Below are 72,089 nucleotides of genomic sequence, written 5' to 3'. Positions count from 1 at the left end.
TACCTGTCACTTCACATGTGCATGTCACATCATGTCCATCACAACCCACATGCATGTCAACTCAGAAGGTCACAATCAGCATACGATTGTCACCACTCATTTGTCCCAAGCCATTTATGATTGTCACATCACAACTGTCACAACGCTTCTGTGGTTGTCATCCCACATGTATCTTAACATGCAAATGCCCCATCATATGTGTCGCATTGCACCTGTGATTGTCATATCACATCTGTCTCAACACGCATGAGAGTGTCTCCTGACATGTGTCACACCCAGAGAGTGATTGTCACCTCATATAAGTCACATGCCATGCAGGAGTGTCACATCATACCTCTCATATCACACATGTGTGTGTCACATCAGATCAGTTCCAATCAACTTGTGTGTCACCTCACATTGTCACTTGCTTTACAGAGCATCGCATCATACCTGTCGTCACACATGAGAGTCATATCACATCAAGCACAAGCCATTTGTGTGTCACCTCACGTGATCACCACACATGTGTCACACATGCTTATGTGTGTCACATCAAAACTGTTACAAGGCCCATGTGATTGTCACATCACCTGTGTTGTAACACGCAAGTGCCATAACATATCAGTCACATCATGTCTGTTATTGTCACAGCATTTCTGCCTCAACAAATGTGGCAGTGTCATCTGACATCTGTTACACCCATAGTGTGTTACCTCACATTTGGCACATGCTTTACAGAGTGACACATCCTATCTGTCATCACACATGAGAGTGTCATATCACATCAGGCACAGCCCACTTGTGTGTCACCTCACATGGTCACAACTGGCATGTGATTGTCACCGCACATCTGTCACAAGCTGCTTATAACGGTCACATCACAACTGTCACAATGTTCATGTATTTGTCACCTCATGTGTCTTAATGCCCAAGGGTCACATCATACCTGTGTCATTGCACATGTGATTGTCACATCACATGGGTCTCAACACACTTGAGAGTGTCACCTGACTCCTGTGACACACAGAGTGTGATTGTCCCCTCATATTAGTCACATGCCTCCCAGGAGTGTCACATCACACCAGTCACATTGCACATGCGTGTGTCACATCGTAACAGTTCCAAATTCACTTGTGTGTCACCTCACATGGTCACAATTGGCATGTCAATGTCACCACACATCTGTCACAAGACTCATGATTGTCACATCACACCTGTCCCAATGCCTGTGTGATTGTCACCTCATGGGTGTCATAATGTGCAAGTGTCACAACATTTCAGTCCCATTGTGCCTGTTAGGGTCACACTATTTCTGTCTCGACACACATGGCAGTGTTACCTGACATCTGTCTCAACAAGAGTGTGATTAGCACATCACATTTGTCACATGACTTCTGGAGTGTCATGTCATATGTGTCCCATCACATGAGTGTGTCATAGCACATCAGGCACAACCCACTTGTGTGTCACCTCACATGGTCACAACCAGCAAGTGGTTGACACCACACAGCTGTCACACACCACTTATGTGTGTCCCATCCAAACTGTCACCATGCCCATGTGATGGTCACCTCATCTGTGTCATAACAGGCAAGTGTCACATATCTGTCACATCATGCCTGTGGCTGTCACCTATTTGTCTCAACACACATGTCAGTGTCACATGACATCTGTCACACCAAGAGTGTGATTGTCACCTCACATTTGTCATGTGCTTTATGGAGTGCCACATCATATCTGTCATCACACATGACAGTGTCATATCACATCAGGCACAAGCCCCTTGTGTGTCATCTCACATAGTCACAACCAGCATGTGGGTTTTCTCACACACTGCTTATGTGGGTCACATCACTGCTGTCACTGTGCCCTTGTGATTGTCACCTCCTCTGTGTCATCATGCACAACTGTCACATCATATCTGTCACATTGAGCCTGTGACTGTCATGCCATTTCTGTCTCAACACACATGGCAGTGTCACATGACATCTGTCACACCAAGACTGTGATTGTCACCTCACATTTGTCACATGCATTACAGAGTATCACACAGTATATGTCATTACACATGAGAATGTCACATAACTTCAGGCACAACCCAGGTGTGTATCAGCTCACCCTGTCACAATTGGCATGTGATTGTCACCACACATCTGTCACAAGCCTCTTATGATTGTCACATCACACCTGTCATAATGCCTGAGTGATTGTCACCTCATGTGTGTCATAACATGCAATTATCCAAAAATGTCAGTCACATTGTGCCTGTTATTGGTCACACCATTTCTACTTCAACACATGTGGCAGTGTCACCTGACATATGTCACACCTCGAGTGTGATTGTCACCTCACATTTGTCACATGTGTTATGGAGTGTCACATCATATCTGTCACATTACACATGGGAGTGAAATATCACATGAGGCACAACCCACTTGTGTGTCACCTCACATGGTCACAACCCACATGTTATTGTCACCACACATCTGTCACACATGCTTATGTGGGTCACGTCAAATCTGTTACAATGCCCATGTGATTGTCACCTCATCTGTGTTATAATATGCAAGTGTCACATCATATCTCTCATATCATGCCTGTGATCATCACATCATTTCTGTCTCAACACACGTGGCAGTGTCACCTGATATCTGTCACACCCACAGTGTGATTGTCACCTCACACTTGTCACACGTCTTCTGGGAGTGTCACATCATCCCTGTCACATCTGACATGTGCATGTCACATCACATCAGTCAAAACCCATATGTATGTGATCTCAGATGGTCACAATCTGCATATGATTGTCACCACACACTGGTCACAAGCCACTTATGAGTCTCACATCACAACTGTCACAATGCTCAAGTGACTGTCACCTCACATGTGTCTTCACGCACAACTGTCACATCATACCTGTCACATTGCACATGTGATTGTCACATCACATCAGATCCAACCCAGTTGTGTGTCACCTCCCATTGTCACAATTGGCATATGATTGTCACCACACATCTGTCACACATACTTCTGTGTGTTACATCAAAACTGTTATAACACCCATGTGACTGTCACTTCTCCTATGTCAGAATGCACGTGTCACATCATATCTGTCACATCGTGCCTGTGACTCTCGCATCATTTCTGTCTCAACACATGTGGCAGTGTCACCTGGCATCTGTCACACCCAGAGTGTGTTTGTCACCTCCCATTTGTCAGGTGCCTTACAAAGTGTCATGTTTCCCTGTCACATCACATATGGGACTGTCACGTCACATCCATCACCACCCATTTGTCACCTCATGTGTTCACCACTGGCATATGATTGTCACCACACATCTGTCACAAGCCTCTTATCAGTGTCATATCACAACTGTCACCACACCCATGTGGCCGTTACCTCACATGTGTCATAACATGAAAGCATTATATCGTATCTATCCCATCACACTTATGATTATCACGTCACTTCTGTCTCAGCCCATGTGGGTGTGTCATCTGACATCTGTCATACCCTGAGTGTGAGTGTCACATCACATGTGTCAAATGCCTTCCAGAGTGTCACATCATATCTGTCGCATCACATGTGAGAGTGTCATATCTCATCAGGTACAACCCACTTGTGTCACCTCACATGGTCACAACCAGCATGTGGTTGTCATCACACACCTGTCACACATTGCTTATGTGTGTCACATCACAACTGTCACAACACTCATGTGATTGTTACCTCAACATGTGTCTTAACAGGCAAGTGTCACATCATAGCTATCACATCATGCCTGTGGCTCTCATATCATTTCTGTCTCAACACATGTGGCATTGTCACCTGATACCTGTCACACTCAGAGTGGTATTGTGACCTCAATTTGTCAGAAGACTTCCAGAAGCATTACAGCATACCTGTCACTTCACATGTGCATGTCACATCATGTCCATCACAACCCACATGCATGTCAACTCAGAAGGTCACAATCAGCATACGATTGTCACCACTCATTTGTCCCAAGCCATTTATGATTGTCACATCACAACTGTCACAACGCTTCTGTGGTTGTCATCCCACATGTATCTTAACATGCAAATGCCCCATCATATGTGTCGCATTGCACCTGTGATTGTCATATCACATCTGTCTCAACACGCATGAGAGTGTCTCCTGACATGTGTCACACCCAGAGAGTGATTGTCACCTCATATAAGTCACATGCCATGCAGGAGTGTCACATCATACCTCTCATATCACACATGTGTGTGTCACATCAGATCAGTTCCAATCAACTTGTGTGTCACCTCACATTGTCACTTGCTTTACAGAGCATCGCATCATACCTGTCGTCACACATGAGAGTCATATCACATCAAGCACAAGCCATTTGTGTGTCACCTCACGTGATCACCACACATGTGTCACACATGCTTATGTGTGTCACATCAAAACTGTTACAAGGCCCATGTGATTGTCACATCACCTGTGTTGTAACACGCAAGTGCCATAACATATCAGTCACATCATGTCTGTTATTGTCACAGCATTTCTGCCTCAACAAATGTGGCAGTGTCATCTGACATCTGTTACACCCATAGTGTGTTACCTCACATTTGGCACATGCTTTACAGAGTGACACATCCTATCTGTCATCACACATGAGAGTGTCATATCACATCAGGCACAGCCCACTTGTGTGTCACCTCACATGGTCACAACTGGCATGTGATTGTCACCGCACATCTGTCACAAGCTGCTTATAACGGTCACATCACAACTGTCACAATGTTCATGTATTTGTCACCTCATGTGTCTTAATGCCCAAGGGTCACATCATACCTGTGTCATTGCACATGTGATTGTCACATCACATGGGTCTCAACACACTTGAGAGTGTCACCTGACTCCTGTGACACACAGAGTGTGATTGTCACCTCATATTAGTCACATGCCTCCCAGGAGTGTCACATCACACCAGTCACATTGCACATGCGTGTGTCACACCGTAACAGTTCCTAATTCACTTGTGTGTCACCTCACATGGTCACAATTGGCATGTCAATGTCACCACACATCTGTCACAAGACTCATGATTGTCACATCACACCTGTCCCAATGCCTGTGTGATTGTCACCTCATGGGTGTCATAATGTGCAAGTGTCACAACATTTCAGTCCCATTGTGCCTGTTAGGGTCACACTATTTCTGTCTCGACACACATGGCAGTGTTACCTGACATCTGTCTCAACAAGAGTGTGATTAGCACATCACATTTGTCACATGACTTCTGGAGTGTCATGTCATATGTGTCCCATCACATGAGTGTGTCATAGCACATCAGGCACAACCCACTTGTGTGTCACCTCACATGGTCACAACCAGCAAGTGGTTGACACCACACAGCTGTCACACACCACTTATGTGTGTCCCATCCAAACTGTCACCATGCCCATGTGATGGTCACCTCATCTGTGTCATAACAGGCAAGTGTCACATATCTGTCACATCATGCCTGTGGCTGTCACCTATTTGTCTCAACACACATGTCAGTGTCACATGACATCTGTCACACCAAGAGTGTGATTGTCACCTCACATTTGTCATGTGCTTTATGGAGTGCCACATCATATCTGTCATCACACATGACAGTGTCATATCACATCAGGCACAAGCCCCTTGTGTGTCATCTCACATAGTCACAACCAGCATGTGGGTTTTCTCACACACTGCTTATGTGGGTCACATCACTGCTGTCACTGTGCCCTTGTGATTGTCACCTCCTCTGTGTCATCATGCACAACTGTCACATCATATCTGTCACATTGAGCCTGTGACTGTCATGCCATTTCTGTCTCAACACACATGGCAGTGTCACATGACATCTGTCACACCAAGACTGTGATTGTCACCTCACATTTGTCACATGCATTACAGAGTATCACACAGTATATGTCATTACACATGAGAATGTCACATAACTTCAGGCACAACCCACGTGTGTATCAGCTCACCCTGTCACAATTGGCATGTGATTGTCACCACACATCTGTCACAAGCCTCTTATGATTGTCACATCACACCTGTCATAATGCCTGAGTGATTGTCACCTCATGTGTGTCATAACATGCAATTATCCAAAAATGTCAGTCACATTGTGCCTGTTATTGGTCACACCATTTCTACTTCAACACATGTGGCAGTGTCACCTGACATATGTCACACCTCGAGTGTGATTGTCACCTCACATTTGTCACATGTGTTATGGAGTGTCACATCATATCTGTCACATTACACATGGGAGTGAAATATCACATGAGGCACAACCCACTTGTGTGTCACCTCACATGGTCACAACCCACATGTTATTGTCACCACACATCTGTCACACATGCTTATGTGGGTCACGTCAAATCTGTTACAATGCCCATGTGATTGTCACCTCATCTGTGTTATAATATGCAAGTGTCACATCATATCTCTCATATCATGCCTGTGATCATCACATCATTTCTGTCTCAACACACGTGGCAGTGTCACCTGATATCTGTCACACCCACAGTGTGATTGTCACCTCACACTTGTCACACGTCTTCTGGGAGTGTCACATCATCCCTGTCACCTCTGACATGTGCATGTCACATCACATCAGTCAAAACCCATATGTATGTGATCTCAGATGGTCACAATCTGCATATGATTGTCACCACACACTGGTCACAAGCCACTTATGAGTCTCACATCACAACTGTCACAATGCTCAAGTGACTGTCACCTCACATGTGTCTTCACGCACAACTGTCACATCATACCTGTCACATTGCACATGTGATTGTCACATCATATCAGATCCAACCCAGTTGTGTGTCACCTCCCATTGTCACAATTGGCATATGATTGTCACCACACATCTGTCACACATACTTCTGTGTGTTACATCAAAACTGTTATAACACCCATGTGACTGTCACTTCTCCTATGTCAGAATGCACGTGTCACATCATAGCTGTCACATCGTGCCTGTGACTCTCGCATCATTTCTGTCTCAACACATGTGGCAGTGTCACCTGGCATCTGTCACACCCAGAGTGTGTTTGTCACCTCCCATTTGTCAGGTGCCTTACAAAGTGTCATGTTTCCCTGTCACATCACATATGGGACTGTCACGTCACATCCATCACCACCCATTTGTCACCTCATGTGTTCACCACTGGCATATGATTGTCACCACACATCTGTCACAAGCCTCTTATCAGTGTCATATCACAACTGTCACCACACCCATGTGGCCGTTACCTCACATGTGTCATAACATGAAAGCATTATATCGTATCTATCCCATCACACTTATGATTATCACGTCACTTCTGTCTCAGCCCATGTGGGTGTGTCATCTGACATCTGTCATACCCTGAGTGTGAGTGTCACATCACATGTGTCAAATGCCTTCCAGAGTGTCACATCATATCTGTCGCATCACATGTGAGAGTGTCATATCTCATCAGGTACAACCCACTTGTGTCACCTCACATGGTCACAACCAGCATGTGGTTGTCATCACACACCTGTCACACATTGCTTATGTGTGTCACATCACAACTGTCACAACACTCATGTGATTGTTACCTCAACATGTGTCTTAAGAGGCAAGTGTCACATCATAGCTATCACATCATGCCTGTGGCTCTCATATCATTTCTGTCTCAACACATGTGGCATTGTCACCTGATACCTGTCACACTCAGAGTGGTATTGTGACCTCAATTTGTCAGAAGACTTCCAGAAGCATTACAGCATACCTGTCACTTCACATGTGCATGTCACATCATGTCCATCACAACCCACATGCATGTCAACTCAGAAGGTCACAATCAGCATACGATTGTCACCACTCATTTGTCCCAAGCCATTTATGATTGTCACATCACAACTGTCACAACGCTTCTGTGGTTGTCATCCCACATGTATCTTAACATGCAAATGCCCCATCATATGTGTCGCATTGCACCTGTGATTGTCATATCACATCTGTCTCAACACGCATGAGAGTGTCTCCTGACATGTGTCACACCCAGAGAGTGATTGTCACCTCATATAAGTCACATGCCATGCAGGAGTGTCACATCATACCTCTCATATCACACATGTGTGTGTCACATCAGATCAGTTCCAATCAACTTGTGTGTCACCTCACATTGTCACTTGCTTTACAGAGCATCGCATCATACCTGTCGTCACACATGAGAGTCATATCACATCAAGCACAAGCCATTTGTGTGTCACCTCACGTGATCACCACACATGTGTCACACATGCTTATGTGTGTCACATCAAAACTGTTACAAGGCCCATGTGATTGTCACATCACCTGTGTTGTAACACGCAAGTGCCATAACATATCAGTCACATCATGTCTGTTATTGTCACAGCATTTCTGCCTCAACAAATGTGGCAGTGTCATCTGACATCTGTTACACCCATAGTGTGTTACCTCACATTTGGCACATGCTTTACAGAGTGACACATCCTATCTGTCATCACACATGAGAGTGTCATATCACATCAGGCACAGCCCACTTGTGTGTCACCTCACATGGTCACAACTGGCATGTGATTGTCACCGCACATCTGTCACAAGCTGCTTATAACGGTCACATCACAACTGTCACAATGTTCATGTATTTGTCACCTCATGTGTCTTAATGCCCAAGGGTCACATCATACCTGTGTCATTGCACATGTGATTGTCACATCACATGGGTCTCAACACACTTGAGAGTGTCACCTGACTCCTGTGACACACAGAGTGTGATTGTCACCTCATATTAGTCACATGCCTCCCAGGAGTGTCACATCACACCAGTCACATTGCACATGCGTGTGTCACACCGTAACAGTTCCTAATTCACTTGTGTGTCACCTCACATGGTCACAATTGGCATGTCAATGTCACCACACATCTGTCACAAGACTCATGATTGTCACATCACACCTGTCCCAATGCCTGTGTGATTGTCACCTCATGGGTGTCATAATGTGCAAGTGTCACAACATTTCAGTCCCATTGTGCCTGTTAGGGTCACACTATTTCTGTCTCGACACACATGGCAGTGTTACCTGACATCTGTCTCAACAAGAGTGTGATTAGCACATCACATTTGTCACATGACTTCTGGAGTGTCATGTCATATGTGTCCCATCACATGAGTGTGTCATAGCACATCAGGCACAACCCACTTGTGTGTCACCTCACATGGTCACAACCAGCAAGTGGTTGACACCACACAGCTGTCACACACCACTTATGTGTGTCCCATCCAAACTGTCACCATGCCCATGTGATGGTCACCTCATCTGTGTCATAACAGGCAAGTGTCACATATCTGTCACATCATGCCTGTGGCTGTCACCTATTTGTCTCAACACACATGTCAGTGTCACATGACATCTGTCACACCAAGAGTGTGATTGTCACCTCACATTTGTCATGTGCTTTATGGAGTGCCACATCATATCTGTCATCACACATGACAGTGTCATATCACATCAGGCACAAGCCCCTTGTGTGTCATCTCACATAGTCACAACCAGCATGTGGGTTTTCTCACACACTGCTTATGTGGGTCACATCACTGCTGTCACTGTGCCCTTGTGATTGTCACCTCCTCTGTGTCATCATGCACAACTGTCACATCATATCTGTCACATTGAGCCTGTGACTGTCATGCCATTTCTGTCTCAACACACATGGCAGTGTCACATGACATCTGTCACACCAAGACTGTGATTGTCACCTCACATTTGTCACATGCATTACAGAGTATCACACAGTATATGTCATTACACATGAGAATGTCACATAACTTCAGGCACAACCCACGTGTGTATCAGCTCACCCTGTCACAATTGGCATGTGATTGTCACCACACATCTGTCACAAGCCTCTTATGATTGTCACATCACACCTGTCATAATGCCTGAGTGATTGTCACCTCATGTGTGTCATAACATGCAATTATCCAAAAATGTCAGTCACATTGTGCCTGTTATTGGTCACACCATTTCTACTTCAACACATGTGGCAGTGTCACCTGACATATGTCACACCTCGAGTGTGATTGTCACCTCACATTTGTCACATGTGTTATGGAGTGTCACATCATATCTGTCACATTACACATGGGAGTGAAATATCACATGAGGCACAACCCACTTGTGTGTCACCTCACATGGTCACAACCCACATGTTATTGTCACCACACATCTGTCACACATGCTTATGTGGGTCACGTCAAATCTGTTACAATGCCCATGTGATTGTCACCTCATCTGTGTTATAATATGCAAGTGTCACATCATATCTCTCATATCATGCCTGTGATCATCACATCATTTCTGTCTCAACACACGTGGCAGTGTCACCTGATATCTGTCACACCCACAGTGTGATTGTCACCTCACACTTGTCACACGTCTTCTGGGAGTGTCACATCATCCCTGTCACCTCTGACATGTGCATGTCACATCACATCAGTCAAAACCCATATGTATGTGATCTCAGATGGTCACAATCTGCATATGATTGTCACCACACACTGGTCACAAGCCACTTATGAGTCTCACATCACAACTGTCACAATGCTCAAGTGACTGTCACCTCACATGTGTCTTCACGCACAACTGTCACATCATACCTGTCACATTGCACATGTGATTGTCACATCACATCAGATCCAACCCAGTTGTGTGTCACCTCCCATTGTCACAATTGGCATATGATTGTCACCACACATCTGTCACACATACTTCTGTGTGTTACATCAAAACTGTTATAACACCCATGTGACTGTCACTTCTCCTATGTCAGAATGCACGTGTCACATCATAGCTGTCACATCGTGCCTGTGACTCTCGCATCATTTCTGTCTCAACACATGTGGCAGTGTCACCTGGCATCTGTCACACCCAGAGTGTGTTTGTCACCTCCCATTTGTCAGGTGCCTTACAAAGTGTCATGTTTCCCTGTCACATCACATATGGGACTGTCACGTCACATCCATCACCACCCATTTGTCACCTCATGTGTTCACCACTGGCATATGATTGTCACCACACATCTGTCACAAGCCTCTTATCAGTGTCATATCACAACTGTCACCACACCCATGTGGCCGTTACCTCACATGTGTCATAACATGAAAGCATTATATCGTATCTATCCCATCACACTTATGATTATCACGTCACTTCTGTCTCAGCCCATGTGGGTGTGTCATCTGACATCTGTCATACCCTGAGTGTGAGTGTCACATCACATGTGTCAAATGCCTTCCAGAGTGTCACATCATATCTGTCGCATCACATGTGAGAGTGTCATATCTCATCAGGTACAACCCACTTGTGTCACCTCACATGGTCACAACCAGCATGTGGTTGTCATCACACACCTGTCACACATTGCTTATGTGTGTCACATCACAACTGTCACAACACTCATGTGATTGTTACCTCAACATGTGTCTTAAGAGGCAAGTGTCACATCATAGCTATCACATCATGCCTGTGGCTCTCATATCATTTCTGTCTCAACACATGTGGCATTGTCACCTGATACCTGTCACACTCAGAGTGGTATTGTGACCTCAATTTGTCAGAAGACTTCCAGAAGCATTACAGCATACCTGTCACTTCACATGTGCATGTCACATCATGTCCATCACAACCCACATGCATGTCAACTCAGAAGGTCACAATCAGCATACGATTGTCACCACTCATTTGTCCCAAGCCATTTATGATTGTCACATCACAACTGTCACAACGCTTCTGTGGTTGTCATCCCACATGTATCTTAACATGCAAATGCCCCATCATATGTGTCGCATTGCACCTGTGATTGTCATATCACATCTGTCTCAACACGCATGAGAGTGTCTCCTGACATGTGTCACACCCAGAGAGTGATTGTCACCTCATATAAGTCACATGCCATGCAGGAGTGTCACATCATACCTCTCATATCACACATGTGTGTGTCACATCAGATCAGTTCCAATCAACTTGTGTGTCACCTCACATTGTCACTTGCTTTACAGAGCATCGCATCATACCTGTCGTCACACATGAGAGTCATATCACATCAAGCACAAGCCATTTGTGTGTCACCTCACGTGATCACCACACATGTGTCACACATGCTTATGTGTGTCACATCAAAACTGTTACAAGGCCCATGTGATTGTCACATCACCTGTGTTGTAACACGCAAGTGCCATAACATATCAGTCACATCATGTCTGTTATTGTCACAGCATTTCTGCCTCAACAAATGTGGCAGTGTCATCTGACATCTGTTACACCCATAGTGTGTTACCTCACATTTGGCACATGCTTTACAGAGTGACACATCCTATCTGTCATCACACATGAGAGTGTCATATCACATCAGGCACAGCCCACTTGTGTGTCACCTCACATGGTCACAACTGGCATGTGATTGTCACCGCACATCTGTCACAAGCTGCTTATAACGGTCACATCACAACTGTCACAATGTTCATGTATTTGTCACCTCATGTGTCTTAATGCCCAAGGGTCACATCATACCTGTGTCATTGCACATGTGATTGTCACATCACATGGGTCTCAACACACTTGAGAGTGTCACCTGACTCCTGTGACACACAGAGTGTGATTGTCACCTCATATTAGTCACATGCCTCCCAGGAGTGTCACATCACACCAGTCACATTGCACATGCGTGTGTCACACCGTAACAGTTCCTAATTCACTTGTGTGTCACCTCACATGGTCACAATTGGCATGTCAATGTCACCACACATCTGTCACAAGACTCATGATTGTCACATCACACCTGTCCCAATGCCTGTGTGATTGTCACCTCATGGGTGTCATAATGTGCAAGTGTCACAACATTTCAGTCCCATTGTGCCTGTTAGGGTCACACTATTTCTGTCTCGACACACATGGCAGTGTTACCTGACATCTGTCTCAACAAGAGTGTGATTAGCACATCACATTTGTCACATGACTTCTGGAGTGTCATGTCATATGTGTCCCATCACATGAGTGTGTCATAGCACATCAGGCACAACCCACTTGTGTGTCACCTCACATGGTCACAACCAGCAAGTGGTTGACACCACACAGCTGTCACACACCACTTATGTGTGTCCCATCCAAACTGTCACCATGCCCATGTGATGGTCACCTCATCTGTGTCATAACAGGCAAGTGTCACATATCTGTCACATCATGCCTGTGGCTGTCACCTATTTGTCTCAACACACATGTCAGTGTCACATGACATCTGTCACACCAAGAGTGTGATTGTCACCTCACATTTGTCATGTGCTTTATGGAGTGCCACATCATATCTGTCATCACACATGACAGTGTCATATCACATCAGGCACAAGCCCCTTGTGTGTCATCTCACATAGTCACAACCAGCATGTGGGTTTTCTCACACACTGCTTATGTGGGTCACATCACTGCTGTCACTGTGCCCTTGTGATTGTCACCTCCTCTGTGTCATCATGCACAACTGTCACATCATATCTGTCACATTGAGCCTGTGACTGTCATGCCATTTCTGTCTCAACACACATGGCAGTGTCACATGACATCTGTCACACCAAGACTGTGATTGTCACCTCACATTTGTCACATGCATTACAGAGTATCACACAGTATATGTCATTACACATGAGAATGTCACATAACTTCAGGCACAACCCAGGTGTGTATCAGCTCACCCTGTCACAATTGGCATGTGATTGTCACCACACATCTGTCACAAGCCTCTTATGATTGTCACATCACACCTGTCATAATGCCTGAGTGATTGTCACCTCATGTGTGTCATAACATGCAATTATCCAAAAATGTCAGTCACATTGTGCCTGTTATTGGTCACACCATTTCTACTTCAACACATGTGGCAGTGTCACCTGACATATGTCACACCTCGAGTGTGATTGTCACCTCACATTTGTCACATGTGTTATGGAGTGTCACATCATATCTGTCACATTACACATGGGAGTGAAATATCACATGAGGCACAACCCACTTGTGTGTCACCTCACATGGTCACAACCCACATGTTATTGTCACCACACATCTGTCACACATGCTTATGTGGGTCACGTCAAATCTGTTACAATGCCCATGTGATTGTCACCTCATCTGTGTTATAATATGCAAGTGTCACATCATATCTCTCATATCATGCCTGTGATCATCACATCATTTCTGTCTCAACACACGTGGCAGTGTCACCTGATATCTGTCACACCCACAGTGTGATTGTCACCTCACACTTGTCACACGTCTTCTGGGAGTGTCACATCATCCCTGTCACCTCTGACATGTGCATGTCACATCACATCAGTCAAAACCCATATGTATGTGATCTCAGATGGTCACAATCTGCATATGATTGTCACCACACACTGGTCACAAGCCACTTATGAGTCTCACATCACAACTGTCACAATGCTCAAGTGACTGTCACCTCACATGTGTCTTCACGCACAACTGTCACATCATACCTGTCACATTGCACATGTGATTGTCACATCACATCAGATCCAACCCAGTTGTGTGTCACCTCCCATTGTCACAATTGGCATATGATTGTCACCACACATCTGTCACACATACTTCTGTGTGTTACATCAAAACTGTTATAACACCCATGTGACTGTCACTTCTCCTATGTCAGAATGCACGTGTCACATCATAGCTGTCACATCGTGCCTGTGACTCTCGCATCATTTCTGTCTCAACACATGTGGCAGTGTCACCTGGCATCTGTCACACCCAGAGTGTGTTTGTCACCTCCCATTTGTCAGGTGCCTTACAAAGTGTCATGTTTCCCTGTCACATCACATATGGGACTGTCACGTCACATCCATCACCACCCATTTGTCACCTCATGTGTTCACCACTGGCATATGATTGTCACCACACATCTGTCACAAGCCTCTTATCAGTGTCATATCACAACTGTCACCACACCCATGTGGCCGTTACCTCACATGTGTCATAACATGAAAGCATTATATCGTATCTATCCCATCACACTTATGATTATCACGTCACTTCTGTCTCAGCCCATGTGGGTGTGTCATCTGACATCTGTCATACCCTGAGTGTGAGTGTCACATCACATGTGTCAAATGCCTTCCAGAGTGTCACATCATATCTGTCGCATCACATGTGAGAGTGTCATATCTCATCAGGTACAACCCACTTGTGTCACCTCACATGGTCACAACCAGCATGTGGTTGTCATCACACACCTGTCACACATTGCTTATGTGTGTCACATCACAACTGTCACAACACTCATGTGATTGTTACCTCAACATGTGTCTTAAGAGGCAAGTGTCACATCATAGCTATCACATCATGCCTGTGGCTCTCATATCATTTCTGTCTCAACACATGTGGCATTGTCACCTGATACCTGTCACACTCAGAGTGGTATTGTGACCTCAATTTGTCAGAAGACTTCCAGAAGCATTACAGCATACCTGTCACTTCACATGTGCATGTCACATCATGTCCATCACAACCCACATGCATGTCAACTCAGAAGGTCACAATCAGCATACGATTGTCACCACTCATTTGTCCCAAGCCATTTATGATTGTCACATCACAACTGTCACAACGCTTCTGTGGTTGTCATCCCACATGTATCTTAACATGCAAATGCCCCACCATATGTGTCGCATTGCACCTGTGATTGTCATATCACATCTGTCTCAACACGCATGAGAGTGTCTCCTGACATGTGTCACACCCAGAGAGTGATTGTCACCTCATATAAGTCACATGCCATGCAGGAGTGTCACATCATACCTCTCATATCACACATGTGTGTGTCACATCAGATCAGTTCCAATCAACTTGTGTGTCACCTCACATTGTCACTTGCTTTACAGAGCATCGCATCATACCTGTCGTCACACATGAGAGTCATATCACATCAAGCACAAGCCATTTGTGTGTCACCTCACGTGATCACCACACATGTGTCACACATGCTTATGTGTGTCACATCAAAACTGTTACAAGGCCCATGTGATTGTCACATCACCTGTGTTGTAACACGCAAGTGCCATAACATATCAGTCACATCATGTCTGTTATTGTCACAGCATTTCTGCCTCAACAAATGTGGCAATGTCATCTGACATCTGTTACACCCATAGTGTGTTACCTCACATTTGGCACATGCTTTACAGAGTGACACATCCTATCTGTCATCACACATGAGAGTGTCATATCACATCAGGCACAGCCCACTTGTGTGTCACCTCACATGGTCACAACTGGCATGTGATTGTCACCGCACATCTGTCACAAGCTGCTTATAACGGTCACATCACAACTGTCACAATGTTCATGTATTTGTCACCTCATGTGTCTTAATGCCCAAGGGTCACATCATACCTGTGTCATTGCACATGTGATTGTCACATCACATGGGTCTCAACACACTTGAGAGTGTCACCTGACTCCTGTGACACACAGAGTGTGATTGTCACCTCATATTAGTCACATGCCTCCCAGGAGTGTCACATCACACCAGTCACATTGCACATGCGTGTGTCACACCGTAACAGTTCCTAATTCACTTGTGTGTCACCTCACATGGTCACAATTGGCATGTCAATGTCACCACACATCTGTCACAAGACTCATGATTGTCACATCACACCTGTCCCAATGCCTGTGTGATTGTCACCTCATGGGTGTCATAATGTGCAAGTGTCACAACATTTCAGTCCCATTGTGCCTGTTAGGGTCACACTATTTCTGTCTCGACACACATGGCAGTGTTACCTGACATCTGTCTCAACAAGAGTGTGATTAGCACATCACATTTGTCACATGACTTCTGGAGTGTCATGTCATATGTGTCCCATCACATGAGTGTGTCATAGCACATCAGGCACAACCCACTTGTGTGTCACCTCACATGGTCACAACCAGCAAGTGGTTGACACCACACAGCTGTCACACACCACTTATGTGTGTCCCATCCAAACTGTCACCATGCCCATGTGATGGTCACCTCATCTGTGTCATAACAGGCAAGTGTCACATATCTGTCACATCATGCCTGTGGCTGTCACCTATTTGTCTCAACACACATGTCAGTGTCACATGACATCTGTCACACCAAGAGTGTGATTGTCACCTCACATTTGTCATGTGCTTTATGGAGTGCCACATCATATCTGTCATCACACATGACAGTGTCATATCACATCAGGCACAAGCCCCTTGTGTGTCATCTCACATAGTCACAACCAGCATGTGGGTTTTCTCACACACTGCTTATGTGGGTCACATCACTGCTGTCACTGTGCCCTTGTGATTGTCACCTCCTCTGTGTCATCATGCACAACTGTCACATCATATCTGTCACATTGAGCCTGTGACTGTCATGCCATTTCTGTCTCAACACACATGGCAGTGTCACATGACATCTGTCACACCAAGACTGTGATTGTCACCTCACATTTGTCACATGCATTACAGAGTATCACACAGTATATGTCATTACACATGAGAATGTCACATAACTTCAGGCACAACCCACGTGTGTATCAGCTCACCCTGTCACAATTGGCATGTGATTGTCACCACACATCTGTCACAAGCCTCTTATGATTGTCACATCACACCTGTCATAATGCCTGAGTGATTGTCACCTCATGTGTGTCATAACATGCAATTATCCAAAAATGTCAGTCACATTGTGCCTGTTATTGGTCACACCATTTCTACTTCAACACATGTGGCAGTGTCACCTGACATATGTCACACCTCGAGTGTGATTGTCACCTCACATTTGTCACATGTGTTATGGAGTGTCACATCATATCTGTCACATTACACATGGGAGTGAAATATCACATGAGGCACAACCCACTTGTGTGTCACCTCACATGGTCACAACCCACATGTTATTGTCACCACACATCTGTCACACATGCTTATGTGGGTCACGTCAAATCTGTTACAATGCCCATGTGATTGTCACCTCATCTGTGTTATAATATGCAAGTGTCACATCATATCTCTCATATCATGCCTGTGATCATCACATCATTTCTGTCTCAACACACGTGGCAGTGTCACCTGATATCTGTCACACCCACAGTGTGATTGTCACCTCACACTTGTCACACGTCTTCTGGGAGTGTCACATCATCCCTGTCACATCTGACATGTGCATGTCACATCACATCAGTCAAAACCCATATGTATGTGATCTCAGATGGTCACAATCTGCATATGATTGTCACCACACACTGGTCACAAGCCACTTATGAGTCTCACATCACAACTGTCACAATGCTCAAGTGACTGTCACCTCACATGTGTCTTCACGCACAACTGTCACATCATACCTGTCACATTGCACATGTGATTGTCACATCACATCAGATCCAACCCAGTTGTGTGTCACCTCCCATTGTCACAATTGGCATATGATTGTCACCACACATCTGTCACACATACTTCTGTGTGTTACATCAAAACTGTTATAACACCCATGTGACTGTCACTTCTCCTATGTCAGAATGCACGTGTCACATCATATCTGTCACATCGTGCCTGTGACTCTCGCATCATTTCTGTCTCAACACATGTGGCAGTGTCACCTGGCATCTGTCACACCCAGAGTGTGTTTGTCACCTCCCATTTGTCAGGTGCCTTACAAAGTGTCATGTTTCCCTGTCACATCACATATGGGACTGTCACGTCACATCCATCACCACCCATTTGTCACCTCATGTGTTCACCACTGGCATATGATTGTCACCACACATCTGTCACAAGCCTCTTATCAGTGTCATATCACAACTGTCACCACACCCATGTGGCCGTTACCTCACATGTGTCATAACATGAAAGCATTATATCGTATCTATCCCATCACACTTATGATTATCACGTCACTTCTGTCTCAGCCCATGTGGGTGTGTCATCTGACATCTGTCATACCCTGAGTGTGAGTGTCACATCACATGTGTCAAATGCCTTCCAGAGTGTCACATCATATCTGTCGCATCACATGAGAGAGTGTCATATCTCATCAGGTACAACCCACTTGTGTCACCTCACATGGTCACAACCAGCATGTGGTTGTCATCACACACCTGTCACACATTGCTTATGTGTGTCACATCACAACTGTCACAACACTCATGTGATTGTTACCTCACCATGTGTCTTAAGAGGCAAGTGTCACATCATAGCTATCACATCATGCCTGTGGCTCTCATATCATTTCTGTCTCAACACATGTGGCATTGTCACCTGATACCTGTCACACTCAGAGTGTTATTGTGACCTCAATTTGTCAGAAGACTTCCAGAAGCATTACAGCATACCTGTCACTTCACATGTGCATGTCACATCATGTCCATCACAACCCACATGCATGTCAACTCAGAAGGTCACAATCAGCATACGATTGTCACCACTCATTTGTCCCAAGCCATTTATGATTGTCACATCACAACTGTCACAACGCTTCTGTGGTTGTCATCCCACATGTATCTTAACATGCAAATGCCCCATCATATGTGTCGCATTGCACCTGTGATTGTCATATCACATCTGTCTCAACACGCATGAGAGTGTCTCCTGACATGTGTCACACCCAGAGAGTGATTGTCACCTCATATAAGTCACATGCCATGCAGGAGTGTCACATCATACCTCTCATATCACACATGTGTGTGTCACATCAGATCAGTTCCAATCAACTTGTGTGTCACCTCACATTGTCACTTGCTTTACAGAGCATCGCATCATACCTGTCGTCACACATGAGAGTCATATCACATCAAGCACAAGCCATTTGTGTGTCACCTCACGTGATCACCACACATGTGTCACACATGCTTATGTGTGTCACATCAAAACTGTTACAAGGCCCATGTGATTGTCACATCTCCTGTGTTGTAACACGCAAGTGCCATAACATATCAGTCACATCATGTCTGTTATTGTCACAGCATTTCTGCCTCAACAAATGTGGCAGTGTCATCTGACATCTGTTACACCCATAGTGTGTTACCTCACATTTGGCACATGCTTTACAGAGTGACACATCCTATCTGTCATCACACATGAGAGTGTCATATCACATCAGGAACAGCCCACTTGTGTGTCACCTCACATGGTCACAACTGGCATGTGATTGTCACCGCACATCTGTCACAAGCTGCTTATGACGGTCACATCACAACTGTCACAATGTTCATGTATTTGTCACCTCATGTGTCTTAATGCCCAAGGGTCACATCATACCTGTGTCATTGCACATGTGATTGTCACATCACATGGGTCTCAACACACTTGAGAGTGTCACCTGACTCCTGTGACACACAGAGTGTGATTGTCCCCTCATATTAGTCACATGCCTCCCAGGAGTGTCACATCACACCAGTCACATTGCACATGCGTGTGTCACATCGTAACAGTTCCAAATTCACTTGTGTGTCACCTCACATGGTCACAATTGGCATGTCAATGTCACCACACATCTGTCACAAGACTCATGATTGTCACATCACACCTGTCCCAATGCCTGTGTGATTGTCACCTCATGGGTGTCATAATGTGCAAGTGTCACAACATTTCAGTCCCATTGTGCCTGTTAGGGTCACACTATTTCTGTCTCGACACACATGGCAGTGTTACCTGACATCTGTCTCAACAAGAGTGTGATTAGCACATCACATTTGTCACATGACTTCTGGAGTGTCATGTCATATGTGTCCCATCACATGAGTGTGTCATAGCACATCAGGCACAACCCACTTGTGTGTCACCTCACATGGTCACAACCAGCAAGTGGTTGACACCACACAGCTGTCACACACCACTTATGTGTGTCCCATCCAAACTGTCACCATGCCCATGTGATGGTCACCTCATCTGTGTCATAACAGGCAAGTGTCACATATCTGTCACATCATGCCTGTGGCTGTCACCTATTTGTCTCAACACACATGTCAGTGTCACAGGACATCTGTCACACCAAGAGTGTGATTGTCACCTCACATTTGTCATGTGCTTTATGGAGTGCCACATCATATCTGTCATCACACATGACAGTGTCATATCACATCAGGCACAAGCCCCTTGTGTGTCATCTCACATAGTCACAACCAGCATGTGGGTTTTCTCACACACTGCTTATGTGGGTCACATCACTGCTGTCACTGTGCCCTTGTGATTGTCACCTCCTCTGTGTCATCATGCACAACTGTCACATCATATCTGTCACATTGAGCCTGTGACTGTCATGCCATTTCTGTCTCAACACACATGGCAGTGTCACATGACATCTGTCACACCAAGACTGTGATTGTCACCTCACATTTGTCACATGCATTACAGAGTATCACACAGTATATGTCATTACACATGAGAATGTCACATAACTTCAGGCACAACCCACGTGTGTATCAGCTCACCCTGTCACAATTGGCATGTGATTGTCACCACACATCTGTCACAAGCCTCTTATGATTGTCACATCACACCTGTCATAATGCCTGAGTGATTGTCACCTCATGTGTGTCATAACATGCAATTATCCAAAAATGTCAGTCACATTGTGCCTGTTATTGGTCACACCATTTCTACTTCAACACATGTGGCAGTGTCACCTGACATATGTCACACCTCGAGTGTGATTGTCACCTCACATTTGTCACATGTGTTATGGAGTGTCACATCATATCTGTCACATTACACATGGGAGTGAAATATCACATGAGGCACAACCCACTTGTGTGTCACCTCACATGGTCACAACCCACATGTTATTGTCACCACACATCTGTCACACATGCTTATGTGGGTCACGTCAAATCTGTTACAATGCCCATGTGATTGTCACCTCATCTGTGTTATAATATGCAAGTGTCACATCATATCTCTCATATCATGCCTGTGATCATCACATCATTTCTGTCTCAACACACGTGGCAGTGTCACCTGATATCTGTCACACCCACAGTGTGATTGTCACCTCACACTTGTCACACGTCTTCTGGGAGTGTCACATCATCCCTGTCACCTCTGACATGTGCATGTCACATCACATCAGTCAAAACCCATATGTATGTGATCTCAGATGGTCACAATCTGCATATGATTGTCACCACACACTGGTCACAAGCCACTTATGAGTCTCACATCACAACTGTCACAATGCTCAAGTGACTGTCACCTCACATGTGTCTTCACGCACAACTGTCACATCATACCTGTCACATTGCACATGTGATTGTCACATCACATCAGATCCAACCCAGTTGTGTGTCACCTCCCATTGTCACAATTGGCATATGATTGTCACCACACATCTGTCACACATACTTCTGTGTGTTACATCAAAACTGTTATAACACCCATGTGACTGTCACTTCTCCTATGTCAGAATGCACGTGTCACATCATAGCTGTCACATCGTGCCTGTGACTCTCGCATCATTTCTGTCTCAACACATGTGGCAGTGTCACCTGGCATCTGTCACACCCAGAGTGTGTTTGTCACCTCCCATTTGTCAGGTGCCTTACAAAGTGTCATGTTTCCCTGTCACATCACATATGGGACTGTCACGTCACATCCATCACCACCCATTTGTCACCTCATGTGTTCACCACTGGCATATGATTGTCACCACACATCTGTCACAAGCCTCTTATCAGTGTCATATCACAACTGTCACCACACCCATGTGGCCGTTACCTCACATGTGTCATAACATGAAAGCATTATATCGTATCTATCCCATCACACTTATGATTATCACGTCACTTCTGTCTCAGCCCATGTGGGTGTGTCATCTGACATCTGTCATACCCTGAGTGTGAGTGTCACATCACATGTGTCAAATGCCTTCCAGAGTGTCACATCATATCTGTCGCATCACATGTGAGAGTGTCATATCTCATCAGGTACAACCCACTTGTGTCACCTCACATGGTCACAACCAGCATGTGGTTGTCATCACACACCTGTCACACATTGCTTATGTGTGTCACATCACAACTGTCACAACACTCATGTGATTGTTACCTCAACATGTGTCTTAAGAGGCAAGTGTCACATCATAGCTATCACATCATGCCTGTGGCTCTCATATCATTTCTGTCTCAACACATGTGGCATTGTCACCTGATACCTGTCACACTCAGAGTGGTATTGTGACCTCAATTTGTCAGAAGACTTCCAGAAGCATTACAGCATACCTGTCACTTCACATGTGCATGTCACATCATGTCCATCACAACCCACATGCATGTCAACTCAGAAGGTCACAATCAGCATACGATTGTCACCACTCATTTGTCCCAAGCCATTTATGATTGTCACATCACAACTGTCACAACGCTTCTGTGGTTGTCATCCCACATGTATCTTAACATGCAAATGCCCCATCATATGTGTCGCATTGCACCTGTGATTGTCATATCACATCTGTCTCAACACGCATGAGAGTGTCTCCTGACATGTGTCACACCCAGAGAGTGATTGTCACCTCATATAAGTCACATGCCATGCAGGAGTGTCACATCATACCTCTCATATCACACATGTGTGTGTCACATCAGATCAGTTCCAATCAACTTGTGTGTCACCTCACATTGTCACTTGCTTTACAGAGCATCGCATCATACCTGTCGTCACACATGAGAGTCATATCACATCAAGCACAAGCCATTTGTGTGTCACCTCACGTGATCACCACACATGTGTCACACATGCTTATGTGTGTCACATCAAAACTGTTACAAGGCCCATGTGATTGTCACATCACCTGTGTTGTAACACGCAAGTGCCATAACATATCAGTCACATCATGTCTGTTATTGTCACAGCATTTCTGCCTCAACAAATGTGGCAGTGTCATCTGACATCTGTTACACCCATAGTGTGTTACCTCACATTTGGCACATGCTTTACAGAGTGACACATCCTATCTGTCATCACACATGAGAGTGTCATATCACATCAGGCACAGCCCACTTGTGTGTCACCTCACATGGTCACAACTGGCATGTGATTGTCACCGCACATCTGTCACAAGCTGCTTATAACGGTCACATCACAACTGTCACAATGTTCATGTATTTGTCACCTCATGTGTCTTAATGCCCAAGGGTCACATCATACCTGTGTCATTGCACATGTGATTGTCACATCACATGGGTCTCAACACACTTGAGAGTGTCACCTGACTCCTGTGACACACAGAGTGTGATTGTCCCCTCATATTAGTCACATGCCTCCCAGGAGTGTCACATCACACCAGTCACATTGCACATGCGTGTGTCACATCGTAACAGTTCCAAATTCACTTGTGTGTCACCTCACATGGTCACAATTGGCATGTCAATGTCACCACACATCTGTCACAAGACTCATGATTGTCACATCACACCTGTCCCAATGCCTGTGTGATTGTCACCTCATGGGTGTCATAATGTGCAAGTGTCACAACATTTCAGTCCCATTGTGCCTGTTAGGGTCACACTATTTCTGTCTCGACACACATGGCAGTGTTACCTGACATCTGTCTCAACAAGAGTGTGATTAGCACATCACATTTGTCACATGACTTCTGGAGTGTCATGTCATATGTGTCCCATCACATGAGTGTGTCATAGCACATCAGGCACAACCCACTTGTGTGTCACCTCACATGGTCACAACCAGCAAGTGGTTGACACCACACAGCTGTCACACACCACTTATGTGTGTCCCATCCAAACTGTCACCATGCCCATGTGATGGTCACCTCATCTGTGTCATAACAGGCAAGTGTCACATATCTGTCACATCATGCCTGTGGCTGTCACCTATTTGTCTCAACACACATGTCAGTGTCACATGACATCTGTCACACCAAGAGTGTGATTGTCACCTCACATTTGTCATGTGCTTTATGGAGTGCCACATCATATCTGTCATCACACATGACAGTGTCATATCACATCAGGCACAAGCCCCTTGTGTGTCATCTCACATAGTCACAACCAGCATGTGGGTTTTCTCACACACTGCTTATGTGGGTCACATCACTGCTGTCACTGTGCCCTTGTGATTGTCACCTCCTCTGTGTCATCATGCACAACTGTCACATCATATCTGTCACATTGAGCCTGTGACTGTCATGCCATTTCTGTCTCAACACACATGGCAGTGTCACATGACATCTGTCACACCAAGACTGTGATTGTCACCTCACATTTGTCACATGCATTACAGAGTATCACACAGTATATGTCATTACACATGAGAATGTCACATAACTTCAGGCACAACCCAGGTGTGTATCAGCTCACCCTGTCACAATTGGCATGTGATTGTCACCACACATCTGTCACAAGCCTCTTATGATTGTCACATCACACCTGTCATAATGCCTGAGTGATTGTCACCTCATGTGTGTCATAACATGCAATTATCCAACAATGTCAGTCACATTGTGCCTGTTATTGGTCACACCATTTCTACTTCAACACATGTGGCAGTGTCACCTGACATATGTCACACCTCGAGTGTGATTGTCACCTCACATTTGTCACATGTGTTATGGAGTGTCACATCATATCTGTCACATTACACATGGGAGTGAAATATCACATGAGGCACAACCCACTTGTGTGTCACCTCACATGGTCACAACCCACATGTTATTGTCACCACACATCTGTCACACATGCTTATGTGGGTCACGTCAAATCTGTTACAATGCCCATGTGATTGTCACCTCATCTGTGTTATAATATGCAAGTGTCACATCATATCTCTCATATCATGCCTGTGATCATCACATCATTTCTGTCTCAACACACGTGGCAGTGTCACCTGATATCTGTCACACCCACAGTGTGATTGTCACCTCACACTTGTCACACGTCTTCTGGGAGTGTCACATCATCCCTGTCACATCTGACATGTGCATGTCACATCACATCAGTCAAAACCCATATGTATGTGATCTCAGATGGTCACAATCTGCATATGATTGTCACCACACACTGGTCACAAGCCACTTATGAGTCTCACATCACAACTGTCACAATGCTCAAGTGACTGTCACCTCACATGTGTCTTCACGCACAACTGTCACATCATACCTGTCACATTGCACATGTGATTGTCACATCACATCAGATCCAACCCAGTTGTGTGTCACCTCCCATTGTCACAATTGGCATATGATTGTCACCACACATCTGTCACACATACTTCTGTGTGTTACATCAAAACTGTTATAACACCCATGTGACTGTCACTTCTCCTATGTCAGAATGCACGTGTCACATCATAGCTGTCACATCGTGCCTGTGACTCTCGCATCATTTCTGTCTCAACACATGTGGCAGTGTCACCTGGCATCTGTCACACCCAGAGTGTGTTTGTCACCTCCCATTTGTCAGGTGCCTTACAAAGTGTCATGTTTCCCTGTCACATCACATATGGGACTGTCACGTCACATCCATCACCACCCATTTGTCACCTCATGTGTTCACCACTGGCATATGATTGTCACCACACATCTGTCACAAGCCTCTTATCAGTGTCATATCACAACTGTCACCACACCCATGTGGCCGTTACCTCACATGTGTCATAACATGAAAGCATTATATCGTATCTATCCCATCACACTTATGATTATCACGTCACTTCTGTCTCAGCCCATGTGGGTGTGTCATCTGACATCTGTCATACCCTGAGTGTGAGTGTCACATCACATGTGTCAAATGCCTTCCAGAGTGTCACATCATATCTGTCGCATCACATGTGAGAGTGTCATATCTCATCAGGTACAACCCACTTGTGTCACCTCACATGGTCACAACCAGCATGTGGTTGTCATCACACACCTGTCACACATTGCTTATGTGTGTCACATCACAACTGTCACAACACTCATGTGATTGTTACCTCAACATGTGTCTTAACAGGCAAGTGTCACATCATAGCTATCACATCATGCCTGTGGCTCTCATATCATTTCTGTCTCAACACATGTGGCATTGTCACCTGATACCTGTCACACTCAGAGTGGTATTGTGACCTCAATTTGTCAGAAGACTTCCAGAAGCATTACAGCATACCTGTCACTTCACATGTGCATGTCACATCATGTCCATCACAACCCACATGCATGTCAACTCAGAAGGTCACAATCAGCATACGATTGTCACCACTCATTTGTCCCAAGCCATTTATGATTGTCACATCACAACTGTCACAACGCTTCTGTGGTTGTCATCCCACATGTATCTTAACATGCAAATGCCCCATCATATGTGTCGCATTGCACCTGTGATTGTCATATCACATCTGTCTCAACACGCATGAGAGTGTCTCCTGACATGTGTCACACCCAGAGAGTGATTGTCACCTCATATAAGTCACATGCCATGCAGGAGTGTCACATCATACCTCTCATATCACACATGTGTGTGTCACATCAGATCAGTTCCAATCAACTTGTGTGTCACCTCACATTGTCACTTGCTTTACAGAGCATCGCATCATACCTGTCGTCACACATGAGAGTCATATCACATCAAGCACAAGCCATTTGTGTGTCACCTCACGTGATCACCACACATGTGTCACACATGCTTATGTGTGTCACATCAAAACTGTTACAAGGCCCATGTGATTGTCACATCACCTGTGTTGTAACACGCAAGTGCCATAACATATCAGTCACATCATGTCTGTTATTGTCACAGCATTTCTGCCTCAACAAATGTGGCAGTGTCATCTGACATCTGTTACACCCATAGTGTGTTACCTCACATTTGGCACATGCTTTACAGAGTGACACATCCTATCTGTCATCACACATGAGAGTGTCATATCACATCAGGCACAGCCCACTTGTGTGTCACCTCACATGGTCACAACTGGCATGTGATTGTCACCGCACATCTGTCACAAGCTGCTTATAACGGTCACATCACAACTGTCACAATGTTCATGTATTTGTCACCTCATGTGTCTTAATGCCCAAGGGTCACATCATACCTGTGTCATTGCACATGTGATTGTCACATCACATGGGTCTCAACACACTTGAGAGTGTCACCTGACTCCTGTGACACACAGAGTGTGATTGTCACCTCATATTAGTCACATGCCTCCCAGGAGTGTCACATCACACCAGTCACATTGCACATGCGTGTGTCACACCGTAACAGTTCCTAATTCACTTGTGTGTCACCTCACATGGTCACAATTGGCATGTCAATGTCACCACACATCTGTCACAAGACTCATGATTGTCACATCACACCTGTCCCAATGCCTGTGTGATTGTCACCTCATGGGTGTCATAATGTGCAAGTGTCACAACATTTCAGTCCCATTGTGCCTGTTAGGGTCACACTATTTCTGTCTCGACACACATGGCAGTGTTACCTGACATCTGTCTCAACAAGAGTGTGATTAGCACATCACATTTGTCACATGACTTCTGGAGTGTCATGTCATATGTGTCCCATCACATGAGTGTGTCATAGCACATCAGGCACAACCCACTTGTGTGTCACCTCACATGGTCACAACCAGCAAGTGGTTGACACCACACAGCTGTCACACACCACTTATGTGTGTCCCATCCAAACTGTCACCATGCCCATGTGATGGTCACCTCATCTGTGTCATAACAGGCAAGTGTCACATATCTGTCACATCATGCCTGTGGCTGTCACCTATTTGTCTCAACACACATGTCAGTGTCACATGACATCTGTCACACCAAGAGTGTGATTGTCACCTCACATTTGTCATGTGCTTTATGGAGTGCCACATCATATCTGTCATCACACATGACAGTGTCATATCACATCAGGCACAAGCCCCTTGTGTGTCATCTCACATAGTCACAACCAGCATGTGGGTTTTCTCACACACTGCTTATGTGGGTCACATCACTGCTGTCACTGTGCCCTTGTGATTGTCACCTCCTCTGTGTCATCATGCACAACTGTCACATCATATCTGTCACATTGAGCCTGTGACTGTCATGCCATTTCTGTCTCAACACACATGGCAGTGTCACATGACATCTGTCACACCAAGACTGTGATTGTCACCTCACATTTGTCACATGCATTACAGAGTATCACACAGTATATGTCATTACACATGAGAATGTCACATAACTTCAGGCACAACCCAGGTGTGTATCAGCTCACCCTGTCACAATTGGCATGTGATTGTCACCACACATCTGTCACAAGCCTCTTATGATTGTCACATCACACCTGTCATAATGCCTGAGTGATTGTCACCTCATGTGTGTCATAACATGCAATTATCCAAAAATGTCAGTCACATTGTGCCTGTTATTGGTCACACCATTTCTACTTCAACACATGTGGCAGTGTCACCTGACATATGTCACACCTCGAGTGTGATTGTCACCTCACATTTGTCACATGTGTTATGGAGTGTCACATCATATCTGTCACATTACACATGGGAGTGAAATATCACATGAGGCACAACCCACTTGTGTGTCACCTCACATGGTCACAACCCACATGTTATTGTCACCACACATCTGTCACACATGCTTATGTGGGTCACGTCAAATCTGTTACAATGCCCATGTGATTGTCACCTCATCTGTGTTATAATATGCAAGTGTCACATCATATCTCTCATATCATGCCTGTGATCATCACATCATTTCTGTCTCAACACACGTGGCAGTGTCACCTGATATCTGTCACACCCACAGTGTGATTGTCACCTCACACTTGTCACACGTCTTCTGGGAGTGTCACATCATCCCTGTCACCTCTGACATGTGCATGTCACATCACATCAGTCAAAACCCATATGTATGTGATCTCAGATGGTCACAATCTGCATATGATTGTCACCACACACTGGTCACAAGCCACTTATGAGTCTCACATCACAACTGTCACAATGCTCAAGTGACTGTCACCTCACATGTGTCTTCACGCACAACTGTCACATCATACCTGTCACATTGCACATGTGATTGTCACATCACATCAGATCCAACCCAGTTGTGTGTCACCTCCCATTGTCACAATTGGCATATGATTGTCACCACACATCTGTCACACATACTTCTGTGTGTTACATCAAAACTGTTATAACACCCATGTGACTGTCACTTCTCCTATGTCAGAATGCACGTGTCACATCATAGCTGTCACATCGTGCCTGTGACTCTCGCATCATTTCTGTCTCAACACATGTGGCAGTGTCACCTGGCATCTGTCACACCCAGAGTGTGTTTGTCACCTCCCATTTGTCAGGTGCCTTACAAAGTGTCATGTTTCCCTGTCACATCACATATGGGACTGTCACGTCACATCCATCACCACCCATTTGTCACCTCATGTGTTCACCACTGGCATATGATTGTCACCACACATCTGTCACAAGCCTCTTATCAGTGTCATATCACAACTGTCACCACACCCATGTGGCCGTTACCTCACATGTGTCATAACATGAAAGCATTATATCGTATCTATCCCATCACACTTATGATTATCACGTCACTTCTGTCTCAGCCCATGTGGGTGTGTCATCTGACATCTGTCATACCCTGAGTGTGAGTGTCACATCACATGTGTCAAATGCCTTCCAGAGTGTCACATCATATCTGTCGCATCACATGTGAGAGTGTCATATCTCATCAGGTACAACCCACTTGTGTCACCTCACATGGTCACAACCAGCATGTGGTTGTCATCACACACCTGTCACACATTGCTTATGTGTGTCACATCACAACTGTCACAACACTCATGTGATTGTTACCTCAACATGTGTCTTAAGAGGCAAGTGTCACATCATAGCTATCACATCATGCCTGTGGCTCTCATATCATTTCTGTCTCAACACATGTGGCATTGTCACCTGATACCTGTCACACTCAGAGTGGTATTGTGACCTCAATTTGTCAGAAGACTTCCAGAAGCATTACAGCATACCTGTCACTTCACATGTGCATGTCACATCATGTCCATCACAACCCACATGCATGTCAACTCAGAAGGTCACAATCAGCATACGATTGTCACCACTCATTTGTCCCAAGCCATTTATGATTGTCACATCACAACTGTCACAACGCTTCTGTGGTTGTCATCCCACATGTATCTTAACATGCAAATGCCCCATCATATGTGTCGCATTGCACCTGTGATTGTCATATCACATCTGTCTCAACACGCATGAGAGTGTCTCCTGACATGTGTCACACCCAGAGAGTGATTGTCACCTCATATAAGTCACATGCCATGCAGGAGTGTCACATCATACCTCTCATATCACACATGTGTGTGTCACATCAGATCAGTTCCAATCAACTTGTGTGTCACCTCACATTGTCACTTGCTTTACAGAGCATCGCATCATACCTGTCGTCACACATGAGAGTCATATCACATCAAGCACAAGCCATTTGTGTGTCACCTCACGTGATCACCACACATGTGTCACACATGCTTATGTGTGTCACATCAAAACTGTTACAAGGCCCATGTGATTGTCACATCTCCTGTGTTGTAACACGCAAGTGCCATAACATATCAGTCACATCATGTCTGTTATTGTCACAGCATTTCTGCCTCAACAAATGTGGCAGTGTCATCTGACATCTGTTACACCCATAGTGTGTTACCTCACATTTGGCACATGCTTTACAGAGTGACACATCCTATCTGTCATCACACATGAGAGTGTCATATCACATCAGGCACAGCCCACTTGTGTGTCACCTCACATGGTCACAACTGGCATGTGATTGTCACCGCACATCTGTCACAAGCTGCTTATAACGGTCACATCACAACTGTCACAATGTTCATGTATTTGTCACCTCATGTGTCTTAATGCCCAAGGGTCACATCATACCTGTGTCATTGCACATGTGATTGTCACATCACATGGGTCTCAACACACTTGAGAGTGTCACCTGACTCCTGTGACACACAGAGTGTGATTGTCACCTCATATTAGTCACATGCCTCCCAGGAGTGTCACATCACACCAGTCACATTGCACATGCGTGTGTCACACCGTAACAGTTCCTAATTCACTTGTGTGTCACCTCACATGGTCACAATTGGCATGTCAATGTCACCACACATCTGTCACAAGACTCATGATTGTCACATCACACCTGTCCCAATGCCTGTGTGATTGTCACCTCATGGGTGTCATAATGTGCAAGTGTCACAACATTTCAGTCCCATTGTGCCTGTTAGGGTCACACTATTTCTGTCTCGACACACATGGCAGTGTTACCTGACATCTGTCTCAACAAGAGTGTGATTAGCACATCACATTTGTCACATGACTTCTGGAGTGTCATGTCATATGTGTCCCATCACATGAGTGTGTCATAGCACATCAGGCACAACCCACTTGTGTGTCACCTCACATGGTCACAACCAGCAAGTGGTTGACACCACACAGCTGTCACACACCACTTATGTGTGTCCCATCCAAACTGTCACCATGCCCATGTGATGGTCACCTCATCTGTGTCATAACAGGCAAGTGTCACATATCTGTCACATCATGCCTGTGGCTGTCACCTATTTGTCTCAACACACATGTCAGTGTCACATGACATCTGTCACACCAAGAGTGTGATTGTCACCTCACATTTGTCATGTGCTTTATGGAGTGCCACATCATATCTGTCATCACACATGACAGTGTCATATCACATCAGGCACAAGCCCCTTGTGTGTCATCTCACATAGTCACAACCAGCATGTGGGTTTTCTCACACACTGCTTATGTGGGTCACATCACTGCTGTCACTGTGCCCTTGTGATTGTCACCTCCTCTGTGTCATCATGCACAACTGTCACATCATATCTGTCACATTGAGCCTGTGACTGTCATGCCATTTCTGTCTCAACACACATGGCAGTGTCACATGACATCTGTCACACCAAGACTGTGATTGTCACCTCACATTTGTCACATGCATTACAGAGTATCACACAGTATATGTCATTACACATGAGAATGTCACATAACTTCAGGCACAACCCAGGTGTGTATCAGCTCACCCTGTCACAATTGGCATGTGATTGTCACCACACATCTGTCACAAGCCTCTTATGATTGTCACATCACACCTGTCATAATGCCTGAGTGATTGTCACCTCATGTGTGTCATAACATGCAATTATCCAAAAATGTCAGTCACATTGTGCCTGTTATTGGTCACACCATTTCTACTTCAACACATGTGGCAGTGTCACCTGACATATGTCACACCTCGAGTGTGATTGTCACCTCACATTTGTCACATGTGTTATGGAGTGTCACATCATATCTGTCACATTACACATGGGAGTGAAATATCACATGAGGCACAACCCACTTGTGTGTCACCTCACATGGTCACAACCCACATGTTATTGTCACCACACATCTGTCACACATGCTTATGTGGGTCACGTCAAATCTGTTACAATGCCCATGTGATTGTCACCTCATCTGTGTTATAATATGCAAGTGTCACATCATATCTCTCATATCATGCCTGTGATCATCACATCATTTCTGTCTCAACACATGTGGCAGTGTCACCTGATATCTGTCACACCCACAGTGTGATTGTCACCTCACACTTGTCACACGTCTTCTGGGAGTGTCACATCATCCCTGTCACATCTGACATGTGCATGTCACATCACATCAGTCAAAACCCATATGTATGTGATCTCAGATGGTCACAATCTGCATATGATTGTCACCACACACTGGTCACAAGCCACTTATGAGTCTCACATCACAACTGTCACAATGCTCAAGTGACTGTCACCTCACATGTGTCTTCACGCACAACTGTCACATCATACCTGTCACATTGCACATGTGATTGTCACATCACATCAGATCCAACCCAGTTGTGTGTCACCTCCCATTGTCACAATTGGCATATGATTGTCACCACACATCTGTCACACATACTTCTGTGTGTTACATCAAAACTGTTATAACACCCATGTGACTGTCACTTCTCCTATGTCAGAATGCACGTGTCACATCATATCTGTCACATCGTGCCTGTGACTCTCGCATCATTTCTGTCTCAACACATGTGGCAGTGTCACCTGGCATCTGTCACACCCAGAGTGTGTTTGTCACCTCCCATTTGTCAGGTGCCTTACAAAGTGTCATGTTTCCCTGTCACATCACATATGGGACTGTCACGTCACATCCATCACCACCCATTTGTCACCTCATGTGTTCACCACTGGCATATGATTGTCACCACACATCTGTCACAAGCCTCTTATCAGTGTCATATCACAACTGTCACCACACCCATGTGGCCGTTACCTCACATGTGTCATAACATGAAAGCATTATATCGTATCTATCCCATCACACTTATGATTATCACGTCACTTCTGTCTCAGCCCATGTGGGTGTGTCATCTGACATCTGTCATACCCTGAGTGTGAGTGTCACATCACATGTGTCAAATGCCTTCCAGAGTGTCACATCATATCTGTCGCATCACATGAGAGAGTGTCATATCTCATCAGGTACAACCCACTTGTGTCACCTCACATGGTCACAACCAGCATGTGGTTGTCATCACACACCTGTCACACATTGCTTATGTGTGTCACATCACAACTGTCACAACACTCATGTGATTGTTACCTCAACATGTGTCTTAACAGGCAAGTGTCACATCATAGCTATCACATCATGCCTGTGGCTCTCATATCATTTCTGTCTCAACACATGTGGCATTGTCACCTGATACCTGTCACACTCAGAGTGGTATTGTGACCTCAATTTGTCAGAAGACTTCCAGAAGCATTACAGCATACCTGTCACTTCACATGTGCATGTCACATCATGTCCATCACAACCCACATGCATGTCAACTCAGAAGGTCACAATCAGCATACGATTGTCACCACTCATTTGTCCCAAGCCATTTATGATTGTCACATCACAACTGTCACAACGCTTCTGTGGTTGTCATCCCACATGTATCTTAACATGCAAATGCCCCATCATATGTGTCGCATTGCACCTGTGATTGTCATATCACATCTGTCTCAACACGCATGAGAGTGTCTCCTGACATGTGTCACACCCAGAGAGTGATTGTCACCTCATATAAGTCACATGCCATGCAGGAGTGTCACATCATACCTCTCATATCACACATGTGTGTGTCACATCAGATCAGTTCCAATCAACTTGTGTGTCACCTCACATTGTCACTTGCTTTACAGAGCATCGCATCATACCTGTCGTCACACATGAGAGTCATATCACATCAAGCACAAGCCATTTGTGTGTCACCTCACGTGATCACCACACATGTGTCACACATGCTTATGTGTGTCACATCAAAACTGTTACAAGGCCCATGTGATTGTCACATCACCTGTGTTGTAACACGCAAGTGCCATAACATATCAGTCACATCATGTCTGTTATTGTCACAGCATTTCTGCCTCAACAAATGTGGCAGTGTCATCTGACATCTGTTACACCCATAGTGTGTTACCTCACATTTGGCACATGCTTTACAGAGTGACACATCCTATCTGTCATCACACATGAGAGTGTCATATCACATCAGGCACAGCCCACTTGTGTGTCACCTCACATGGTCACAACTGGCATGTGATTGTCACCGCACATCTGTCACAAGCTGCTTATAACGGTCACATCACAACTGTCACAATGTTCATGTATTTGTCACCTCATGTGTCTTAATGCCCAAGGGTCACATCATACCTGTGTCATTGCACATGTGATTGTCACATCACATGGGTCTCAACACACTTGAGAGTGTCACCTGACTCCTGTGACACACAGAGTGTGATTGTCACCTCATATTAGTCACATGCCTCCCAGGAGTGTCACATCACACCAGTCACATTGCACATGCGTGTGTCACACCGTAACAGTTCCTAATTCACTTGTGTGTCACCTCACATGGTCACAATTGGCATGTCAATGTCACCACACATCTGTCACAAGACTCATGATTGTCACATCACACCTGTCCCAATGCCTGTGTGATTGTCACCTCATGGGTGTCATAATGTGCAAGTGTCACAACATTTCAGTCCCATTGTGCCTGTTAGGGTCACACTATTTCTGTCTCGACACACATGGCAGTGTTACCTGACATCTGTCTCAACAAGAGTGTGATTAGCACATCACATTTGTCACATGACTTCTGGAGTGTCATGTCATATGTGTCCCATCACATGAGTGTGTCATAGCACATCAGGCACAACCCACTTGTGTGTCACCTCACATGGTCACAACCAGCAAGTGGTTGACACCACACAGCTGTCACACACCACTTATGTGTGTCCCATCCAAACTGTCACCATGCCCATGTGATGGTCACCTCATCTGTGTCATAACAGGCAAGTGTCACATATCTGTCACATCATGCCTGTGGCTGTCACCTATTTGTCTCAACACACATGTCAGTGTCACATGACATCTGTCACACCAAGAGTGTGATTGTCACCTCACATTTGTCATGTGCTTTATGGAGTGCCACATCATATCTGTCATCACACATGACAGTGTCATATCACATCAGGCACAAGCCCCTTGTGTGTCATCTCACATAGTCACAACCAGCATGTGGGTTTTCTCACACACTGCTTATGTGGGTCACATCACTGCTGTCACTGTGCCCTTGTGATTGTCACCTCCTCTGTGTCATCATGCACAACTGTCACATCATATCTGTCACATTGAGCCTGTGACTGTCATGCCATTTCTGTCTCAACACACATGGCAGTGTCACATGACATCTGTCACACCAAGACTGTGATTGTCACCTCACATTTGTCACATGCATTACAGAGTATCACACAGTATATGTCATTACACATGAGAATGTCACATAACTTCAGGCACAACCCACGTGTGTATCAGCTCACCCTGTCACAATTGGCATGTGATTGTCACCACACATCTGTCACAAGCCTCTTATGATTGTCACATCACACCTGTCATAATGCCTGAGTGATTGTCACCTCATGTGTGTCATAACATGCAATTATCCAAAAATGTCAGTCACATTGTGCCTGTTATTGGTCACACCATTTCTACTTCAACACATGTGGCAGTGTCACCTGACATATGTCACACCTCGAGTGTGATTGTCACCTCACATTTGTCACATGTGTTATGGAGTGTCACATCATATCTGTCACATTACACATGGGAGTGAAATATCACATGAGGCACAACCCACTTGTGTGTCACCTCACATGGTCACAACCCACATGTTATTGTCACCACACATCTGTCACACATGCTTATGTGGGTCACGTCAAATCTGTTACAATGCCCATGTGATTGTCACCTCATCTGTGTTATAATATGCAAGTGTCACATCATATCTCTCATATCATGCCTGTGATCATCACATCATTTCTGTCTCAACACACGTGGCAGTGTCACCTGATATCTGTCACACCCACAGTGTGATTGTCACCTCACACTTGTCACACGTCTTCTGGGAGTGTCACATCATCCCTGTCACCTCTGACATGTGCATGTCACATCACATCAGTCAAAACCCATATGTATGTGATCTCAGATGGTCACAATCTGCATATGATTGTCACCACACACTGGTCACAAGCCACTTATGAGTCTCACATCACAACTGTCACAATGCTCAAGTGACTGTCACCTCACATGTGTCTTCACGCACAACTGTCACATCATACCTGTCACATTGCACATGTGATTGTCACATCATATCAGATCCAACCCAGTTGTGTGTCACCTCCCATTGTCACAATTGGCATATGATTGTCACCACACATCTGTCACACATACTTCTGTGTGTTACATCAAAACTGTTATAACACCCATGTGACTGTCACTTCTCCTATGTCAGAATGCACGTGTCACATCATAGCTGTCACATCGTGCCTGTGACTCTCGCATCATTTCTGTCTCAACACATGTGGCAGTGTCACCTGGCATCTGTCACACCCAGAGTGTGTTTGTCACCTCCCATTTGTCAGGTGCCTTACAAAGTGTCATGTTTCCCTGTCACATCACATATGGGACTGTCACGTCACATCCATCACCACCCATTTGTCACCTCATGTGTTCACCACTGGCATATGATTGTCACCACACATCTGTCACAAGCCTCTTATCAGTGTCATATCACAACTGTCACCACACCCATGTGGCCGTTACCTCACATGTGTCATAACATGAAAGCATTATATCGTATCTATCCCATCACACTTATGATTATCACGTCACTTCTGTCTCAGCCCATGTGGGTGTGTCATCTGACATCTGTCATACCCTGAGTGTGAGTGTCACATCACATGTGTCAAATGCCTTCCAGAGTGTCACATCATATCTGTCGCATCACATGTGAGAGTGTCATATCTCATCAGGTACAACCCACTTGTGTCACCTCACATGGTCACAACCAGCATGTGGTTGTCATCACACACCTGTCACACATTGCTTATGTGTGTCACATCACAACTGTCACAACACTCATGTGATTGTTACCTCAACATGTGTCTTAAGAGGCAAGTGTCACATCATAGCTATCACATCATGCCTGTGGCTCTCATATCATTTCTGTCTCAACACATGTGGCATTGTCACCTGATACCTGTCACACTCAGAGTGGTATTGTGACCTCAATTTGTCAGAAGACTTCCAGAAGCATTACAGCATACCTGTCACTTCACATGTGCATGTCACATCATGTCCATCACAACCCACATGCATGTCAACTCAGAAGGTCACAATCAGCATACGATTGTCACCACTCATTTGTCCCAAGCCATTTATGATTGTCACATCACAACTGTCACAACGCTTCTGTGGTTGTCATCCCACATGTATCTTAACATGCAAATGCCCCATCATATGTGTCGCATTGCACCTGTGATTGTCATATCACATCTGTCTCAACACGCATGAGAGTGTCTCCTGACATGTGTCACACCCAGAGAGTGATTGTCACCTCATATAAGTCACATGCCATGCAGGAGTGTCACATCATACCTCTCATATCACACATGTGTGTGTCACATCAGATCAGTTCCAATCAACTTGTGTGTCACCTCACATTGTCACTTGCTTTACAGAGCATCGCATCATACCTGTCGTCACACATGAGAGTCATATCACATCAAGCACAAGCCATTTGTGTGTCACCTCACGTGATCACCACACATGTGTCACACATGCTTATGTGTGTCACATCAAAACTGTTACAAGGCCCATGTGATTGTCACATCACCTGTGTTGTAACACGCAAGTGCCATAACATATCAGTCACATCATGTCTGTTATTGTCACAGCATTTCTGCCTCAACAAATGTGGCAGTGTCATCTGACATCTGTTACACCCATAGTGTGTTACCTCACATTTGGCACATGCTTTACAGAGTGACACATCCTATCTGTCATCACACATGAGAGTGTCATATCACATCAGGCACAGCCCACTTGTGTGTCACCTCACATGGTCACAACTGGCATGTGATTGTCACCGCACATCTGTCACAAGCTGCTTATAACGGTCACATCACAACTGTCACAATGTTCATGTATTTGTCACCTCATGTGTCTTAATGCCCAAGGGTCACATCATACCTGTGTCATTGCACATGTGATTGTCACATCACATGGGTCTCAACACACTTGAGAGTGTCACCTGACTCCTGTGACACACAGAGTGTGATTGTCACCTCATATTAGTCACATGCCTCCCAGGAGTGTCACATCACACCAGTCACATTGCACATGCGTGTGTCACACCGTAACAGTTCCTAATTCACTTGTGTGTCACCTCACATGGTCACAATTGGCATGTCAATGTCACCACACATCTGTCACAAGACTCATGATTGTCACATCACACCTGTCCCAATGCCTGTGTGATTGTCACCTCATGGGTGTCATAATGTGCAAGTGTCACAACATTTCAGTCCCATTGTGCCTGTTAGGGTCACACTATTTCTGTCTCGACACACATGGCAGTGTTACCTGACATCTGTCTCAACAAGAGTGTGATTAGCACATCACATTTGTCACATGACTTCTGGAGTGTCATGTCATATGTGTCCCATCACATGAGTGTGTCATAGCACATCAGGCACAACCCACTTGTGTGTCACCTCACATGGTCACAACCAGCAAGTGGTTGACACCACACAGCTGTCACACACCACTTATGTGTGTCCCATCCAAACTGTCACCATGCCCATGTGATGGTCACCTCATCTGTGTCATAACAGGCAAGTGTCACATATCTGTCACATCATGCCTGTGGCTGTCACCTATTTGTCTCAACACACATGTCAGTGTCACATGACATCTGTCACACCAAGAGTGTGATTGTCACCTCACATTTGTCATGTGCTTTATGGAGTGCCACATCATATCTGTCATCACACATGACAGTGTCATATCACATCAGGCACAAGCCCCTTGTGTGTCATCTCACATAGTCACAACCAGCATGTGGGTTTTCTCACACACTGCTTATGTGGGTCACATCACTGCTGTCACTGTGCCCTTGTGATTGTCACCTCCTCTGTGTCATCATGCACAACTGTCACATCATATCTGTCACATTGAGCCTGTGACTGTCATGCCATTTCTGTCTCAACACACATGGCAGTGTCACATGACATCTGTCACACCAAGACTGTGATTGTCACCTCACATTTGTCACATGCATTACAGAGTATCACACAGTATATGTCATTACACATGAGAATGTCACATAACTTCAGGCACAACCCAGGTGTGTATCAGCTCACCCTGTCACAATTGGCATGTGATTGTCACCACACATCTGTCACAAGCCTCTTATGATTGTCACATCACACCTGTCATAATGCCTGAGTGATTGTCACCTCATGTGTGTCATAACATGCAATTATCCAAAAATGTCAGTCACATTGTGCCTGTTATTGGTCACACCATTTCTACTTCAACACATGTGGCAGTGTCACCTGACATATGTCACACCTCGAGTGTGATTGTCACCTCACATTTGTCACATGTGTTATGGAGTGTCACATCATATCTGTCACATTACACATGGGAGTGAAATATCACATGAGGCACAACCCACTTGTGTGTCACCTCACATGGTCACAACCCACATGTTATTGTCACCACACATCTGTCACACATGCTTATGTGGGTCACGTCAAATCTGTTACAATGCCCATGTGATTGTCACCTCATCTGTGTTATAATATGCAAGTGTCACATCATATCTCTCATATCATGCCTGTGATCATCACATCATTTCTGTCTCAACACATGTGGCAGTGTCACCTGATATCTGTCACACCCACAGTGTGATTGTCACCTCACACTTGTCACACGTCTTCTGGGAGTGTCACATCATCCCTGTCACATCTGACATGTGCATGTCACATCACATCAGTCAAAACCCATATGTATGTGATCTCAGATGGTCACAATCTGCATATGATTGTCACCACACACTGGTCACAAGCCACTTATGAGTCTCACATCACAACTGTCACAATGCTCAAGTGACTGTCACCTCACATGTGTCTTCACGCACAACTGTCACATCATACCTGTCACATTGCACATGTGATTGTCACATCACATCAGATCCAACCCAGTTGTGTGTCACCTCCCATTGTCACAATTGGCATATGATTGTCACCACACATCTGTCACACATACTTCTGTGTGTTACATCAAAACTGTTATAACACCCATGTGACTGTCACTTCTCCTATGTCAGAATGCACGTGTCACATCATATCTGTCACATCGTGCCTGTGACGCTCGCATCATTTCTGTCTCAACACATGTGGCAGTGTCACCTGGCATCTGTCACACCCAGAGTGTGTTTGTCACCTCCCATTTGTCAGGTGCCTTACAAAGTGTCATGTTTCCCTGTCACATCACATATGGGACTGTCACGTCACATCCATCACCACCCATTTGTCACCTCATGTGTTCACCACTGGCATATGATTGTCACCACACATCTGTCACAAGCCTCTTATCAGTGTCATATCACAACTGTCACCACACCCATGTGGCCGTTACCTCACATGTGTCATAACATGAAAGCATTATATCGTATCTATCCCATCACACTTATGATTATCACGTCACTTCTGTCTCAGCCCATGTGGGTGTGTCATCTGACATCTGTCATACCCTGAGTGTGAGTGTCACATCACATGTGTCAAATGCCTTCCAGAGTGTCACATCATATCTGTCGCATCACATGAGAGAGTGTCATATCTCATCAGGTACAACCCACTTGTGTCACCTCACATGGTCACAACCAGCATGTGGTTGTCATCACACACCTGTCACACATTGCTTATGTGTGTCACATCACAACTGTCACAACACTCATGTGATTGTTACCTCAACATGTGTCTTAACAGGCAAGTGTCACATCATAGCTATCACATCATGCCTGTGGCTCTCATATCATTTCTGTCTCAACACATGTGGCATTGTCACCTGATACCTGTCACACTCAGAGTGGTATTGTGACCTCAATTTGTCAGAAGACTTCCAGAAGCATTACAGCATACCTGTCACTTCACATGTGCATGTCACATCATGTCCATCACAACCCACATGCATGTCAACTCAGAAGGTCACAATCAGCATACGATTGTCACCACTCATTTGTCCCAAGCCATTTATGATTGTCACATCACAACTGTCACAACGCTTCTGTGGTTGTCATCCCACATGTATCTTAACATGCAAATGCCCCATCATATGTGTCGCATTGCACCTGTGATTGTCATATCACATCTGTCTCAACACGCATGAGAGTGTCTCCTGACATGTGTCACACCCAGAGAGTGATTGTCACCTCATATAAGTCACATGCCATGCAGGAGTGTCACATCATGCCTCTCATATCACACATGTGTGTGTCACATCAGATCAGTTCCAATCAACTTGTGTGTCACCTCACATTGTCACTTGCTTTACAGAGCATCGCATCATACCTGTTGTCACACATGAGAGTCATATCACATCAAGCACAAGCCATTTGTGTGTCACCTCACGTGATCACCACACATGTGTCACACATGCTTATGTGTGTCACATCAAAACTGTTACAAGGCCCATGTGATTGTCACATCTCCTGTGTTGTAACACGCAAGTGCCATAACATATCAGTCACATCATGTCTGTTATTGTCACAGCATTTCTGCCTCAACAAATGTGGCAGTGTCATCTGACATCTGTTACACCCATAGTGTGTTACCTCACATTTGGCACATGCTTTACAGAGTGACACATCCTATCTGTCATCACACATGAGAGTGTCATATCACATCAGGCACAGCCCACTTGTGTGTCACCTCACATGGTCACAACTGGCATGTGATTGTCACCGCACATCTGTCACAAGCTGCTTATGACGGTCACATCACAACTGTCACAATGTTCATGTATTTGTCACCTCATGTGTCTTAATGCCCAAGGGTCACATCATACCTGTGTCATTGCACATGTGATTGTCACATCACATGGGTCTCAACACACTTGAGAGTGTCACCTGACTCCTGTGACACACAGAGTGTGATTGTCCCCTCATATTAGTCACATGCCTCCCAGGAGTGTCACATCACACCAGTCACATTGCACATGCGTGTGTCACATCGTAACAGTTCCAAATTCACTTGTGTGTCACCTCACATGGTCACAATTGGCATGTCAATGTCACCACACATCTGTCACAAGACTCATGATTGTCACATCACACCTGTCCCAATGCCTGTGTGATTGTCACCTCATGGGTGTCATAATGTGCAAGTGTCACAACATTTCAGTCCCATTGTGCCTGTTAGGGTCACACTATTTCTGTCTCGACACACATGGCAGTGTTACCTGACATCTGTCTCAACAAGAGTGTGATTAGCACATCACATTTGTCACATGACTTCTGGAGTGTCATGTCATATGTGTCCCATCACATGAGTGTGTCATAGCACATCAGGCACAACCCACTTGTGTGTCACCTCACATGGTCACAACCAGCAAGTGGTTGACACCACACAGCTGTCACACACCACTTATGTGTGTCCCATCCAAACTGTCACCATGCCCATGTGATGGTCACCTCATCTGTGTCATAACAGGCAAGTGTCACATATCTGTCACATCATGCCTGTGGCTGTCACCTATTTGTCTCAACACACATGTCAGTGTCACATGACATCTGTCACACCAAGAGTGTGATTGTCACCTCACATTTGTCATGTGCTTTATGGAGTGCCACATCATATCTGTCATCACACATGACAGTGTCATATCACATCAGGCACAAGCCCCTTGTGTGTCATCTCACATAGTCACAACCAGCATGTGGGTTTTCTCACACACTGCTTATGTGGGTCACATCACTGCTGTCACTGTGCCCTTGTGATTGTCACCTCCTCTGTGTCATCATGCACAACTGTCACATCATATCTGTCACATTGAGCCTGTGACTGTCATGCCATTTCTGTCTCAACACACATGGCAGTGTCACATGACATCTGTCACACCAAGACTGTGATTGTCACCTCACATTTGTCACATGCATTACAGAGTATCACACAGTATATGTCATTACACATGAGAATGTCACATAACTTCAGGCACAACCCAGGTGTGTATCAGCTCACCCTGTCACAATTGGCATGTGATTGTCACCACACATCTGTCACAAGCCTCTTATGATTGTCACATCACACCTGTCATAATGCCTGAGTGATTGTCACCTCATGTGTGTCATAACATGCAATTATCCAACAATGTCAGTCACATTGTGCCTGTTATTGGTCACACCATTTCTACTTCAACACATGTGGCAGTGTCACCTGACATATGTCACACCTCGAGTGTGATTGTCACCTCACATTTGTCACATGTGTTATGGAGTGTCACATCATATCTGTCACATTACACATGGGAGTGAAATATCACATGAGGCACAACCCACTTGTGTGTCACCTCACATGGTCACAACCCACATGTTATTGTCACCACACATCTGTCACACATGCTTATGTGGGTCACGTCAAATCTGTTACAATGCCCATGTGATTGTCACCTCATCTGTGTTATAATATGCAAGTGTCACATCATATCTCTCATATCATGCCTGTGATCATCACATCATTTCTGTCTCAACACACGTGGCAGTGTCACCTGATATCTGTCACACCCACAGTGTGATTGTCACCTCACACTTGTCACACGTCTTCTGGGAGTGTCACATCATCCCTGTCACCTCTGACATGTGCATGTCACATCACATCAGTCAAAACCCATATGTATGTGATCTCAGATGGTCACAATCTGCATATGATTGTCACCACACACTGGTCACAAGCCACTTATGAGTCTCACATCACAACTGTCACAATGCTCAAGTGACTGTCACCTCACATGTGTCTTCACGCACAACTGTCACATCATACCTGTCACATTGCACATGTGATTGTCACATCACATCAGATCCAACCCAGTTGTGTGTCACCTCCCATTGTCACAATTGGCATATGATTGTCACCACACATCTGTCACACATACTTCTGTGTGTTACATCAAAACTGTTATAACACCCATGTGACTGTCACTTCTCCTATGTCAGAATGCACGTGTCACATCATAGCTGTCACATCGTGCCTGTGACTCTCGCATCATTTCTGTCTCAACACATGTGGCAGTGTCACCTGGCATCTGTCACACCCAGAGTGTGTTTGTCACCTCCCATTTGTCAGGTGCCTTACAAAGTGTCATGTTTCCCTGTCACATCACATATGGGACTGTCACGTCACATCCATCACCACCCATTTGTCACCTCATGTGTTCACCACTGGCATATGATTGTCACCACACATCTGTCACAAGCCTCTTATCAGTGTCATATCACAACTGTCACCACACCCATGTGGCCGTTACCTCACATGTGTCATAACATGAAAGCATTATATCGTATCTATCCCATCACACTTATGATTATCACGTCACTTCTGTCTCAGCCCATGTGGGTGTGTCATCTGACATCTGTCATACCCTGAGTGTGAGTGTCACATCACATGTGTCAAATGCCTTCCAGAGTGTCACATCATATCTGTCGCATCACATGAGAGAGTGTCATATCTCATCAGGTACAACCCACTTGTGTCACCTCACATGGTCACAACCAGCATGTGGTTGTCATCACACACCTGTCACACATTGCTTATGTGTGTCACATCACAACTGTCACAACACTCATGTGATTGTTACCTCACCATGTGTCTTAAGAGGCAAGTGTCACATCATAGCTATCACATCATGCCTGTGGCTCTCATATCATTTCTGTCTCAACACATGTGGCATTGTCACCTGATACCTGTCACACTCAGAGTGTTATTGTGACCTCAATTTGTCAGAAGACTTCCAGAAGCATTACAGCATACCTGTCACTTCACATGTGCATGTCACATCATGTCCATCACAACCCACATGCATGTCAACTCAGAAGGTCACAATCAGCATACGATTGTCACCACTCATTTGTCCCAAGCCATTTATGATTGTCACATCACAACTGTCACAACGCTTCTGTGGTTGTCATCCCACATGTATCTTAACATGCAAATGCCCCATCATATGTGTCGCATTGCACCTGTGATTGTCATATCACATCTGTCTCAACACGCATGAGAGTGTCTCCTGACATGTGTCACACCCAGAGAGTGATTGTCACCTCATATAAGTCACATGCCATGCAGGAGTGTCACATCATACCTCTCATATCACACATGTGTGTGTCACATCAGATCAGTTCCAATCAACTTGTGTGTCACCTCACATTGTCACTTGCTTTACAGAGCATCGCATCATACCTGTTGTCACACATGAGAGTCATATCACATCAAGCACAAGCCATTTGTGTGTCACCTCACGTGATCACCACACATGTGTCACACATGCTTATGTGTGTCACATCAAAACTGTTACAAGGCCCATGTGATTGTCACATCTCCTGTGTTGTAACACGCAAGTGCCATAACATATCAGTCACATCATGTCTGTTATTGTCACAGCATTTCTGCCTCAACAAATGTGGCAGTGTCATCTGACATCTGTTACACCCATAGTGTGTTACCTCACATTTGGCACATGCTTTACAGAGTGACACATCCTATCTGTCATCACACATGAGAGTGTCATATCACATCAGGCACAGCCCACTTGTGTGTCACCTCACATGGTCACAACTGGCATGTGATTGTCACCGCACATCTGTCACAAGCTGCTTATGACGGTCACATCACAACTGTCACAATGTTCATGTATTTGTCACCTCATGTGTCTTAATGCCCAAGGGTCACATCATACCTGTGTCATTGCACATGTGATTGTCACATCACATGGGTCTCAACACACTTGAGAGTGTCACCTGACTCCTGTGACACACAGAGTGTGATTGTCCCCTCATATTAGTCACATGCCTCCCAGGAGTGTCACATCACACCAGTCACATTGCACATGCGTGTGTCACATCGTAACAGTTCCAAATTCACTTGTGTGTCACCTCACATGGTCACAATTGGCATGTCAATGTCACCACACATCTGTCACAAGACTCATGATTGTCACATCACACCTGTCCCAATGCCTGTGTGATTGTCACCTCATGGGTGTCATAATGTGCAAGTGTCACAACATTTCAGTCCCATTGTGCCTGTTAGGGTCACACTATTTCTGTCTCGACACACATGGCAGTGTTACCTGACATCTGTCTCAACAAGAGTGTGATTAGCACATCACATTTGTCACATGACTTCTGGAGTGTCATGTCATATGTGTCCCATCACATGAGTGTGTCATAGCACATCAGGCACAACCCACTTGTGTGTCACCTCACATGGTCACAACCAGCAAGTGGTTGACACCACACAGCTGTCACACACCACTTATGTGTGTCACATCCAAACTGTCACCATGCCCATGTGATGGTCACCTCATCTGTGTCATAACAGGCAAGTGTCACATATCTGTCACATCATGCCTGTGGCTGTCACCTATTTGTCTCAACACACATGTCAGTGTCACATGACATCTGTCACACCAAGAGTGTGATTGTCACCTCACATTTGTCATGTGCTTTATGGAGTGCCACATCATATCTGTCATCACACATGACAGTGTCATATCACATCAGGCACAAGCCCCTTGTGTGTCATCTCACATAGTCACAACCAGCATGTGGGTTTTCTCACACACTGCTTATGTGGGTCACATCACTGCTGTCACTGTGCCCTTGTGATTGTCACCTCCTCTGTGTCATCATGCACAACTGTCACATCATATCTGTCACATTGAGCCTGTGACTGTCATGCCATTTCTGTCTCAACACACATGGCAGTGTCACATGACATCTGTCACACCAAGACTGTGATTGTCACCTCACATTTGTCACATGCATTACAGAGTATCACACAGTATATGTCATTACACATGAGAATGTCACATAACTTCAGGCACAACCCACGTGTGTATCAGCTCACCCTGTCACAATTGGCATGTGATTGTCACCACACATCTGTCACAAGCCTCTTATGATTGTCACATCACACCTGTCATAATGCCTGAGTGATTGTCACCTCATGTGTGTCATAACATGCAATTATCCAAAAATGTCAGTCACATTGTGCCTGTTATTGGTCACACCATTTCTACTTCAACACATGTGGCAGTGTCACCTGACATATGTCACACCTCGAGTGTGATTGTCACCTCACATTTGTCACATGTGTTATGGAGTGTCACATCATATCTGTCACATTACACATGGGAGTGAAATATCACATGAGGCACAACCCACTTGTGTGTCACCTCACATGGTCACAACCCACATGTTATTGTCACCACACATCTGTCACACATGCTTATGTGGGTCACGTCAAATCTGTTACAATGCCCATGTGATTGTCACCTCATCTGTGTTATAATATGCAAGTGTCACATCATATCTCTCATATCATGCCTGTGATCATCACATCATTTCTGTCTCAACACACGTGGCAGTGTCACCTGATATCTGTCACACCCACAGTGTGATTGTCACCTCACACTTGTCACACGTCTTCTGGGAGTGTCACATCATCCCTGTCACCTCTGACATGTGCATGTCACATCACATCAGTCAAAACCCATATGTATGTGATCTCAGATGGTCACAATCTGCATATGATTGTCACCACACACTGGTCACAAGCCACTTATGAGTCTCACATCACAACTGTCACAATGCTCAAGTGACTGTCACCTCACATGTGTCTTCACGCACAACTGTCACATCATACCTGTCACATTGCACATGTGATTGTCACATCACATCAGATCCAACCCAGTTGTGTGTCACCTCCCATTGTCACAATTGGCATATGATTGTCACCACACATCTGTCACACATACTTCTGTGTGTTACATCAAAACTGTTATAACACCCATGTGACTGTCACTTCTCCTATGTCAGAATGCACGTGTCACATCATAGCTGTCACATCGTGCCTGTGACTCTCGCATCATTTCTGTCTCAACACATGTGGCAGTGTCACCTGGCATCTGTCACACCCAGAGTGTGTTTGTCACCTCCCATTTGTCAGGTGCCTTACAAAGTGTCATGTTTCCCTGTCACATCACATATGGGACTGTCACGTCACATCCATCACCACCCATTTGTCACCTCATGTGTTCACCACTGGCATATGATTGTCACCACACATCTGTCACAAGCCTCTTATCAGTGTCATATCACAACTGTCACCACACCCATGTGGCCGTTACCTCACATGTGTCATAACATGAAAGCATTATATCGTATCTATCCCATCACACTTATGATTATCACGTCACTTCTGTCTCAGCCCATGTGGGTGTGTCATCTGACATCTGTCATACCCTGAGTGTGAGTGTCACATCACATGTGTCAAATGCCTTCCAGAGTGTCACATCATATCTGTCGCATCACATGTGAGAGTGTCATATCTCATCAGGTACAACCCACTTGTGTCACCTCACATGGTCACAACCAGCATGTGGTTGTCATCACACACCTGTCACACATTGCTTATGTGTGTCACATCACAACTGTCACAACACTCATGTGATTGTTACCTCAACATGTGTCTTAACAGGCAAGTGTCACATCATAGCTATCACATCATGCCTGTGGCTCTCATATCATTTCTGTCTCAACACATGTGGCATTGTCACCTGATACCTGTCACACTCAGAGTGGTATTGTGACCTCAATTTGTCAGAAGACTTCCAGAAGCATTACAGCATACCTGTCACTTCACATGTGCATGTCACATCATGTCCATCACAACCCACATGCATGTCAACTCAGAAGGTCACAATCAGCATACGATTGTCACCACTCATTTGTCCCAAGCCATTTATGATTGTCACATCACAACTGTCACAACGCTTCTGTGGTTGTCATCCCACATGTATCTTAACATGCAAATGCCCCATCATATGTGTCGCATTGCACCTGTGATTGTCATATCACATCTGTCTCAACACGCATGAGAGTGTCTCCTGACATGTGTCACACCCAGAGAGTGATTGTCACCTCATATAAGTCACATGCCATGCAGGAGTGTCACATCATACCTCTCATATCACACATGTGTGTGTCACATCAGATCAGTTCCAATCAACTTGTGTGTCACCTCACATTGTCACTTGCTTTACAGAGCATCGCATCATACCTGTCGTCACACATGAGAGTCATATCACATCAAGCACAAGCCATTTGTGTGTCACCTCACGTGATCACCACACATGTGTCACACATGCTTATGTGTGTCACATCAAAACTGTTACAAGGCCCATGTGATTGTCACATCACCTGTGTTGTAACACGCAAGTGCCATAACATATCAGTCACATCATGTCTGTTATTGTCACAGCATTTCTGCCTCAACAAATGTGGCAGTGTCATCTGACATCTGTTACACCCATAGTGTGTTACCTCACATTTGGCACATGCTTTACAGAGTGACACATCCTATCTGTCATCACACATGAGAGTGTCATATCACATCAGGCACAGCCCACTTGTGTGTCACCTCACATGGTCACAACTGGCATGTGATTGTCACCGCACATCTGTCACAAGCTGCTTATAACGGTCACATCACAACTGTCACAATGTTCATGTATTTGTCGCCTCATGTGTCTTAATGCCCAAGGGTCACATCATACCTGTGTCATTGCACATGTGATTGTCACATCACATGGGTCTCAACACACTTGAGAGTGTCACCTGACTCCTGTGACACACAGAGTGTGATTGTCCCCTCATATTAGTCACATGCCTCCCAGGAGTGTCACATCACACCAGTCACATTGCACATGCGTGTGTCACACCGTAACAGTTCCAAATTCACTTGTGTGTCACCTCACATGGTCACAATTGGCATGTCAATGTCAACACATCATCTGTCACAAGACTCATGATTGTCACATCACACCTGTCCCAATGCCTGTGTGATTGTCACCTCATGGGTGTCATAATGTGCAAGTGTCACAACATTTCAGTCCCATTGTGCCTGTTAGGGTCACACTATTTCTGTCTCGACACACATGGCAGTGTTACCTGACATCTGTCTCAACAAGAGTGTGATTAGCACATCACATTTGTCACATGACTTCTGGAGTGTCATGTCATATGTGTCCCATCACATGAGTGTGTCATAGCACATCAGGCACAACCCACTTGTGTGTCACCTCACATGGTCACAACCAGCAAGTGGTTGACACCACACAGCTGTCACACACCACTTATGTGTGTCCCATCCAAACTGTCACCATGCCCATGTGATGGTCACCTCATCTGTGTCATAACAGGCAAGTGTCACATATCTGTCACATCATGCCTGTGGCTGTCACCTATTTGTCTCAACACACATGTCAGTGTCACATGACATCTGTCACACCAAGAGTGTGATTGTCACCTCACATTTGTCATGTGCTTTATGGAGTGCCACATCATATCTGTCATCACACATGACAGTGTCATATCACATCAGGCACAAGCCCCTTGTGTGTCATCTCACATAGTCACAACCAGCATGTGGGTTTTCTCACACACTGCTTATGTGGGTCACATCACTGCTGTCACTGTGCCCTTGTGATTGTCACCTCCTCTGTGTCATCATGCACAACTGTCACATCATATCTGTCACATTGAGCCTGTGACTGTCATGCCATTTCTGTCTCAACACACATGGCAGTGTCACATGACATCTGTCACACCAAGACTGTGATTGTCACCTCACATTTGTCACATGCATTACAGAGTATCACACAGTATATGTCATTACACATGAGAATGTCACATAACTTCAGGCACAACCCACGTGTGTATCAGCTCACCCTGTCACAATTGGCATGTGATTGTCACCACACATCTGTCACAAGCCTCTTATGATTGTCACATCACACCTGTCATAATGCCTGAGTGATTGTCACCTCATGTGTGTCATAACATGCAATTATCCAAAAATGTCAGTCACATTGTGCCTGTTATTGGTCACACCATTTCTACTTCAACACATGTGGCAGTGTCACCTGACATATGTCACACCTCGAGTGTGATTGTCACCTCACATTTGTCACATGTGTTATGGAGTGTCACATCATATCTGTCACATTACACATGGGAGTGAAATATCACATGAGGCACAACCCACTTGTGTGTCACCTCACATGGTCACAACCCACATGTTATTGTCACCACACATCTGTCACACATGCTTATGTGGGTCACGTCAAATCTGTTACAATGCCCATGTGATTGTCACCTCATCTGTGTTATAATATGCAAGTGTCACATCATATCTCTCATATCATGCCTGTGATCATCACATCATTTCTGTCTCAACACACGTGGCAGTGTCACCTGATATCTGTCACACCCACAGTGTGATTGTCACCTCACACTTGTCACACGTCTTCTGGGAGTGTCACATCATCCCTGTCACATCTGACATGTGCATGTCACATCACATCAGTCAAAACCCATATGTATGTGATCTCAGATGGTCACAATCTGCATATGATTGTCACCACACACTGTTCACAAGCCACTTATGAGTCTCACATCACAACTGTCACAATGCTCAAGTGACTGTCACCTCACATGTGTCTTCACGCACAACTGTCACATCATACCTGTCACATTGCACATGTGATTGTCACATCACATCAGATCCAACCCAGTTGTGTGTCACCTCCCATTGTCACAATTGGCATATGATTGTCACCACACATCTGTCACACATACTTCTGTGTGTTACATCAAAACTGTTATAACACCCATGTGACTGTCACTTCTCCTATGTCAGAATGCACGTGTCACATCATAGCTGTCACATCGTGCCTGTGACTCTCGCATCATTTCTGTCTCAACACATGTGGCAGTGTCACCTGGCATCTGTCACACCCAGAGTGTGTTTGTCACCTCCCATTTGTCAGGTGCCTTACAAAGTGTCATGTTTCCCTGTCACATCACATATGGGACTGTCACGTCACATCCATCACCACCCATTTGTCACCTCATGTGTTCACCACTGGCATATGATTGTCACCACACATCTGTCACAAGCCTCTTATCAGTGTCATATCACAACTGTCACCACACCCATGTGGCCGTTACCTCACATGTGTCATAACATGAAAGCATTATATCGTATCTATCCCATCACACTTATGATTATCACGTCACTTCTGTCTCAGCCCATGTGGGTGTGTCATCTGACATCTGTCATACCCTGAGTGTGAGTGTCACATCACATGTGTCAAATGCCTTCCAGAGTGTCACATCATATCTGTCGCATCACATGTGAGAGTGTCATATCTCATCAGGTACAACCCACTTGTGTCACCTCACATGGTCACAACCAGCATGTGGTTGTCATCACACACCTGTCACACATTGCTTATGTGTGTCACATCACAACTGTCACAACACTCATGTGATTGTTACCTCAACATGTGTCTTAACAGGCAAGTGTCACATCATAGCTATCACATCATGCCTGTGGCTCTCATATCATTTCTGTCTCAACACATGTGGCATTGTCACCTGATACCTGTCACACTCAGAGTGGTATTGTGACCTCAATTTGTCAGAAGACTTCCAGAAGCATTACAGCATACCTGTCACTTCACATGTGCATGTCACATCATGTCCATCACAACCCACATGCATGTCAACTCAGAAGGTCACAATCAGCATACGATTGTCACCACTCATTTGTCCCAAGCCATTTATGATTGTCACATCACAACTGTCACAACGCTTCTGTGGTTGTCATCCCACATGTATCTTAACATGCAAATGCCCCATCATATGTGTCGCATTGCACCTGTGATTGTCATATCACATCTGTCTCAACACGCATGAGAGTGTCTCCTGACATGTGTCACACCCAGAGAGTGATTGTCACCTCATATAAGTCACATGCCATGCAGGAGTGTCACATCATACCTCTCATATCACACATGTGTGTGTCACATCAGATCAGTTCCAATCAACTTGTGTGTCACCTCACATTGTCACTTGCTTTACAGAGCATCGCATCATACCTGTCGTCACACATGAGAGTCATATCACATCAAGCACAAGCCATTTGTGTGTCACCTCACGTGATCACCACACATGTGTCACACATGCTTATGTGTGTCACATCAAAACTGTTACAAGGCCCATGTGATTGTCACATCACCTGTGTTGTAACACGCAAGTGCCATAACATATCAGTCACATCATGTCTGTTATTGTCACAGCATTTCTGCCTCAACAAATGTGGCAGTGTCATCTGACATCTGTTACACCCATAGTGTGTTACCTCACATTTGGCACATGCTTTACAGAGTGACACATCCTATCTGTCATCACACATGAGAGTGTCATATCACATCAGGCACAGCCCACTTGTGTGTCACCTCACATGGTCACAACTGGCATGTGATTGTCACCGCACATCTGTCACAAGCTGCTTATGACGGTCACATCACAACTGTCACAATGTTCATGTATTTGTCACCTCATGTGTCTTAATGCCCAAGGGTCACATCATACCTGTGTCATTGCACATGTGATTGTCACATCACATGGGTCTCAACACACTTGAGAGTGTCACCTGACTCCTGTGACACACAGAGTGTGATTGTCACCTCATATTAGTCACATGCCTCCCAGGAGTGTCACATCACACCAGTCACATTGCACATGCGTGTGTCACACCGTAACAGTTCCTAATTCACTTGTGTGTCACCTCACATGGTCACAATTGGCATGTCAATGTCACCACACATCTGTCACAAGACTCATGATTGTCACATCACACCTGTCCCAATGCCTGTGTGATTGTCACCTCATGGGTGTCATAATGTGCAAGTGTCACAACATTTCAGTCCCATTGTGCCTGTTAGGGTCACACTATTTCTGTCTCGACACACATGGCAGTGTTACCTGACATCTGTCTCAACAAGAGTGTGATTAGCACATCACATTTGTCACATGACTTCTGGAGTGTCATGTCATATGTGTCCCATCACATGAGTGTGTCATAGCACATCAGGCACAACCCACTTGTGTGTCACCTCACATGGTCACAACCAGCAAGTGGTTGACACCACACAGCTGTCACACACCACTTATGTGTGTCCCATCCAAACTGTCACCATGCCCATGTGATGGTCACCTCATCTGTGTCATAACAGGCAAGTGTCACATATCTGTCACATCATGCCTGTGGCTGTCACCTATTTGTCTCAACACACATGTCAGTGTCACATGACATCTGTCACACCAAGAGTGTGATTGTCACCTCACATTTGTCATGTGCTTTATGGAGTGCCACATCATATCTGTCATCACACATGACAGTGTCATATCACATCAGGCACAAGCCCCTTGTGTGTCATCTCACATAGTCACAACCAGCATGTGGGTTTTCTCACACACTGCTTATGTGGGTCACATCACTGCTGTCACTGTGCCCTTGTGATTGTCACCTCCTCTGTGTCATCATGCACAACTGTCACATCATATCTGTCACATTGAGCCTGTGACTGTCATGCCATTTCTGTCTCAACACACATGGCAGTGTCACATGACATCTGTCACACCAAGACTGTGATTGTCACCTCACATTTGTCACATGCATTACAGAGTATCACACAGTATATGTCATTACACATGAGAATGTCACATAACTTCAGGCACAACCCAGGTGTGTATCAGCTCACCCTGTCACAATTGGCATGTGATTGTCACCACACATCTGTCACAAGCCTCTTATGATTGTCACATCACACCTGTCATAATGCCTGAGTGATTGTCACCTCATGTGTGTCATAACATGCAATTATCCAAAAATGTCAGTCACATTGTGCCTGTTATTGGTCACACCATTTCTACTTCAACACATGTGGCAGTGTCACCTGACATATGTCACACCTCGAGTGTGATTGTCACCTCACATTTGTCACATGTGTTATGGAGTGTCACATCATATCTGTCACATTACACATGGGAGTGAAATATCACATGAGGCACAACCCACTTGTGTGTCACCTCACATGGTCACAACCCACATGTTATTGTCACCACACATCTGTCACACATGCTTATGTGGGTCACGTCAAATCTGTTACAATGCCCATGTGATTGTCACCTCATCTGTGTTATAATATGCAAGTGTCACATCATATCTCTCATATCATGCCTGTGATCATCACATCATTTCTGTCTCAACACACGTGGCAGTGTCACCTGATATCTGTCACACCCACAGTGTGATTGTCACCTCACACTTGTCACACGTCTTCTGGGAGTGTCACATCATCCCTGTCACCTCTGACATGTGCATGTCACATCACATCAGTCAAAACCCATATGTATGTGATCTCAGATGGTCACAATCTGCATATGATTGTCACCACACACTGGTCACAAGCCACTTATGAGTCTCACATCACAACTGTCACAATGCTCAAGTGACTGTCACCTCACATGTGTCTTCACGCACAACTGTCACATCATACCTGTCACATTGCACATGTGATTGTCACATCACATCAGATCCAACCCAGTTGTGTGTCACCTCCCATTGTCACAATTGGCATATGATTGTCACCACACATCTGTCACACATACTTCTGTGTGTTACATCAAAACTGTTATAACACCCATGTGACTGTCACTTCTCCTATGTCAGAATGCACGTGTCACATCATAGCTGTCACATCGTGCCTGTGACTCTCGCATCATTTCTGTCTCAACACATGTGGCAGTGTCACCTGGCATCTGTCACACCCAGAGTGTGTTTGTCACCTCCCATTTGTCAGGTGCCTTACAAAGTGTCATGTTTCCCTGTCACATCACATATGGGACTGTCACGTCACATCCATCACCACCCATTTGTCACCTCATGTGTTCACCACTGGCATATGATTGTCACCACACATCTGTCACAAGCCTCTTATCAGTGTCATATCACAACTGTCACCACACCCATGTGGCCGTTACCTCACATGTGTCATAACATGAAAGCATTATATCGTATCTATCCCATCACACTTATGATTATCACGTCACTTCTGTCTCAGCCCATGTGGGTGTGTCATCTGACATCTGTCATACCCTGAGTGTGAGTGTCACATCACATGTGTCAAATGCCTTCCAGAGTGTCACATCATATCTGTCGCATCACATGTGAGAGTGTCATATCTCATCAGGTACAACCCACTTGTGTCACCTCACATGGTCACAACCAGCATGTGGTTGTCATCACACACCTGTCACACATTGCTTATGTGTGTCACATCACAACTGTCACAACACTCATGTGATTGTTACCTCAACATGTGTCTTAAGAGGCAAGTGTCACATCATAGCTATCACATCATGCCTGTGGCTCTCATATCATTTCTGTCTCAACACATGTGGCATTGTCACCTGATACCTGTCACACTCAGAGTGGTATTGTGACCTCAATTTGTCAGAAGACTTCCAGAAGCATTACAGCATACCTGTCACTTCACATGTGCATGTCACATCATGTCCATCACAACCCACATGCATGTCAACTCAGAAGGTCACAATCAGCATACGATTGTCACCACTCATTTGTCCCAAGCCATTTATGATTGTCACATCACAACTGTCACAACGCTTCTGTGGTTGTCATCCCACATGTATCTTAACATGCAAATGCCCCATCATATGTGTCGCATTGCACCTGTGATTGTCATATCACATCTGTCTCAACACGCATGAGAGTGTCTCCTGACATGTGTCACACCCAGAGAGTGATTGTCACCTCATATAAGTCACATGCCATGCAGGAGTGTCACATCATACCTCTCATATCACACATGTGTGTGTCACATCAGATCAGTTCCAATCAACTTGTGTGTCACCTCACATTGTCACTTGCTTTACAGAGCATCGCATCATACCTGTCGTCACACATGAGAGTCATATCACATCAAGCACAAGCCATTTGTGTGTCACCTCACGTGATCACCACACATGTGTCACACATGCTTATGTGTGTCACATCAAAACTGTTACAAGGCCCATGTGATTGTCACATCACCTGTGTTGTAACACGCAAGTGCCATAACATATCAGTCACATCATGTCTGTTATTGTCACAGCATTTCTGCCTCAACAAATGTGGCAGTGTCATCTGACATCTGTTACACCCATAGTGTGTTACCTCACATTTGGCACATGCTTTACAGAGTGACACATCCTATCTGTCATCACACATGAGAGTGTCATATCACATCAGGCACAGCCCACTTGTGTGTCACCTCACATGGTCACAACTGGCATGTGATTGTCACCGCACATCTGTCACAAGCTGCTTATAACGGTCACATCACAACTGTCACAATGTTCATGTATTTGTCACCTCATGTGTCTTAATGCCCAAGGGTCACATCATACCTGTGTCATTGCACATGTGATTGTCACATCACATGGGTCTCAACACACTTGAGAGTGTCACCTGACTCCTGTGACACACAGAGTGTGATTGTCACCTCATATTAGTCACATGCCTCCCAGGAGTGTCACATCACACCAGTCACATTGCACATGCGTGTGTCACACCGTAACAGTTCCTAATTCACTTGTGTGTCACCTCACATGGTCACAATTGGCATGTCAATGTCACCACACATCTGTCACAAGACTCATGATTGTCACATCACACCTGTCCCAATGCCTGTGTGATTGTCACCTCATGGGTGTCATAATGTGCAAGTGTCACAACATTTCAGTCACATTGTGCCTGTTAGGGTCACACTATTTCTGTCTCGACACACATGGCAGTGTTACCTGACATCTGTCTCAACAAGAGTGTGATTAGCACATCACATTTGTCACATGACTTCTGGAGTGTCATGTCATATGTGTCCCATCACATGAGTGTGTCATAGCACATCAGGCACAACCCACTTGTGTGTCACCTCACATGGTCACAACCAGCAAGTGGTTGACACCACACAGCTGTCACACACCACTTATGTGTGTCCCATCCAAACTGTCACCATGCCCATGTGATGGTCACCTCATCTGTGTCATAACAGGCAAGTGTCACATATCTGTCACATCATGCCTGTGGCTGTCACCTATTTGTCTCAACACACATGTCAGTGTCACATGACATCTGTCACACCAAGAGTGTGATTGTCACCTCACATTTGTCATGTGCTTTATGGAGTGCCACATCATATCTGTCATCACACATGACAGTGTCATATCACATCAGGCACAAGCCCCTTGTGTGTCATCTCACATAGTCACAACCAGCATGTGGGTTTTCTCACACACTGCTTATGTGGGTCACATCACTGCTGTCACTGTGCCCTTGTGATTGTCACCTCCTCTGTGTCATCATGCACAACTGTCACATCATATCTGTCACATTGAGCCTGTGACTGTCATGCCATTTCTGTCTCAACACACATGGCAGTGTCACATGACATCTGTCACACCAAGACTGTGATTGTCACCTCACATTTGTCACATGCATTACAGAGTATCACACAGTATATGTCATTACACATGAGAATGTCACATAACTTCAGGCACAACCCAGGTGTGTATCAGCTCACCCTGTCACAATTGGCATGTGATTGTCACCACACATCTGTCACAAGCCTCTTATGATTGTCACATCACACCTGTCATAATGCCTGAGTGATTGTCACCTCATGTGTGTCATAACATGCAATTATCCAAAAATGTCAGTCACATTGTGCCTGTTATTGGTCACACCATTTCTACTTCAACACATGTGGCAGTGTCACCTGACATATGTCACACCTCGAGTGTGATTGTCACCTCACATTTGTCACATGTGTTATGGAGTGTCACATCATATCTGTCACATTACACATGGGAGTGAAATATCACATGAGGCACAACCCACTTGTGTGTCACCTCACATGGTCACAACCCACATGTTATTGTCACCACACATCTGTCACACATGCTTATGTGGGTCACGTCAAATCTGTTACAATGCCCATGTGATTGTCACCTCATCTGTGTTATAATATGCAAGTGTCACATCATATCTCTCATATCATGCCTGTGATCATCACATCATTTCTGTCTCAACACACGTGGCAGTGTCACCTGATATCTGTCACACCCACAGTGTGATTGTCACCTCACACTTGTCACACGTCTTCTGGGAGTGTCACATCATCCCTGTCACATCTGACATGTGCATGTCACATCACATCAGTCAAAACCCATATGTATGTGATCTCAGATGGTCACAATCTGCATATGATTGTCACCACACACTGGTCACAAGCCACTTATGAGTCTCACATCACAACTGTCACAATGCTCAAGTGACTGTCACCTCACATGTGTCTTCACGCACAACTGTCACATCATACCTGTCACATTGCACATGTGATTGTCACATCACATCAGATCCAACCCAGTTGTGTGTCACCTCCCATTGTCACAATTGGCATATGATTGTCACCACACATCTGTCACACATACTTCTGTGTGTTACATCAAAACTGTTATAACACCCATGTGACTGTCACTTCTCCTATGTCAGAATGCACGTGTCACATCATATCTGTCACATCGTGCCTGTGACTCTCGCATCATTTCTGTCTCAACACATGTGGCAGTGTCACCTGGCATCTGTCACACCCAGAGTGTGTTTGTCACCTCCCATTTGTCAGGTGCCTTACAAAGTGTCATGTTTCCCTGTCACATCACATATGGGACTGTCACGTCACATCCATCACCACCCATTTGTCACCTCATGTGTTCACCACTGGCATATGATTGTCACCACACATCTGTCACAAGCCTCTTATCAGTGTCATATCACAACTGTCACCACACCCATGTGGCCGTTACCTCACATGTGTCATAACATGAAAGCATTATATCGTATCTATCCCATCACACTTATGATTATCACGTCACTTCTGTCTCAGCCCATGTGGGTGTGTCATCTGACATCTGTCATACCCTGAGTGTGAGTGTCACATCACATGTGTCAAATGCCTTCCAGAGTGTCACATCATATCTGTCGCATCACATGAGAGAGTGTCATATCTCATCAGGTACAACCCACTTGTGTCACCTCACATGGTCACAACCAGCATGTGGTTGTCATCACACACCTGTCACACATTGCTTATGTGTGTCACATCACAACTGTCACAACACTCATGTGATTGTTACCTCAACATGTGTCTTAAGAGGCAAGTGTCACATCATAGCTATCACATCATGCCTGTGGCTCTCATATCATTTCTGTCTCAACACATGTGGCATTGTCACCTGATACCTGTCACACTCAGAGTGGTATTGTGACCTCAATTTGTCAGAAGACTTCCAGAAGCATTACAGCATACCTGTCACTTCACATGTGCATGTCACATCATGTCCATCACAACCCACATGCATGTCAACTCAGAAGGTCACAATCAGCATACGATTGTCACCACTCATTTGTCCCAAGCCATTTATGATTGTCACATCACAACTGTCACAACGCTTCTGTGGTTGTCATCCCACATGTATCTTAACATGCAAATGCCCCATCATATGTGTCGCATTGCACCTGTGATTGTCATATCACATCTGTCTCAACACGCATGAGAGTGTCTCCTGACATGTGTCACACCCAGAGAGTGATTGTCACCTCATATAAGTCACATGCCATGCAGGAGTGTCACATCATGCCTCTCATATCACACATGTGTGTGTCACATCAGATCAGTTCCAATCAACTTGTGTGTCACCTCACATTGTCACTTGCTTTACAGAGCATCGCATCATACCTGTTGTCACACATGAGAGTCATATCACATCAAGCACAAGCCATTTGTGTGTCACCTCACGTGATCACCACACATGTGTCACACATGCTTATGTGTGTCACATCAAAACTGTTACAAGGCCCATGTGATTGTCACATCACCTGTGTTGTAACACGCAAGTGCCATAACATATCAGTCACATCATGTCTGTTATTGTCACAGCATTTCTGCCTCAACAAATGTGGCAGTGTCATCTGACATCTGTTACACCCATAGTGTGTTACCTCACATTTGGCACATGCTTTACAGAGTGACACATCCTATCTGTCATCACACATGAGAGTGTCATATCACATCAGGCACAGCCCACTTGTGTGTCACCTCACATGGTCACAACTGGCATGTGATTGTCACCGCACATCTGTCACAAGCTGCTTATGACGGTCACATCACAACTGTCACAATGTTCATGTATTTGTCACCTCATGTGTCTTAATGCCCAAGGGTCACATCATACCTGTGTCATTGCACATGTGATTGTCACATCACATGGGTCTCAACACACTTGAGAGTGTCACCTGACTCCTGTGACACACAGAGTGTGATTGTCCCCTCATATTAGTCACATGCCTCCCAGGAGTGTCACATCACACCAGTCACATTGCACATGCATGTGTCACATCGTAACAGTTCCAAATTCACTTGTGTGTCACCTCACATGGTCACAATTGGCATGTCAATGTCACCACACATCTGTCACAAGACTCATGATTGTCACATCACACCTGTCCCAATGCCTGTGTGATTGTCACCTCATGGGTGTCATAATGTGCAAGTGTCACAACATTTCAGTCACATTGTGCCTGTTAGGGTCACACTATTTCTGTCTCGACACACATGGCAGTGTTACCTGACATCTGTCTCAACAAGAGTGTGATTAGCACATCACATTTGTCACATGACTTCTGGAGTGTCATGTCATATGTGTCCCATCACATGAGTGTGTCATAGCACATCAGGCACAACCCACTTGTGTGTCACCTCACATGGTCACAACCAGCAAGTGGTTGACACCACACAGCTGTCACACACCACTTATGTGTGTCCCATCCAAACTGTCACCATGCCCATGTGATGGTCACCTCATCTGTGTCATAACAGGCAAGTGTCACATATCTGTCACATCATGCCTGTGGCTGTCACCTATTTGTCTCAACACACATGTCAGTGTCACATGACATCTGTCACACCAAGAGTGTGATTGTCACCTCACATTTGTCATGTGCTTTATGGAGTGCCACATCATATCTGTCATCACACATGACAGTGTCATATCACATCAGGCACAAGCCCCTTGTGTGTCATCTCACATAGTCACAACCAGCATGTGGGTTTTCTCACACACTGCTTATGTGGGTCACATCACTGCTGTCACTGTGCCCTTGTGATTGTCACCTCCTCTGTGTCATCATGCACAACTGTCACATCATATCTGTCACATTGAGCCTGTGACTGTCATGCCATTTCTGTCTCAACACACATGGCAGTGTCACATGACATCTGTCACACCAAGACTGTGATTGTCACCTCACATTTGTCACATGCATTACAGAGTATCACACAGTATATGTCATTACACATGAGAATGTCACATAACTTCAGGCACAACCCAGGTGTGTATCAGCTCACCCTGTCACAATTGGCATGTGATTGTCACCACACATCTGTCACAAGCCTCTTATGATTGTCACATCACACCTGTCATAATGCCTGAGTGATTGTCACCTCATGTGTGTCATAACATGCAATTATCCAAAAATGTCAGTCACATTGTGCCTGTTATTGGTCACACCATTTCTACTTCAACACATGTGGCAGTGTCACCTGACATATGTCACACCTCGAGTGTGATTGTCACCTCACATTTGTCACATGTGTTATGGAGTGTCACATCATATCTGTCACATTACACATGGGAGTGAAATATCACATGAGGCACAACCCACTTGTGTGTCACCTCACATGGTCACAACCCACATGTTATTGTCACCACACATCTGTCACACATGCTTATGTGGGTCACGTCAAATCTGTTACAATGCCCATGTGATTGTCACCTCATCTGTGTTATAATATGCAAGTGTCACATCATATCTCTCATATCATGCCTGTGATCATCACATCATTTCTGTCTCAACACACGTGGCAGTGTCACCTGATATCTGTCACACCCACAGTGTGATTGTCACCTCACACTTGTCACACGTCTTCTGGGAGTGTCACATCATCCCTGTCACCTCTGACATGTGCATGTCACATCACATCAGTCAAAACCCATATGTATGTGATCTCAGATGGTCACAATCTGCATATGATTGTCACCACACACTGGTCACAAGCCACTTATGAGTCTCACATCACAACTGTCACAATGCTCAAGTGACTGTCACCTCACATGTGTCTTCACGCACAACTGTCACATCATACCTGTCACATTGCACATGTGATTGTCACATCACATCAGATCCAACCCAGTTGTGTGTCACCTCCCATTGTCACAATTGGCATATGATTGTCACCACACATCTGTCACACATACTTCTGTGTGTTACATCAAAACTGTTATAACACCCATGTGACTGTCACTTCTCCTATGTCAGAATGCACGTGTCACTTCATAGCTGTCACATCGTGACTGTGACTCTCGCATCATTTCTGTCTCAACACATGTGGCAGTGTCACCTGGCATCTGTCACACCCAGAGTGTGTTTGTCACCTCCCATTTGTCAGGTGCCTTACAAAGTGTCATGTTTCCCTGTCACATCACATATGGGACTGTCACGTCACATCCATCACCACCCATTTGTCACCTCATGTGTTCACCACTGGCATATGATTGTCACCACACATCTGTCACAAGCCTCTTATCAGTGTCATATCACAACTGTCACCACACCCATGTGGCCGTTACCTCACATGTGTCATAACATGAAAGCATTATATCGTATCTATCCCATCACACTTATGATTATCACGTCACTTCTGTCTCAGCCCATGTGGGTGTGTCATCTGACATCTGTCATACCCTGAGTGTGAGTGTCACATCACATGTGTCAAATGCCTTCCAGAGTGTCACATCATATCTGTCGCATCACATGAGAGAGTGTCATATCTCATCAGGTACAACCCACTTGTGTCACCTCACATGGTCACAACCAGCATGTGGTTGTCATCACACACCTGTCACACATTGCTTATGTGTGTCACATCACAACTGTCACAACACTCATGTGATTGTTACCTCACCATGTGTCTTAAGAGGCAAGTGTCACATCATAGCTATCACATCATGCCTGTGGCTCTCATATCATTTCTGTCTCAACACATGTGGCATTGTCACCTGATACCTGTCACACTCAGAGTGTTATTGTGACCTCAATTTGTCAGAAGACTTCCAGAAGCATTACAGCATACCTGTCACTTCACATGTGCATGTCACATCATGTCCATCACAACCCACATGCATGTCAACTCAGAAGGTCACAATCAGCATACGATTGTCACCACTCATTTGTCCCAAGCCATTTATGATTGTCACATCACAACTGTCACAACGCTTCTGTGGTTGTCATCCCACATGTATCTTAACATGCAAATGCCCCATCATATGTGTCGCATTGCACCTGTGATTGTCATATCACATCTGTCTCAACACGCATGAGAGTGTCTCCTGACATGTGTCACACCCAGAGAGTGATTGTCACCTCATATAAGTCACATGCCATGCAGGAGTGTCACATCATACCTCTCATATCACACATGTGTGTGTCACATCAGATCAGTTCCAATCAACTTGTGTGTCACCTCACATTGTCACTTGCTTTACAGAGCATCGCATCATACCTGTTGTCACACATGAGAGTCATATCACATCAAGCACAAGCCATTTGTGTGTCACCTCACGTGATCAACACACATGTGTCACACATGCTTATGTGTGTCACATCAAAACTGTTACAAGGCCCATGTGATTGTCACATCTCCTGTGTTGTAACACGCAAGTGCCATAACATATCAGTCACATCATGTCTGTTATTGTCACAGCATTTCTGCCTCAACAAATGTGGCAGTGTCATCTGACATCTGTTACACCCATAGTGTGTTACCTCACATTTGGCACATGCTTTACAGAGTGACACATCCTATCTGTCATCACACATGAGAGTGTCATATCACATCAGGCACAGCCCACTTGTGTGTCACCTCACATGGTCACAACTGGCATGTGATTGTCACTGCACATCTGTCACAAGCTGCTTATGACGGTCACATCACAACTGTCACAATGTTCATGTATTTGTCACCTCATGTGTCTTAATGCCCAAGGGTCACATCATACCTGTGTCATTGCACATGTGATTGTCACATCACATGGGTCTCAACACACTTGAGAGTGTCACCTGACTCCTGTGACACACAGAGTGTGATTGTCCCCTCATATTAGTCACATGCCTCCCAGGAGTGTCACATCACACCAGTCACATTGCACATGCGTGTGTCACATCGTAACAGTTCCAAATTCACTTGTGTGTCACCTCACATGGTCACAATTGGCATGTCAATGTCACCACACATCTGTCACAAGACTCATGATTGTCACATCACACCTGTCCCAATGCCTGTGTGATTGTCACCTCATGGGTGTCATAATGTGCAAGTGTCACAACATTTCAGTCCCATTGTGCCTGTTAGGGTCACACTATTTCTGTCTCGACACACATGGCAGTGTTACCTGACATCTGTCTCAACAAGAGTGTGATTAGCACATCACATTTGTCACATGACTTCTGGAGTGTCATGTCATATGTGTCCCATCACATGAGTGTGTCATAGCACATCAGGCACAACCCACTTGTGTGTCACCTCACATGGTCACAACCAGCAAGTGGTTGACACCACACAGCTGTCACACACCACTTATGTGTGTCCCATCCAAACTGTCACCATGCCCATGTGATGGTCACCTCATCTGTGTCATAACAGGCAAGTGTCACATATCTGTCACATCATGCCTGTGGCTGTCACCTATTTGTCTCAACACACATGTCAGTGTCACATGACATCTGTCACACCAAGAGTGTGATTGTCACCTCACATTTGTCATGTGCTTTATGGAGTGCCACATCATATCTGTCATCACACATGACAGTGTCATATCACATCAGGCACAAGCCCCTTGTGTGTCATCTCACATAGTCACAACCAGCATGTGGGTTTTCTCACACACTGCTTATGTGGGTCACATCACTGCTGTCACTGTGCCCTTGTGATTGTCACCTCCTCTGTGTCATCATGCACAACTGTCACATCATATCTGTCACATTGAGCCTGTGACTGTCATGCCATTTCTGTCTCAACACACATGGCAGTGTCACATGACATCTGTCACACCAAGACTGTGATTGTCACCTCACATTTGTCACATGCATTACAGAGTATCACACAGTATATGTCATTACACATGAGAATGTCACATAACTTCAGGCACAACCCAGGTGTGTATCAGCTCACCCTGTCACAATTGGCATGTGATTGTCACCACACATCTGTCACAAGCCTCTTATGATTGTCACATCACACCTGTCATAATGCCTGAGTGATTGTCACCTCATGTGTGTCATAACATGCAATTATCCAACAATGTCAGTCACATTGTGCCTGTTATTGGTCACACCATTTCTACTTCAACACATGTGGCAGTGTCACCTGACATATGTCACACCTCGAGTGTGATTGTCACCTCACATTTGTCACATGTGTTATGGAGTGTCACATCATATCTGTCACATTACACATGGGAGTGAAATATCACATGAGGCACAACCCACTTGTGTGTCACCTCACATGGTCACAACCCACATGTTATTGTCACCACACATCTGTCACACATGCTTATGTGGGTCACGTCAAATCTGTTACAATGCCCATGTGATTGTCACCTCATCTGTGTTATAATATGCAAGTGTCACATCATATCTCTCATATCATGCCTGTGATCATCACATCATTTCTGTCTCAACACACGTGGCAGTGTCACCTGATATCTGTCACACCCACAGTGTGATTGTCACCTCACACTTGTCACACGTCTTCTGGGAGTGTCACATCATCCCTGTCACATCTGACATGTGCATGTCACATCACATCAGTCAAAACCCATATGTATGTGATCTCAGATGGTCACAATCTGCATATGATTGTCACCACACACTGGTCACAAGCCACTTATGAGTCTCACATCACAACTGTCACAATGCTCAAGTGACTGTCACCTCACATGTGTCTTCACGCACAACTGTCACATCATACCTGTCACATTGCACATGTGATTGTCACATCACATCAGATCCAACCCAGTTGTGTGTCACCTCCCATTGTCACAATTGGCATATGATTGTCACCACACATCTGTCACACATACTTCTGTGTGTTACATCAAAACTGTTATAACACCCATGTGACTGTCACTTCTCCTATGTCAGAATGCACGTGTCACATCATAGCTGTCACATCGTGCCTGTGACTCTCGCATCATTTCTGTCTCAACACATGTGGCAGTGTCACCTGGCATCTGTCACACCCAGAGTGTGTTTGTCACCTCCCATTTGTCAGGTGCCTTACAAAGTGTCATGTTTCCCTGTCACATCACATATGGGACTGTCACGTCACATCCATCACCACCCATTTGTCACCTCATGTGTTCACCACTGGCATATGATTGTCACCACACATCTGTCACAAGCCTCTTATCAGTGTCATATCACAACTGTCACCACACCCATGTGGCCGTTACCTCACATGTGTCATAACATGAAAGCATTATATCGTATCTATCCCATCACACTTATGATTATCACGTCACTTCTGTCTCAGCCCATGTGGGTGTGTCATCTGACATCTGTCATACCCTGAGTGTGAGTGTCACATCACATGTGTCAAATGCCTTCCAGAGTGTCACATCATATCTGTCGCATCACATGTGAGAGTGTCATATCTCATCAGGTACAACCCACTTGTGTCACCTCACATGGTCACAACCAGCATGTGGTTGTCATCACACACCTGTCACACATTGCTTATGTGTGTCACATCACAACTGTCACAACACTCATGTGATTGTTACCTCAACATGTGTCTTAAGAGGCAAGTGTCACATCATAGCTATCACATCATGCCTGTGGCTCTCATATCATTTCTGTCTCAACACATGTGGCATTGTCACCTGATACCTGTCACACTCAGAGTGGTATTGTGACCTCAATTTGTCAGAAGACTTCCAGAAGCATTACAGCATACCTGTCACTTCACATGTGCATGTCACATCATGTCCATCACAACCCACATGCATGTCAACTCAGAAGGTCACAATCAGCATACGATTGTCACCACTCATTTGTCCCAAGCCATTTATGATTGTCACATCACAACTGTCACAACGCTTCTGTGGTTGTCATCCCACATGTATCTTAACATGCAAATGCCCCATCATATGTGTCGCATTGCACCTGTGATTGTCATATCACATCTGTCTCAACACGCATGAGAGTGTCTCCTGACATGTGTCACACCCAGAGAGTGATTGTCACCTCATATAAGTCACATGCCATGCAGGAGTGTCACATCATACCTCTCATATCACACATGTGTGTGTCACATCAGATCAGTTCCAATCAACTTGTGTGTCACCTCACATTGTCACTTGCTTTACAGAGCATCGCATCATACCTGTCGTCACACATGAGAGTCATATCACATCAAGCACAAGCCATTTGTGTGTCACCTCACGTGATCACCACACATGTGTCACACATGCTTATGTGTGTCACATCAAAACTGTTACAAGGCCCATGTGATTGTCACATCACCTGTGTTGTAACACGCAAGTGCCATAACATATCAGTCACATCATGTCTGTTATTGTCACAGCATTTCTGCCTCAACAAATGTGGCAGTGTCATCTGACATCTGTTACACCCATAGTGTGTTACCTCACATTTGGCACATGCTTTACAGAGTGACACATCCTATCTGTCATCACACATGAGAGTGTCATATCACATCAGGCACAGCCCACTTGTGTGTCACCTCACATGGTCACAACTGGCATGTGATTGTCACCGCACATCTGTCACAAGCTGCTTATGACGGTCACATCACAACTGTCACAATGTTCATGTATTTGTCACCTCATGTGTCTTAATGCCCAAGGGTCACATCATACCTGTGTCATTGCACATGTGATTGTCACATCACATGGGTCTCAACACACTTGAGAGTGTCACCTGACTCCTGTGACACACAGAGTGTGATTGTCCCCTCATATTAGTCACATGCCTCCCAGGAGTGTCACATCACACCAGTCACATTGCACATGCGTGTGTCACACCGTAACAGTTCCAAATTCACTTGTGTGTCACCTCACATGGTCACAATTGGCATGTCAATGTCAACACATCATCTGTCACAAGACTCATGATTGTCACATCACACCTGTCCCAATGCCTGTGTGATTGTCACCTCATGGGTGTCATAATGTGCAAGTGTCACAACATTTCAGTCCCATTGTGCCTGTTAGGGTCACACTATTTCTGTCTCGACACACATGGCAGTGTTACCTGACATCTGTCTCAACAAGAGTGTGATTAGCACATCACATTTGTCACATGACTTCTGGAGTGTCATGTCATATGTGTCCCATCACATGAGTGTGTCATAGCACATCAGGCACAACCCACTTGTGTGTCACCTCACATGGTCACAACCAGCAAGTGGTTGACACCACACAGCTGTCACACACCACTTATGTGTGTCCCATCCAAACTGTCACCATGCCCATGTGATGGTCACCTCATCTGTGTCATAACAGGCAAGTGTCACATATCTGTCACATCATGCCTGTGGCTGTCACCTATTTGTCTCAACACACATGTCAGTGTCACAGGACATCTGTCACACCAAGAGTGTGATTGTCACCTCACATTTGTCATGTGCTTTATGGAGTGCCACATCATATCTGTCATCACACATGACAGTGTCATATCACATCAGGCACAAGCCCCTTGTGTGTCATCTCACATAGTCACAACCAGCATGTGGGTTTTCTCACACACTGCTTATGTGGGTCACATCACTGCTGTCACTGTGCCCTTGTGATTGTCACCTCCTCTGTGTCATCATGCACAACTGTCACATCATATCTGTCACATTGAGCCTGTGACTGTCATGCCATTTCTGTCTCAACACACATGGCAGTGTCACATGACATCTGTCACACCAAGACTGTGATTGTCACCTCACATTTGTCACATGCATTACAGAGTATCACACAGTATATGTCATTACACATGAGAATGTCACATAACTTCAGGCACAACCCAGGTGTGTATCAGCTCACCCTGTCACAATTGGCATGTGATTGTCACCACACATCTGTCACAAGCCTCTTATGATTGTCACATCACACCTGTCATAATGCCTGAGTGATTGTCACCTCATGTGTGTCATA

The sequence above is a fragment of the Hippopotamus amphibius genome, chromosome 7, assembly GCF_030028045.1.
Source record: "Hippopotamus amphibius kiboko isolate mHipAmp2 chromosome 7, mHipAmp2.hap2, whole genome shotgun sequence".
Classification (NCBI taxonomy): Eukaryota; Metazoa; Chordata; class Mammalia; order Artiodactyla; family Hippopotamidae; genus Hippopotamus; species Hippopotamus amphibius.
Note: the sequence above shows the minus strand (reverse complement) of the source record.